This window comes from Chenopodium quinoa, unplaced genomic scaffold (genome assembly GCF_001683475.1).
Source record: "Chenopodium quinoa cultivar QQ74 unplaced genomic scaffold, ASM168347v1, whole genome shotgun sequence".
NCBI lineage: Eukaryota > Viridiplantae > Streptophyta > Magnoliopsida > Caryophyllales > Amaranthaceae > Chenopodium > Chenopodium quinoa.
The window spans coordinates 886,941-959,029 of NW_018744517.1; the positions used below are offsets into that span (position 1 = coordinate 886,941).

A 72,089-nucleotide genomic window follows, 5' to 3' on the forward strand; every position below is an offset into this window, starting at 1 on the left:
TATCAACACATATAATTCAGCAACATAAGGCAAAGAACGAGTGATTTGGGTATTTTTACCCCGCCACGTGGACCAACCAGAGCGTGACACGTGTCACCTTAGGGAGAGCCCAAAGTGGACATACCAGGGCTAGACACGTGGAAGACAGATACTCCATATGGAATTGGCGGCCTTTAAGGCCCAATTCCCTAGACTGCCCAAAAACGGCGCAGCCCATTAATCCTAGGTTTCTGTAACCTAGGACAGAGGCACAAATCCCAATGACCCTATAAGTATGGAGATTTACGCCACTTTGGGAAAAAGATTCATGTATTGAAAACACTGAATTCTCCCACCTTAGAGAAAACACCAGATCTCGGAATCCGAGAAGATCTCACTTTACTTTCCGCACCTTTTTACATTCACGGTACACGTTCTAACTTGATCGTCGGAGGTGGAACTCCACCCAATCGGAGTCTCCGTTATTTTGCAGGTACAGGTGCCCGGAATCCAGCTTTAGTGACGTAACTCTCCCGAGGGATACAGAAAACCCCGAAACATTTGGTGCCGTCTGTGGGGAGAGTACCTCTAATATGGCTTCACAACAGTCTGTACCGCCTCCTAATGAGAAACGGCCTATGACTGAAGCTGAGGTCTATTCGGACCATGGCAGTGATGACGACTTTGAATTCGAAACGTATGTGGCCGCCGATGGGTCACTCAAACACACCCGTCCCAAGGAAAGAAGGGAACGGGGCGATGATTTAGCTGATCCAAGTAAGTCATCCGGACAACTATCTGGACAACACCAGACTACTGAAGGCACATCCCCAGTCACTCGAGACGAACTCATGAAATTCATGACAAGTTTCAAGGGGGAGATAAAGGACCTGATCAGCAAGAGAACGGCTGGCTCCAACAGGAGTCAGTCGGCTAAGAAGCCTTCTCTCTCTAAGAAGAACAAGCCAGTCAAGGACCGAGAGCCCACTCCGCATCCTAAATCAAAGGAGGGGAAGCGACCCTTGATTGATCTTTCCAAGATCCTATTCCTTAAGACAGGGAAGAGGAAGGCCATCCGGTATGTTCAGCCGGATGGCTTAAAGAAGACATACTCTGATGCCCGGTTCTTAATCGAGCAGAAGAGAAACCAGAAATTGTCAAAGTTAGCTTCAACGTCGAGTTACCCAGATAGCTTCTAGAATACCTCAATGAGGAATTCTCAATCTGTACGAGAGAGTCAGTCAGGCGGCCTATTCGTTTACACTAGCCCTCAGATGATCCATTCGGCCCCGTATGTGCCTCAGCAGCCATACATGCCGTATGGACAACCTTACATGCAACCGACCCTCTTTGGGGGTTAGGCGGCACAAAACGTCCAACCTTTTGACCGGCAGCTTCGTCTACTAAAACTTGGGGAACAACCTACGTTTGCCAAGGATATAAGCGAGGCAGCACAGCCGGCCAAGGTTAAGAATCTTGTGGTGGGTCCTTATGATGGTACCACCAACCCTGAAGACCAACTCATGGCCTACACCAACCTCATGTACTTGCAGGGGTTGGATGACGCCACTTGGTGCCGATGCTTCCCGGCTACATTAAAGGGCATCGCCCAACAATGGTTCGGCAACTTGCCAGCCGGCTGCAAAATAGCTTCAAGATGATTGCGTTCTTGTTTGCTTCTAACTTCTCTATGAATATCCCTGCCAAGAAAATGAGTCTTAACTTGGGTGCAGTGCAGCAGGGGGATAGAGAAGGGCTATGGTCATTGTTAGGTGGTTTAATTTGGTGAGAATCCAGATTCAAGGGCTGTCTGACAATGTGGCTTGTACAGACTTCTTCAAGGGTCTGAAGGACGGGTCGACTTTTAAGTTTGACCTCGTCAGAAAGAGAGTTACCACCCTCCAGGAAGCGATGATGGAGGCGAAAGCTTATATACATGCGACCAAGCTCTGCTCCATCAACAAGCAGTCGGACTCCAAGAATTATGACAAAAAAGAGAGTCGGCAAGCTCAGCCGGCTAAGGAAGCTAAAGAGAGGAAAAAGAGAAAAGAGATCTGGGCGGTTGACGACTCTAATTAGCAATCTAAGAAGAAAAAGAAAGACTTTAAACCGTATGTCGTAAAGTACGAATTTAACAAAGACTTCTACTCCATCCTCGTGGAGATAAAGGACTGGGTGACCATAGAGAAGCCCGCTACTACGAAAGGTTCCGCCAAAAGCCGGAACTAAAACAAGTACTGCCATTTCCATGAGGATATTGGCCACGACACCAACAACTACTATAGTCTCAAGCGGTTGTTGGACCGTCTAGCTGATAAAGGGGTGCTGAAGTCCTACATCCTAAAGTCTAAGGTGACCCTGTAGACAAAACCCGAGAAGTCGTCCAAAAAGGATGCCCAACCTGCTAGTTGTTCGAACACTGACAAAGAGCCGATCTACACGATAGCAGGCAACTTTGCTGGAGGGGGCCCAACCATCAGGGACCAAGGACCATGTCAAACGGCTGGATGTCAGTTCAGTTGATGAGGGCCAGGTGTCTACTGACACCTTCCCTAAGGTCGTCATCACTAAAAAGGACAGGGGTAAGGTCCGTCGACCGCATGGACCCCATTGTCATTGAGTGCAAAGTGGCCAACCAGAAGGTCGGCCGGATCCTCATTGAATCCGGAAGCTTGTCTAACATCATCATTTACAAGTTCTTGTCAAAGCTGAAGTACATGCCCGACAGCATGCACAAGGTGTCTTACCCCTTGGTTGGTTTTGGGGGTAAGGTTGTGCACCAGGCGGACGGATTGACCTACTCATCCGGTTGGGGGTGAAAGGAGATGGACGCCACATGTTTTTTCGGTTCTTGGCCATAGAAGATCTAACCGCCTATAATCTAATATTAGGTCGTGCAATTCTGAACGAATTCATGGCCGTCATTATTCCATCCCTCATGCTACTGAAATTTGAGAAGGATGATGGGTCCGTTGGCTCCCTGAACGGGGATCAGAAGACGGCTAGAGAGTGCTACCTCTCAGACGTCAAGCCCACAATGGCCGCAACCGGCCAGGGTGAGGAGCCAATAGACCTTGGCGATGTCAAGGAAACCGAGCCTGCTCCAACTACATCCGGCAAGAAGAGAAAGACCGATCAGCTGGTGGCCTTGAAGAAGGAAAGGTAATAGCAATCACTGACTGGGTTGCGAATGCTGTGCTTGTAAAAAAGCCGAATGGTACCTGGCGCATGTGTGTTGATTACACTGATTTGAATAAGGCATGTCCGAAGGATAGTTATCCACTTCCAAAGATCGATAGTCTGTTCGATTTTACAGCCATACATGCTATGATGAGCTTAATGGACGCCTATTCAGGCTTTCACCAGATACCCTTGTGGAAAAAATATTAAGAGAAGACAGCATTCGTCACTGATCAGGGGTTATTCTGCTATACAGTGATGTCGTTTGGCTTGAAATTGCGCTTGCTACTTTCCAACGAATGATTAATACAGTCTTCATTAATCAAATTGGGAGGAATGTAGAAGTGTACATCGATGACATGATAGTCTAATCCAAGCTACAGGCGGATCACCTTGCTAACCTCCGAGAAACCTTCACCAGACTCAAGCGGCATAAGGTCATGCTTAATTCCAAGAAGTGTATCTTTGGTGTTGAGTCTGGGAAGTTTCTCGAATTTTTAATTGATCAAAGGGGAATAGAGGCCAACCTAGAGAAGATATAGGCGGTCATTGACATGTAGTCACCCCACACTATCAAAGAAGTTCAGAAGTTGTTTTCTGGTGGCATTAGGGAGATTCCTTAGTTGGTCAGGTGACAAGTGCCTCTATTTCTTCCAAGCTATCAAAAAGAAGACTAGGTTTGAATGGGGGGATGATGCTGAGGCAGCCTTTTAGAAATTGAAAGAACACTTGCACTCTTTGCCGAGGCTTGTTAGCCCTCTACCAAAGGAGGCACTTTACATGTACTTAGCCGTCTCATACCATGCTCTCAGTGTTGTTCTCCTTGCTGAGAGAGACGACATCCAGCTCCCGGTCTATTTCATCAGCCATGTTCTTCGAAATACTGAAATACGGTACCCAATGGTTGAAAATTTTGGCCTGGCTCTTTTCATGGCAGTCAAGAAGTTGAAGCTTTACTTCTTGGCACATCCGATTGTGTTCTACACAAACCAACCCCTCAAGCAACCAATGACAACCTTGGAGTCATCCGGTAGGATGCTCAAATGGTTTATTGAAATGCAAAGTCTTGAAATCTCTTTCGAACCAAGGAAGGCAGTGAAGGTTCAGGCTTTTGCCGACTTCAATGTCGAACTAACAAGGCAGGCTGAGCCGTAGAATCTAGACTAGGTTTGGAAAGTGTATGTAGACGGGAGCTCTACTATGAACGACTGTAGTGCAGGAATTATATGTCAGTCTCCTAAAGGGGACAAGTACGAATATGCACTACGGTTCAAGTTTCAGGCCTCAAATAATGAGGCAGAATATCAAGCTCTGCTAGCCGGCATCCGCATGTTCAAGGCGATAGGGGCAAGAAAGATTGACGCCTGCTCTGATTCACAACTGATCTTTAGCCAATACCATGGTGACTATGAGGCCACCCATCCGACAATGATCAAATATCTGCAGGTGGTTAAAGCTGAAGCTTGGACACTTGATGAATTTAATCTAATTTAGGTGCCCAGGTCGTTAGAGAACAATCAGGCGGATGCTCTTTTTAAGCGGGCATCATCCGCCTCTTGTGATACACCTCGGTCGGTCTTTTAGGAGGTAATGGAAAAGCGAAGTATTGAAGATCCCATTGGAATACTAGACCGGAGTTCTGGATGGATGGCATCCGGGCCTACCTGCTAGACGACACTTTGCCAGATACATATCCAGAAATGGCTGCAATGAAAAGACGTGCGGCCAACTTTGAGATTCATAATGTAGAGCTTTTCAAGAAGGGTTTTCTGCAACCTCTTCTGAAATGCATTACCCTAGAAAGGGGGCAAGAGATTCTGGAGGAATTGCATTTGGGCTACTGTGCCTCTCACATAGGCGGCAGAGCATTAGCGGGTAGGGCAAGGCGACAAGGCTACTTTTGGCCCACTCTTGAGGTAGACGCCATGGAAATGGTAAAGAAGTGTGACAAGTGTCAAAGATTCGGCAGACTCATGCACCGTCCGGCCACTGATCTAACGACCATCCATAACCCTGTACCATTTGCCAAATGGGGAATGGACATTCTGGGTCCATATACGCCTGCACCAGGTGGACGACGCTATACTCTAGTCGCCGTTGACTACTTCACCAAATGGGTAGAAGCAGAGGCGGTCAAGGGCATTAAGACAAAGGATGTCATCTCTTTCATCTGGAAGAATATCATCACCCGGTTTGGGGTTCCTATGTCTATGGTCTTTGACAATGACCCTCAGTTTGAGACACCTACCCTCAAGAATTGGTTGGGAGACCAAGGGATCTCTTATTGCTTTGCATCAGTCCGCCATCCCCAAGCAAACGGTTAGGTTGAAGCCTTCAACAAGCTAATCTCAGACGACATTAAAAAGAAAATTGAAAGAGCAGGCGGTGTATGGGCGGATGAGTTGCCTTATGTCCTTTGGGCCATCAGAACAACAGCAAAAGGGGCAATCGGCAAAACCCCATTTCTCATGGCATACGACGCATAAGCCATCTTGCCCATTGAACACTATGAGCCGACTGTTCGAGTCATGTTGTATGACGAAGAGGCTAATTAGGAGGCCATGCGGCTAGCATTGGACTCACTTTCGGAGCACAGGGGCAATACCGCCTTGCGTCATGAGATTTACCGTATGAGAATGACGAGAGCCTACAACAAAAGAGTACACAAGCTAGCCAGAATTTGGAATGTAGATAACTTAAAAAAGTACTCATTCTAACACTTGTAAATGTTTTGTAAATAAAATGCTCATCAATGCAAAGGTGCTTTTTATGATATTTATTGCTTTAACTATATACACCTCCCAATCAAAATACCGTCTGTGCAATGTGCAGACGGCCTTATTAAAACCAAGCTTCTGCTCCAACATGAGTAGACATCTGGCGACACCCATCAGGGTGAATTCGTCGCAGAGAGCATCTCCCATCCGGGTGGTATATTGCTCTATAAACTTAAAAACAAACGACCCTACCGACTATCTAGATTAAGATAAGCTTACAGTTGTTTAAATTGAACTATCTAATGAGACCTAGATACCTAGAGATTACCGCCTGTTCTATAACAACCGATAGCCGGCTATTATTCCATTTAGACGTCTGTAATTGCTCAGGGGCAATACAGACGGCTAAATTTGAAAATATAAGCTAAGTCCAAAACATAGCAGCTAAACATTGCTCGTTTAAACAACTTGATATGGACAATGGTCGTCTGTTACTAAACGTTTACCCGTCTGCTCCAACAAGAGCAGGACATCCGGCGACGCCCATCTGGGTGAATTCGTCACAGAGGGCATTTCCCTGGGTTGTACATTGCTCTATAAACTCAAACACGAGCGGAAAAGATTGATTAACCCAATAAGGGCTAATTCACAGTCGTTTAACCTGAATAATCTAAAATAGAACCCAAACGGCATAAACAAAACCACATGTCTTATTGACGCCAGCCGATGACCGGCCGTCATTCCAACTTAGATTAATATCTCATGATAATTAAGTAACCTAAGAAATTCCCACAATGGGGCAAAGGCACTTTGAGCCGCCTATTCCAAACAGACGGTCCAAGATCAGAGTCCCCTATTGTTTGGTCCGCCTGTTCAACGGAGGCATTACTGACCTAGTTAGGAGTGATTAATTCAGAAATTAAAAGCCCTTTAGCAATATTGATACGGTTAACGATTGTCTGGTACTCTATTCGGATGCTTAATGGACAACTATCCGCTTGATTTGGGATAATCAACCCACTTTTGAAACCAAGCGCACATCCGTCCAGGGGCAAGTACATCCGGTTTACTGCATGTTCTACGCACTTAGCAAAATTGATGCATACAAAATAATGCAAGGAAAACCGACCCAATGGCCAGCTATATCATATAAAACCGACCCCATGGTTGGTCAAAAGAAAGTGTTAACCGATTTTACAATCGGTGAGAAAAAGAAATTGTTAATTAAAACCCGACTCCTCAGTCGGTAAATAAACATATATACTCGATACGCAGGCCGGAAAAGTAATTGTTAGGCCATTCGGCCAAAGAAAGATTTATATTTGATATGGAGGGGAGGACTCTTCTACATTCTCATCCGGATTTTCACCAGCATCAGCCGGATGACCCTCATCATGCTCAAAGTCCTCATTCTCAGCCATGTCTTCATCATCATTAGCTTTGCCATTTTTCTCCGCCTGCAGCCACTCCTCGTCAAGCTCTTCAGTGGCTTGCTCAAAACGATACTACCTAATGGAGTAATCGTCGTCAGGATGCGAAGCCTTCCAAGCCATTCTCATCCAGATGGCACAGTAGGCTTCGTTCTCCTCGACCAGCTGCCTCTTTTCCTCCTCGGCCCTGGCTTAGAACTTCTTCCTCAGCTGCTCCTCCTGGTTGGCGAGTTTTCTTTTCAGATTCTCGTTTTGGTGGAGGAGGCTGTCTGTTTCCCTACTGACATCCTCCACTTATCAAGCTCATCCCTGGATGACTTCAGTTGGTCCTCAAGCTCAGATACCCTCTTCTAGGCCGCCTCTAATTGCTGCTTGACCTGCAGGTTGGCCTCCGCCTGAGAATGCAGGATATCATGAGTTAGTGCTTCATTTTTACATATGTCAAACGTGACTTGATCTAAAGTAGAGGGGACCCTTTCTTTGGCACTCTTTACCTCTTATAGTTTGTCTGAGAAAGACTTTTTGAGCCCGTTCACCCACAGCATGGCATGCATCCGGCAAAGAAGATCATCAATACAAACAGCATGAGAGGGGTTAAAAATATTTTCTAACTTAAAATCAAGTTACCTCAGCTAGGAGCGCCAAAATGGCATCAAAGTTGAGGGTGCCAACCCCCCTCACAGAATCCTGCTCCTTGGTAGAGACGACCTTCAGCATGTTATTAGCGAATTGCTGTATATCCGGCCTTTAGGTAGCATCTGCACATTCAACACTTGGTGAGAAGTTAACATAAGCCCGGCCTATAGACCGAGTGTCTTTAGAGCTGTTGGGCGACTGCTGATAAGACTTTACCCTAGTAGGGTAAGGTAATGGATTGAAGGCACTAATACCTGGGAGCTCAACCTCCAAGTCCTTAGGACGACTGTCTTTGTGTCTGTCAGCGACATGCCTGGCTGTTGCTGCTGAGCCGACAGTAGCGATGAGTGGCTGGCCACTCTTCGACGCCTAAGGGGCGTCCGATTTTTTAAGGGCTCTGAGAGAAGCAGGCGACTTGCTGGCAGTAGAGGGATGAGAACCATCCCTAGACTTGGAAGCAAATGGATTTTTCTGCGCCACGGATCCCCTCGATTTAGAGGGCATTCGGTCCTCTTTAGCAAACATACGCTTCAGTGGCTTGTCGCAAAAAGCAGGCGACCTCGTTGATCCTTCCTGAAAATTAAGATAAGCCGTCAAATTCAAGACAATAAGGTCCGCCTGAATGTGAAAATTACAGAATACTTACATGTTCCAGTTGATCTTTTTTGAAGATCTGGTTTTTCTGCCGGATCATTTGGCGATAGGCGGCAGCAGAGCTCGCGGGTTTCTTACTCGGAGATAGCTGCGACATTGCTTCTTCTGCAAAAAAGGCCGGATGAGCATTAGTAAGAATTAACAAAAAGAATTATATATATATATATATATATATATATATATATATATATATATATATATATATATATATATATATATATATATATATATATATATATATATATATATATATATATATATTGCTAGGCATTTCCATCCGGCCAGCTACCTTTCGTTTTTTTTGTGCTAAGACCACATGCGGCTTAATAAAAAGGGTCCCTTAGCCACTCAAACCTAGGGATGTAACTATGGGGAATTATCTCCCTTTCGTTCCCTCCCTCTAAAGTTTTGGTGGAAAACTTGAATAAGCCAGGCGTCAAAATTTAGTCCCAGCCTTCATCAGGAAAAGGCGGGAGGATCACCTTATGGCCTAGAAGGTACATGATCCTATTCCAAGTGTTATACTTCCGATTCCGCCTGGTATCTGGCGAAGAGATGATGTAAAAACGGCTCCGCCAATCCTTCCATTTTGATTCCTTGCCCAGGGTCATCATGAACCCTTTGCGACAAGTTAGGGTGTACCACCAAAGGCCAGCTGCCTTAGGAGCCTTGCTCAAATAATGCATCAAAGTAAAGGCCTCAAAGCCCGGTTTCACCCCCTGTATCTTACAGGCGGCGACGTACCCAAGAACGTTCACCCAAGAGTTAAGGGCGAGCTACCAAACACCCAAGCGGTATCCGTCCAGGATTTTCTCAACGTCTTTATCAAGGGGAAATCTCAAGCCCGCCTATATTGCAGCTTTGTAACAGCCGAAGCATTGATCCCCATAACTTTGATTGAATGGCCAGACGACTGTATCGTCCAGGTTAGAGACATGAATCTCATATCCGTCCCCTATGACATAGGGTCTCGAAATTCCTCAAGCTTTTTTAGGATATTTCTCTGAGTCCCAATAGAGACATGGGTGAAGTAGGGGGTGGATTTTTTTTTAGCAGAGGAAGAATCTTCCCCTTGTCCTCTTTCAGGAGAGGCAGCCTCCTCCTCAGAGTCAGAGGAATACTCAGAGCTTTCTAGCTCTTCATGGGACACAAGCGACTCAGTTCTATTTTCGGAACCGCCTGACATAGCATCCGACTGGGATGACCCTTGTTTAGAGCCGGATGCACTATCATCAACCCCACCATTTGACTCTTTTAGGATGGAGTCATCCGGCGTGCTTGGAGTGTCGGGTGGGTGGTCAAAACCCTCATCTCTTAGCACCCTATTAGCGCCGCCATCTTCCTCATCTATGGGGCCCTGAGCCGTCTTTTTAGTTCTAACCATAGTGTCTTGCACAGATACAGAGACGGTCGGATTCGGGGATGTTTGCAAAATGGAGTCCAATTGGGGGAAGGAGGCACTCCTAGTCCTATATTCAGCCGTCCCTGGTGACCGGCTGATAGCTACCTTAGGTCGTGCCGTGTGTGTTTGTGAAACCATGTTGAAAAACAAGGAATAACAAACACAAACGGAAAATTAGAGAACAAGAAAGAGATAAAGCAGGCGGTTACCTTGTATTGAAGGTACTAAAGGAACCTCTTGGGACGTCTATAATGCAGGCGCATCAAACCCAAACGGCAATAAACAAATTCTCTCAAAAGTCAAAGATTCTCTATCTGAAAATTTCTCGTGAATATGCGAAAATGAGGGATAAAATTATATATATATATATATATATATATATATATATATATATATATATATATATATATATATATATAGGGGTAAAAATCTCAGGGGAAACCCTGACATTCATTCTAGAAGGAAAACAGTAAAAATTCTGTTCACCCATGCATGTGTGATACTTGTCAAAGGCGTCACATGGCGCGCCAAGTCACCCCTGTGGGGGGCAAATGATTTGGGTATTTTTACCCCGCCACGTGGACCAACTAGAGCGTGACACATGTCACCCTAGGGAGAGCCCAAAGTGGACCTACCAGGGCTAGACACGTGGAAGACAGATACTCCATATGGAATTGGCGGCCTTCAAGGCCCAATTCCCTAGACTGCCCAAAAACGGCGCAGCCCATTAGTCCTAGGTTTCTGTAACCTAGGACAGAGGCACAAATCCCAATGACCCTATAAGTAGGGAGATTTATCCCACTTTGGGAAAAAGATTCATGTATTGAAAACACTGAATTCTCTCACCTCAGAGAAAACACCAGACCTCGGAATCCGAGAAGATCTCACTTTACTTTCCGCACCTTTTTAAATTCTCCGTACACATTCTAACTTGATCATCGGAGGCAGAACCTCACCCAACCAGAGTCTCCGTTATTTTGCAGGTACAGGCGCCCGAAATCCAGCCTTAGTGACGTAATTCTGCCGAGGGACACAGAAAACCCCGAAACAACGAGCCTGAATAATTAAGCAAAGACACATGATATTTACGTGAAAAATCTCTTCGATGTGAAGAGTAAAAACCACGGGACGTTTAGGGGTCAACCCAAATTGTTCTTATTGATAAAAGGAATGATACACACAATTCCTAGTCTAAAAGATGGGTACTCAATTTACCAAACAACAAAATTCATAAGAACAAAGTAACAAAAGAAAAATGGATGAGTATCACCATATAACAAAGTTCTTTCCAGCGGCCATAACTTACAAATTGTAGCAGCAAATGACAATCCGACCATTGAATAGGAAGTCCTTAATGTCCCAGACAAGCTATCAAAATTTTAGCTAAATCGGACCACAGATGAGTTCTGGAGCTACTCTAAGTAAAACGTGAAATGGATGGTACTTTGAAACTCATTGTATTTCTCTCCTCTTTTCAACTACTTCCCTCTTTGTTTACTCACCTTGCTGGCAGCAAGTAAATAAAATGCTAGACTCTTTTGTTACCACTCATTTTTCACGGCGGTGCCATCTTGGACATTGTTTTGGGGGTCTGGAGCGAAATCTTGAAAAAAACCCCTAAATTAGGGGATGTATTTTATAAAGTTTTTTATTAAAAAGTTCTTCAAAATTATTATTACATAAATTACTTAAAAAATCACGTTCTTCGGACATTTTTTTTTAAGTAACTTCATCAATCAAACCCTAACAAGCTATATTATCCAATACCCCTTTTTTATTTAAAAAAAGTCAAGAATTTAAATCTAATAAAAAAATTAATAGAGAAGAGAGATTAAGTAATGTAACAGAAATTAGGTAATTAAAATAAACAAATAAACTTTAAGAGAAAGTAGAAAAGGAAAAAAGGAAAATGAAAGCTCACATTAATTAAAAGATGAAATGAAAATCTAAAAATACAAAATAAAAGGAAAATTAAGCAAATAAATCAAACCCCTACTTTAGTGTTTCTTCATTTCTTTCGACTGCCCTGCTCATTTCCTCCATTTGAAACCCCCCCCCCCCCAAAAAAAAAAAAAGAAAAAAGAAAAAGACAATTAGCTAACTAAAATGTTTTTGATGCATCTTTAGATTAAGAAGAAACAGTTACACTTGTGATTAGTATTACAGTACATAAATTTATCAAAGAACAAATTATTTATTTAAAATAAGATTATAAAATAAATGTGGGCCCCACAAAAGGGGGGGCCCCTGAGCGATCGCACAATAATATCCGGCCTTGTTGCACAGCAAGGCACATCAAAAGTCAACTAAAGAAGCTTCCTTGAGAAGCTACAAATACTTGGGCCAAAACTTGACAAGTTGCCCCAAAAATAATCACAACATCAAATGGGCTTTCTCTTCATAGGAAAGGATCCATAACCTAACAAAAGCAAACTCTAATATTAATCTTGAAATGTGTTGCTTGATATTAGGATGACCATGAGAAAAGATTACCCCTAGTTATCTTGTATTCGAACAACGAGTGACTAGATATCCGTCCTAATCTGCATCAGTATAAGTAGTAGTCTCCTAGTAGGACTTGGTAAGAGTATAAAGATATATGTGTAACTTAATAATAATAATACTTTAAACAAAACATAGAACATATCACAAGATGCGTTTCAAAACAACAAAATCCCCAAAAAGGGTCATATTGGTGGGCATTTTGGTAGTTTGGTATATTATGAAGTTTTTAAGCAGGTTTTGGAAAACCTTATTATGTTACAAAATGAGTCATTTTAGGTAAAGCATATCAAGTTGACAATTCAAGAAAACTTCACTTTAAAAAGTCCCAAGTTCTTATATAGTTCATCAAATTAAACATATGACCAATTGTTGAAAAGCTCTTCGGAAAAGCTATTACCTTCAACTCAAATCATCTTTTTATTTAAATTTTATAGTGAAATATGGCTATCTGAACCACTTTACTTTGCTCCAAAGTACTCTTTTAGTTCATGTGAATGTTCATATGATCTCTAAGGATGTGCCTGCAACTCTACAACATCAAAAAAGTAGTAAAATTATTCAAGTGCTAGAAACATAACAAAATAAACTAATACTCAAAAGAAGCACATATACACAAGCTTAATAAACTAAGAAAACCAAATCTAAAACATGCAAAATGAGAATAAAATGGAGTAAAAGTACAACGAACTATGGGGCTAAAATAGGTGTAAAAACCTCTAATCATCGATCATTTGTTTGACAGACCATGAAAGTAGGGACTACCGACTACCTAGCCTAAGGAACTTTGTTTGCTTGTTTGTATTCATCATGTTCATTTTGAATGCCTTATCCACGAGAATTGAACATTGTTAGGAGATTAAGCCAACCTATGTAGCTCATAAGAGAAGATAGAGTACAATGGGATAAACCATTCCTCTCAATTGATTTCCATTGTCAATCTCACATTTTGATATTGCTTTAATTTGTTTGTGAATGACTTTAGTGTTGGATACTCTTACCCAAGATTCTTTTCATTTTTGTTTGTTTATTGTATTTCAAGTGGGATGGCAAGCCTGGGGCTGAACATATAACGCTCCTCCTCTCTTCCTCTCATCTTCTAGGGTTTTCTAATTTTTTTGGACGTTTAGGTTGAAAATAGTCTAATGTCTTCGGGAATTAGACTATTTCCAACCCTTTCCCCTTATTTTTCTTTAGTTTTGCAATTTAGATTTTAATAAATCTACACGAGTAGATGTTCGTCCGCCTCCCTATGGTGGGGTGTCTTCCTATGATGAAATCGTTAGGTTTTTATTTATTTATTTTTTTTTTTTAATTTTTTATTTATGGTAGGGTTTATTATAAAGGTAATCATCTTTTGCCTTATTATCAGTTCGTTGGTAAAGAGTTGTCCAGGATCGCAACGGTTGTCAAATCTTCAAAGGCGTTCAAGTGAATCAGATAAAAATCAACAAATCGTTAGACCGTCTCTCCGAAAAGGATGTATATTCCAGCGATGTGTGCGAGAGATGTAACACAGTGCAAGATTTATTCAACGATCGTAGTTTTAATAAAAAAAACCATTATTTGATTCAAATTTATGTATTTGTTGATTTAGATTTTATTTGTAGATGTCGTATGACTTTTGATTAATGAATTGATTTGTTTCAAAAAAAATATAACTAGAGATGGCAATCCAATCCAGATCTGACCCACTCCGCCCCGATCTGAGGAAAAAAAATCTACTTTCGTGTTCGAAAAACCTAAGAAGAGGCTTAGAGTCTATTGTAAAGAACATACGCTTTATAATAATTTTCATTGTGTTACATATTTCATTTTCATCCATTTTAAAATTGTCTTAACACTTTCATTTTATTCCATTTTTTACAAACCTCTTTATTAACGTATCTCTCTTACTCCTATACATCTAGTTCTTTAGTTTTCACTTTGTCTTACCTGATTTATCTGTTAATTACAACTACGCATATTATTGCATTCTTTATCTACTATTGTATTTTGTTACACCACTCAACTTTTTAAGTACGCTATCTGATATTTATTAATTATTGTGAATTTTAAAAACATAACGAAGTGGGAATAGTGCTTTATAAGCAATAATCTGAGCTAGGCTGAGGTCGAAACTAGGGTTTTTTTTTTATTATTTTATTTATTTATTTTTTATTTTAACATGTTTGATACTCCCTCCGTTTCACTTTGTTAGTCCCCTTTGGAATCAATCACTTAAAATAAGAAAAGGAGGAATCCTAATAATTTGGAATTTGATTGTAACTTTGTAATTAATATTTTGTCTTTTTCTGTTTTATTTATGAAAATTTGGTGTAATTAAATCGCCCATAATAAATCTTGATTGAAAGAATTTGCCATGTCAGCAATCCACTAGCACATATATTAACCAATCAGAATTATTTGACTCTTTAAACACCTAACTAGATTAATTATTCATAGATTATGAAAATTTTTCACCCTATAATTGTGTTAGGAATATATTCCATATGGTATTATCATTTTAAAACGTCCAAAATAATATATGGGACTAACAAAGTGAAACGGAGGGAGTAGCATATTTAAAAGTAGTACTTTATGCACTCGATGCATACTTGATGTTTAAAATGCATGTTATCACCATAAATAAATTCATATTTAATATTTAGAACAAATGTCCGAGACGTTTAAATAACTCTTATCACACATATGATTAGTTGAAATTAAACTTAAAAAATAATAAAAGATCTATATAAATTCAATGTACATTATATCGTCACATAAAAGCTTTGATATAACAATTTTTTACAGCTTATTGGTATTATTTTGTCATGGTTGATTGGTTATTGCATAAAAGTTAAAAAAAAAAGGAAAAAAAAATATTGGTTATGGCATAAAAAGTAATACGCAAAATTGCGGGATTTTTTTTTCCCCAGTTTTTAGGGGCAATTTGGGTAGTTTAAAAGTTAGACACCAATTTTTCCCTCACCCTACTCCCTTTACTTATATAATAGAAATATTAAAATTCAAGGATTATGATTTCAAGTTCACAAATTACTAACTGAGCTTTGCCTTATAACCCTTTTTATAATCACAAGGCCAAGATTTCCCGGAGTTGCCACCTTACACGTTACTTAACTAGTCATATTTTTCTCCTAAAAAATAAAAAAAAAAATAAAAAAAAAATAAAAAATTAAAAAAAAAAATAAAAAACACCTAGTCGTATTTAATATCTTAGTCAAATTAAAATTTTCGACATCTAATCTCAGCTTCTTTTGTTTTCAAAAAATACCCTTTTTCATGATCTATGTAATTGGAGGCAGGACAAGAAGCTAGCTAATTAGAACACAAATAAGTAAATAAGGAAGAGGTTATATAAGAACAATAGAATAGGTGCGAGTTAAGTCTGCACAAATCATGTTGATAGTGTAATTTGAATAACTACGAAAGAGATGGAATTCTACACTATACATTTCAGTAAAGTGAGCAAATTGCAAAGTTATCAACATCAAACATTATGAAACTGTTATTTTTGGATGAATGAGGATCTTATACTACTGTTAACTGATCTAATGATCTTTCAACATTCCCAATTTCTCAGATCAATGACAGGGATAGATCAACTCCAATATCTACCAAAAAACAAAACTGACTTAAAGCCTGCGGGAACTACAAAACTTTTGGCTCAACGCCATGACTTCCAAAAATGAACAGAATACATATAACAAATAGAAATTCAATGGAATTTTCATTGAACCTGTTTTAAAGCAGTCTAATTGAAAAATACATCAGTTGTCCTCGAGTCTAAACTTTTAGATTAGGACAGTATAAAACCACAAGCTTTGCCACTACAACCAAGCACAACTTGATGGCTATGTTGCACAAATGTGTTCCTTGTTTTCTAGGATGGTACCGTGTATTAGTTTTTGCAATATCCAATCCAAGATGCATTAAGTAATCTTAAATCCACGACCTGAGAGTTTTGTTTCTCAGACTACAAAAATTCGACAATCAGTTCAGATACCTTGACTCTTTCTTCGTCCATCTAGAGATAAAGAATGATAGGGTTTCCTAAGAATACTCTGTACAGCTTTAGAAGAGGAACCATCAGAGTGACCCTGGAAAGCCATTATGCAGTGCTTTCCAATTATCGACTTTTTTATGCATTTTACCTCATTAAGGCAATGAGAAACACAGTACATTCCATCTACAACCTGTTCAATAGAAGGGGAAAAGTCAATAAGGCATAGAAACGCATGGCAACAACTTGGAGAAACTGGAACGCATAGCAAAATGACTTTCCCCAGAGATTACTGATCCTTAAAACAAAAAAAAGGTCTACACAATGTAGTAATTTAAAAAGATAAATAACATGGAATTCTAACCTATTTTCTACATTAGCAAGAAAAATGTTGAAAACAGAATTTAAAATGCTGCTTCTATGCTAAATAGGACATGATGCAAAATAGCAGCATGTAAATTTTAAAGTAGAAATTCCTTTGGTCAACTTCTTCGGGTTATCCCTAGACCGACATTTAGAAGTAAATTTAATCTGACGAGGTCACATGATATAAGGCTAAATAGGCTCTCTTTTCGGAAAGAAATAGTAATTGCATTAAAAGGGGGCGCTGTCCAGTTAATCTTTTTTATTGTTTTACTTTGTCAATCTTTTAAGCCACCTCAGCATTTGTAAATAGAGCATGTCGAGTCAGCTGCCCACAGCCACACATAGGCAAGCGATTTGAAAACGCCTCTGCTTATTTCCTCCATTGAAGCTACCACCAACATTACCCTCTTCATCATGTCCACCGACACCTCTTATCTTCCTCCATTAAATCGTCCACCAACACCACCACAAACCCTAGGAATCAAAGGTGAAATTAAGGGCTTGATTAACCCCAAAGGATAGGGGTGACCAAGAACATGGTGTTGGTGAACGGTGGGTGGAGATCTGGTGGAGAGAGAAAGGTGGAGGTGGTCATTCTATGCAGCTGCCATCGATGAATGAAGGTAGGAAGCTTTGAAGAGGGAGGATGAAGAAGGTAAAGTGAGTTAACGGAAGGAAATGGGTTCACTCCGTCTACTAACGTGTACCGCAGAGTCAGCCGAAATGTGGGCAATTTAACATGTCACACAGCTAAAATGACCACCCCATTTTTAATGATAAAAATACCAAAAGTACCCCTAGATTAACGTTTTAAAACAATCAAAGAGATCAACAGGAAATTCGCCATTAAAAATTCACCAGCGGTGTCATTCATGTATGAGGGTGGGTTCAGAACAAAAAGGTTCATGCCTTAAAGCTATCATAGAGCTGTTCATCTACAATATTAAGTCAATTCATGTTCGGGCATTAAATTTTTTTTTTTTTGAAAAAAGGTCACCAAGAAATATTCACACCAAAGGGCTAGGCAAGCCCTAAGACCACAAAACAAACAACACCAAGCAAAAAGCTATCTTCAGACACTGAACAAGTCTTTAAACCATTCCTGTTTCCTTCTGCTGGTCTTGATCGGCATGGCAAAAGAGATTCTATGAAACAGCTCGTACCACATATCCTGGATCACCTTCTCTGGTTGCATAAGACATTTGTCCCATATGGCTTTGTTTCTCTGTTTCCAGATCACATATAGCAGCCCAGCAAAACAACTATACACTACCTGTCTCTGAAATCTTCCCTTGATGAGTCTCAACTTACTATTGCAGTCTTCAATACTCTGAGACTCAATCTTTATTCTCAGCTTTTCTTGCAAAATATCAGAACATTTCCTGCTGTAATCACAGTAAAAAAAACAGATGGTCTATAGTTTCCTCACCATTTTCACAGAGAGGGCAAGAGGAGTCAGTGAGCACCCCTATTTTAGTCAGGTGAGCCTTAACTTGAATCCTCCTCCACATAATCATCCAGCATACAAATTTATGCTTAGGAATGTTCAACTTGTTCCACACCCAATCATTCCACTCAACCTTATCATGTCGAGTGTTCAACCAATTATACCCACTTGCAATGGTGTACCCTTTAGGATTACCGCTCCAAGCATTGCCAGAATAACCTGCTAGCTGCTTCCCGTTCCAGTTGGTATTTTGAGCACACTGGAACCTCTTCCAAGTCCTGCCCTTCAAATACATCTCATTGACCCATCTTAGCCATAAACTATTTTTTTCTGTGCAATGTTCCACATTTGCTTCCCAATAGCAGCAATATTCCAGGTATGACACACCCAACCCACCTTGCTTATTACATCTGCACACAATATCCCTTCCCAAAGATGATTCCTGCAAATAGCAGAAACACCATCTAACACCACCTTAGGAATGATGAAGATGTTAGCCCAATAAATGTGAAGAGACATGAGCACTGAATTCACAAGTTGGGTCCTCCAAGCATAAGACAAGGATCTGCAGCCCCAGCTTCTAATTCTAGGAACTCTGGCACTCATCTCTAGAGAGTTTCTTGGAACTAACATTCACTCTAAGATATCTGAAAGGAAGTTTTCCCTCACAAAAACCAGAATTCTGGAACAATCTTTCCTTCTCCTCCTTCCCAATATTACAGCAATACATGTTAGACTTGCCTTCATTAGCCACTAATCCAGAGGTAGCTGCAAATATTAGATTATTAAAATCACATTTGCTAAACATGATTAAATCATCTGCAAATATTAGATAATTCAATTTCAGTCTTTGGCACCTTGAATGAAATCTGAACGTAGAATCTTCAGCCACCTTTCTCAGGAGTCTAGAGTCTAGACAGATACTCCATGCACCATGCAGATTACAAAGGAAAGTAGTGACATTGGGTCACCTTGCCTTAATCCTCTCTTCCCCTTGAAAAAAACCTTCAGCCTTGCCATTAATAGCTAAAGAGAATGAGGTAGTTCTCACACATATCATGACTAAATCAATGAACTTCCTAGGGAAGAGCTATCAACATCTCCTCCACAAAATCCCATTTAACTGAGTCATATGCTTTCCTAATATCTATCTTCAGTAATCATTCACTAGGTGAATGTTTCCTGCCATACCTAGCCACAATGTCTTGAATAATACTTATGTTCTGTATTATTTGCCTCTCTTCAATAAAGCCTGTTTGATTCTAAGCAACTATATCAGGGAGAACCAGCTTTAACCTGCTACATATCATTTTCGTGATACACTTGTACAACACATTGCAACACATTGCAACTCAGTAACTGATTCATGTTACTCCACCTTAGGAATCAAAGTAAGGATTAGCATCTGACCAGTTTCTGGAGGACAGCAGATACTTGCTCACCAATAATGTTCCATGAAGCCTTAAAGAAGGTGCTGTTAAAGCCATCGAGCCTTGGACCCAGGGATGGAAAAAATAGCCTTTTTAACATCTTCTCTGGCAAAAGGTCTAATCAACATCTAAGCCTGCTCATCACATAACACATAACCATCTTGAACTACTTGATTACAGAGCTTGATTCTCTCCCCAGGATCATCACCAAGCAACCCTTTATAATACTCTATGAAAGCATTAGCTACAGTCTTTGGAGTATCACACCATACCCCTCTAATATCCTTCACAGCTATCACTCTCTTCCTGTATCTTCTCATCTTTATACTCCTATGAAAAAATTTGGTGTTACCATCCCCTACTTGAAGCCAATATATCTTGGCTTTTTGAGACAACCAAGAATAATACTGACTTCTAGTCTGAGCATATACAGCCAGAATCTCAAGCTACTGCCATTTTGATTTTTCTAGATATCCTTTTGAATCTTCATCAAACTCATTCTAACATCATTAAACTTCCCTTCTATATCAGCGAAATCCCATCTATGAAGCTGTTTCAAATCAGACTTTAATCTTTTCACAACCTGATACATCTAGACACCATAAAACTCTATTTCCCAAGCTTTCTTCACAGTATCTTGATAATTAGGATGAGAAACCCACATATCAAGAAACTTAAAAGAAGTTTTAACTCTTACACCAACTTTTTCAGATGAATAACTGAGACAGTGATCAAAATATAGCTCAGCAAGATAGTGCACAAGAAAATCTGGGTAAGCAGTAATCCAAGTATCATTCACCAAAGTTCTATCTATTTTAGAGTAAACTCTGTTATCTCCTTATTTGTTATTCCAAGTAAACTTGCTTCCAATACACTTCATGTCTTGAACTTCACAAAACTTCGCACAATCCCTAAAGCTATCAATCTCAGTATGAGAAATAGGCCTTCCCAACCTATTAGCATAATTCAAAGGAGAATTAAAATCACTTGACATGATCCAAGGATCCCTCGTGTTCTTTCCAATCTTCTTAAAACTACACCATAGCTCCTCTCTCTCCATTCCATCATTCATCCCATAAACCACTGTAAGAAAGAACTCACAAGAGATAGACACATTCTTCACTGCTATACAAAAACTTAAAACCTTGACAAGTAGAAACTAAATCCTCCAAAGGCATTTATTTCCATCTTTCCAAGTGCACCAACAAATTCATTATCTACACTTCGTCAAGCCAAGTTTGTTTCATACTTACTTTCCTTCGTCAAGTCAATCTTGTTTCATACTTATGTTCTGGGCAACATGTACGTCGAGTTGGATCCAACTTAATCCAAACAAGGTTAAAGATGAGTGCCAAAGAGGATGAGCCCTAAGGCAAAAGAGGAGAAGATGAATAACAGATTATTTTTCTTTAAGCAAAAACGATTAGTCACTCTTACTAAGACACCAAACCATCTCATCCTCCTTCCCTGAACTATTAAACACAAAGTCATTTTAAAAGCCTTGAGACTAAATCTTTTTCCCAATAATTAGTAAATCTCAAAAGGTAGCAATCTAATGTTTCTACTTAAAATTCCATACCAACAACTTAGAAACATTGACCTCCTTAAATCTTAACAATCTAGAAATTGATCTTTTAGTGGTTTAATTCCACACCAAATGCCAAGCCAAAACAAAATTGTTGAAATACTTACAGGTTTAAAACCAACTAAGGAAATATTATATAATCCCCCTGAAATGGATTTCTACTTTCCTGCACCACAAGAACTCTTAGGCCTCTTACACCATCCTAAGTTCTCAACACCACAATGAGCTAAATGATCTTCCACAAAGCATTGTCTTCATTCCCAAACTCTAGAGCCTTTATTTTTAGTGCATCACTCGTAAAGTGGACTGAATCAGAATCATATATGGAAATAAACTATCAGAGGGTGAAAGTAAGATCATGGCGATTTATTCCTTGCATACAGAAGCTTTTGTTGTATAGAATCTAAACAGCAGAAAAGAATGGCTGGGACACTGTCATTTTGTGGACTGGCTAGCTGAGGGCCCTTCTTCCCTTAAAACTCTGCGAGAGAGAGCTTTTTAGATCAAAACTATTATTACCATGTTCTTTTGTAATAATAAAACATTCTCCTGTATTAAGATTAGTAGATATCTAGTTGACCTGCCTATGAGATGACAATTACAGCTAGAATTAGTGAGAATCTTGGTTCTTATATAATCTTTGCTACTACCTATTCTTTAAATCATACAAGGATACCTTCTGCTTATTAACTTATCGAACTACCTCACACTTTGGCAACAAATAATACTTTTAACTTTCCAATAATCAGAACTTTCAGAAGGGAGGAATAAAGCAAGATTAGATAATGCAGTAAGATGATTTATTCAGAGCTCGTCATTATTTTGGTCAGCCTTAATAATGCTCAATCAGATAATTCCCAGTTTGAGAATTCAGATTCTAGTCTTGTTCAATTTAATTCAAATAACTCCTCAAACTGGCCAAATCATTTCTAGCAATATCTAGAATCATGAATGCCAAAAAAAAAAAAAAAAAAAAAAAAAAAAAAAAAAAAAAAAAAAAAAGAACCTAACAATTAAAAATAATATGAATAAAAAGATTTGCACTTGGACTTGAAGGAACATTTTGATCCCAACAAGATAACAGGATATTTCACATTAAACACCTTAAACTTTCTTCAACCTATGCCTCTCTGTCCATCAGAAAGCACAACAAAAAGAACAACTCATATATCATCCTTCTGATTAGCGGGATAAGGAGAAGGCTGCCATGACTTCCCTATTCTTATTACTTACTTCCTCCATTCGTCTTTAGTTGAGAAGTTTCTTTTATCACGTTTGCCAATGCAAAATTCTATCGTTAATATCTTTATGTATCAATGAGTAAAGATTATAAGGCGTTGATATTTTGGAATTACATACTGAGATGAATCCAACAAAATCCCCCATGACTATTTTTATCGTCTATAAATCGAAAAGCTAGTCAAAGTAGAGTTTTTGAATAGTGGTAAAAACCAAAATGTGTCACCCAAAAAAGAGCAGAGGTAGTATTACTTATTCTTGAATAAAGCATATACAGACCATACAAAATTTAAAGATAACTAGTTAAATCAACATAGATAATCAGAGAAATCCGGACTAGAAAGATTAAGAACAAACCAAAACTTGAATAAATCAAATAAGAACGCCTTGAATAAGGTGAAAAGAACAAAAGCTCACACCCACACCTTGTCCCGCTAAGAAAAATATCTGGATATGTATCCTTCTTTGTGGTGTGGGCAAATGGACACACGCAAAGAATATTAGTCTGAAAACTACATGCACAACTCTCACATTACTGTCCTTCCTTTTTAGTCTTTCATTTTTACCAATTTCCCCTCCCTACCTTCCTACCCCTATCTTCTCAAGCAAATTGCCTTTTAGGAAATTCTGCTTCGAAAAGTAAGCTTTTGAGGGTTACAAATGCCAATAATAAAACAGAACAATAACTGATGAAAGCAGCAATCAGCAGCACAACATATGCCTCAATAAATTAACTGAGAATTAAAAAAATTTACCAGCAAAGAAACCCCAGATATATCAACTGCCTTTAGCAAAACAAGCTCCCACAGGCGTTCAGGCGTTGCTATAAGAAATTCAGGTTCACAACTCTTTAGGCTGCAGAAGAAGGATAATTATCATGAGAAACCAAAGATCAACAAATTTATAAAGCTAGAATTGCAATACATGGCACTCAATCCAGAATCCAAGCACCTAGGACTAGATTAATTTTTCACATTATTTCAAAAAAGTGTGATGATTGAGAGACCTCTTAATTTAAAAAATAGTTTTATGTTAGTGGTCGTTAGAGGTTGACATAAGACTACACAACGACAATTTCCTGGTAATAGAAGCCTTGGGAGTTATATGGTTATTCAACTTCTCAAAAATGAGAAAATTTTCCTTACCTAGTCCCACCAAGATTATTTAAGCTTTCCACAAGAAGCACAGATATCTGTAGTCAACAAAACAGCTTTCTATATTTTCCAGGAAGTTACTTCCAGGTTATAGGATATAGATAAAATCCTAGCAAATATAACTGCCTACATCAAACCAATCAAATGGCATAAAAGCATAAGCGCCTGTTGACCAGATCCAGATGTTTACAGTTTTACACCAGTAACATCATATATCAAGTAAAAGTTTCCAATAAATTACATCAGCAACACCAGTTCTCAACAGTTATTCATCTACCAATGCATCAGTATATAACAAATAATAAGTATACATGTCATTTACCAACGCATCAATTGACAACACAAGAGTATGAAATGCAAAAAGTATGGAGATTTCAGACACACCCTTGAACTTGATGCTCCACTGAAGTACCAGGATGTAAACTCACTGTGTGTATGCCGAAAGCTTTTAAAGGCTTGCACACAGAACGCACCTGAAAGAACACAAAAGAAATCAAAGTAAAGCAAACTTACAAGAACTTAAAAAAGACAATCTGTGCATCAGGAGAGAAGACTAAATTTTCTTCTAGTAGCCTGCAAGAACATTAATTTATATCCCATATACAAATTTGCAGTAGTAACTGCTTAGAATCTTAAACCTTCCAAATTGGAATGCAAGATAAGAGCAACCAAAGGTTCATGGTGTTTGGATTTATAATTTTGCCAAACAAAAGAGAACGGAAGCACGACAGAAATTAAAGAAACCAAACAAAAGGCAGGCAATGAAAAAAGAGGTTGAAACTAAATTGGAAAAAGAGATTCACAAACACACACACACACACACACATAGTAGAAAATGATTACAAGTACCCAAAAATTGAAAAAAGAGTGAATCCGAAAGAGGGAAGGTGGAAAACTATGCTTGTGAACAAAAACCCTATTGTCTTAGTTGCTTATATCTCATGTGGCTTCCAAAGTACGGTTTTTAACTGAAATCCTAGATCTGAAATTTGATAATTGAAGCATCTTCGAATAGATCGATAGTTCATATGAGACAATTACATTATCTACTGTATGTCAGATAGTCAATTTGATCAAGTAAATCACATTTTCAGCTATTCGCACCCCATACAGCCAGCAATTCTAGATGGCCAACCAACTCTGCTAGTGATGGGATTGGCTCATGAGGAGCGGGTAACACTAAGCCTTACCATCAAAAAAAATTAACCAAAAGACTAGATCAAGAGTGATTAAATCAACTTTCCCAAGCTTGAGCACTGAAATGTAATCCAGTGCGTGCTAAAACACGGCCATGATACTCAGATGTGTCATATACATGGGCTGCCTGTATTGGCTGGTGGTGTATGCTGATGCACTGAAGTCTTAATCTACAAATCACCTAACATGACCAAATAAATCTTAGTTCTCTTAAAAGCACAAGGCCTATAGAGGTGCAAACGGTCCTAAAATCTGAGGCATGAGGCAGATGCACACACATTTGCAAACTCAAAGCAAAACTAAATTGAGTATTTACATCATATTTCCTGCAAAAATATCATAATGTCGGTTTTAGATTGAAAACTAGTTTTTTGCTCAGGCAATGCCCCGAGTCATTATATGTATATTGAAAATGAGCTTTTATGATAAAAATTATGTGATAAAATGTAAATATAGATTAAATTAGTTACATTTACTTCAGTACTCGTATTATTTAAAATATATATTTTTCCAATAATTATTGAAATTCAAATATATTATTCAATATAATATCCTAAAATTATTAGTTTACTTCGTTCTTCAATTGTTATAGAGAAAAAAAAAAAAAAAAAAAAAAAAAAAAAAAAAAAAAACACTAAACTTTATCTTAAAAAGTTCAATACACATTTTAGTTACATAATTAAAACAACAATAGCTATAGGTTTTATGCATGAGCAAATAAAAGAAATGAGATTATTTTTTGTTATTATAGATTGTTGTTAAATATAAATGTATAAAATTAAACATTAAATCTTCAATTTTATGGACATGATTATCTCTTTTTAACAAAACTTTATAGATGTAAGACGTGCCATTAGAATAGAAAAAAAAAAAATATAGCATTAGCTTAATAATTTCAATACATATTATGGGTTACATATATAAAATAGTTATATGTTTAATTTTATGTATGAGCAAATAAAAGAAATTAGATTATTTTTTGTTATTACAGATTGTTGTTAAATATACATGTATAAAATTTAAACATTAAATCTTCAAGTTTATGAATATGATTAATTCTTTTTAACAAAACATTCTAAACATAAGATGTGCCATTGGAGCAGTGGTTGAAGTTATTGTATAATGAGTATGAGGTCATGGGTTCGAACATAAATGCTGACAATTTCATCATTTTTGTTTAATAAATATAGTAATCGTATGATACGGCACCACATCATCTGCCCAATAATGATGACACATGGCGGGTTCATGTCTTACCATTGAGTTTTAATATATATATATATATATATATATATATATATATATATATATATATATATATATAGAGAGAGAGAGAGAGAGAGAGAGAGAGAGAGAGAGAGAGAGAGAGAGTTTCTTCTACTTCAATCGGTAAGATAACAGGTCTAAATAAATACATATCATAGGGATGGATTTTAAAATTAACGTCATTACCTCCATCCAAAGAAACCTAGAGCTCTGGACACCCCTAAGGTACACTTTTAAAATTACAGTGCTAGCTTATGAGACATAAATTGGTAGCTGCCACAAGACAGATCAATTTCAAATGGCCATATTACTATACATGCTTTATCAAAACATGAAGATGGGACTGCTAAGATTTGCATATAGGAACTTCATGAAAGGATGAGTAGAGTTTGAGATATGCCCTTCAAAGTTGAGATCACATAAATTGAAAACTCTCTATTTAACCCAATTATAATTATGAGAAACTCATCCTCTTCAGTCATTGCTAACTGCCAAGCATCACTTTCACCTTATGACACCTAGATTTCATCCTAAAGTATTCCGACTTAGAAGCTATTGATCCCATAAGAGTAGGAACATAGCTAATTAATCCATTCCTGACACTATTTTTTTTCTGTTTTGATCAATGCTCACCCATTTAAATGCTAAAAAGGGACTGCCTTCACCTTATATCCACCCAGATCAAATACCAGGACGGAGTCTTATGAAAACCAACTAATCAAGTGTTGATGTGTCCCTTAGCATACATATATGCATGTGTTTCACCACATAGACAATACCAGTACTATAGCCAACAAAGACATCATCACTATTTGTATATATGAGTAAAAACAAGGCTGTAGATCACTAAAGACATAATCCTTACAGAATGCATCCTTGAGAATTCAAATCTACATCCATATTAAAACTTAAAGCATACTACAAAATTGCAAGGATGCATATTCATGATATGTTAATATGTTACAATCGCTGTAATATAAACATCGCTGTAATAATTAAACATTAGTCCTCATTCATGACAGGAATTATCACATCAATTTCTAACACTAGATGTTAGCATTATCGTATTGATTCATAGTAAAAGAATAATTCCAAGGAAAAAATAAATAGATAAATAATAATTAGAGAGCATGTTTGGTGAGAAAACGAAAACAACAAGAGGTATCTAAGTGGTGCTATAGTATTGAACAGGGTACACTTAATAATACGGGGGGGGGGGGGGGAATCATAGATACATATGCAAAATTTATGAGAACGTAAAACAGACTTAACTGCAAAATCCATATTTAAATTTTAAGAATTTATGCCAACTAACCTTACTCGCTTTCTCTTGTGATGGTACAAGATATAACAGGAACGGGTTGGAGAAGGATGCCCCATCCTTCTCCTTCTGTGAAATGCTGTCAGCTGCAGTGGAGGCTATCCAGGCCATCTGCTGCACAGAAGGACTAGTTCCACTGTTTTCTAATATATCGGCACCTATGGAATAAGACTTCCAAAATTCAACTCCCCATGAATCAACAAACAAAGGTTTGTCCTGTTCCTTATTCAGCACGCCATCACCAAGCAAAGAATCCCGTATAGAGTTTAAGCAAGAGCAAAGAAACTTAGACGGACAGCCAGAATTTCCTAAAGTACAATCATTGAAGTCTCCATCTCCTAGCTTTGCTTTCTTTTCCTTTTGATTTTTTAAGTTCACTTGATCACCACAAAGCATTTCTTTCTGTTGTTTTTTGGCTTCTTTCTTTAAGGCTTCCTTGTTTTTCACTTCTGGAAGCAGCCGTTTGTTTTTTCTGGTGCTAATATTTTCTTTTCCATGTCTCTCGTTGAAAGGATCCTCAGGTGAGGGAAGACTATAGCACATGCCCTATAAAGCAGAAGATTAAAAATCAACAATAAAGATGTAAAATGAGCAGGCTATCCAAACATTACATACATTCATCAAAAGAATGGTGTACAGAGAATCAGTAACGCTTTGGTATAATAATCTAAAATGAAAACAATAAAAAAAAATACAAGAAAAATTAAAAGGTCAGACACTCCTCTTAAGGAGGGAGCAATGACTAAACAGTACAAGTTAGAAAAGAATAAGAAGAGGTAGAAGAAAAAGGATTTGATTTTCTAAGCATTGTGCCAACAAACTACTTTAGAAGCTAGTGATTCATAGGTAATTTCTTTTAAATTACGAATGATGGAAATTAAATTTAAGAAGGCATAGTCGTTTATGGCAGCCCAAAATAGACAATCTTATATTTTTCTACATAGATGACAACACAGCAACATAAACAGCAAATTTTATTGTTTTACAATAAATTGGTCTCTTTAGTATTATATATTTTGTCAACAATTTTCCTAATTGGATGCCATTGACAATCTGCTTATACGGAGAAGTTCCTTCTAGCCAAAACTTTGCAATGTTGCCATGTCATTAAGATGTCTACTCTACTATCAACGACATCTACTTTCCCAACTTACTTTGTTTATTCTACCTACTCTACTTTACAATGTATATTATAAGTGATTTTATAAATTAGATAAGCAAAATCATACCAACAATGATGACTCAAGTGCTGACACAAAAAACATTCCTACCATAAAGTTATTCAATAGCTTCAAGCTACCAGGACTTGGAATAGTGATTTAGAACAATGCCTTCTTCAGTGTAATGTCTACAATGTCAACTTCTTGGAAGCAAATATCCATGTGCATCATAGTAGTTGGATAGGATTGCATAAGAAACAAAGGAAACAAAGAATATTGTGGCTTTTCTAAGACTTGAGTAAATATTGGTTAGCTCTTTCATTTGCAGATTGATATAAAAATGATGAATTTATATCTAAACAATGGTCGTCAACTTTTTTGCATTTTCCCTGTCCTTGAAGTGTCATTCACTTGGCCCTATTCCAAACCCCCAAATTTCAACTCCAAGAAACAAGACAAGAACCAACGTGGGATATGAAGCCAATTTCACAATAATAGACTCACCATAACAGATCCACAAAAAAGCGAAATGAATGACAAATTTAATGTACTCCCAATTCGATGGCATTAGGATGGACAAATTTCAAGCTTAATTAAATTCATAGAGTTTCACCATTTCTTTCTTGTAAGCCATTCCACCAAAATATGTCTTTTCCAATTCAACTAGTCCTCTTAAACCCAAAATTGAAACTAAGAATTCACTCTTTCCTATGATTTTCTTCCTTCATGCTAACTACACGAAAAGGTGAAACCAGAATTTCTCCAAACCCCATCAGGTTTTAATTGTTCTTTTATAATTATTAGCAATTACCATACGAAGTATAATCTACTGAACCTCAAAAACATGGTGATTTTCTCATTCACAGAGTAAACTTGCAGACTGCAATCAGCACAAAACCAGTTAATTGAGCACTGCAATACTACAGACGTTTCATAATAACAAATGATATTTAATTTTGACCATTAATTATTTAAAACTTGTGCTAAAAGATGCAAACTCACAACATTACAAAATTAAACTATAAACATAACATTACAAAATTAATCAAATTAACAATTCCAGACTTATACTAAAAGATGTAAATTCACAAAATAACAAAATAAAACTATAAACACCCAATAAAAAGAACTTCTTAAGAACGGCAAATAAACGAAAAATAAAAGAAATAGAATAAAGAAAAGCAGTAAACCTGGCAGTTGCGGCGTTTGCCGGATTGGCGACGCTTCTTGGCGGCAATAAGAGCAGCAACGCGAGAAGAGACGGCAGAAGGATCTTTAGCAAGTTTCTTACGATTGGCTTTATTCTTCTTCTTAATTCTTGCGTCGTCGCCTTTCGCCATTTTTGATATCTCACTGAAGAAAGAGGAAATGACGAGAGAGAAAGAGAGGCAGCCAAAGCAACAAGCAAGGAGGGGTTTTCGAACTAGGCAAGCTGAGGTTTAGGCCTATACAAAGTAGTCTGTATTTTTGACATTACCGACTTGCCACGTCAGAGGTATCAAAAACAGACCCGACCAACTCGACCTGAAATCGACTAAAATAAGAGGCAATTTAAATTTCAATTTATATAAACATAATAATTTAGTATGACAAATTTGAAATAGATCTAACCTGATCTCAGCTCACCAGGCTGTATAATACTCAAAGAGTTTTCACACCATTTACGAAAAATAACGTAAGTATTTAGAATCGTGCAAAAAGTTTCAGATTTATATCAACGATAGGAGAAAAAGACAGATCTCTTAATGTAACAATGGACAAATGGTTAACTAGTTACTCCCTCCATTTCGTAATAGTCGCAATAGTTGGCGTTGCACAACATTTTAGGAAATTTATAGGGTAGGATCATAGGGTAATTTTAATAATATAAAGTATAATTAGTGGGGGGAGGGAAAAAACAATAAAAAAATTAGTATAGGTGAGGTTAGTATGAGAGAGAAATAATAAATACATCGTGTTTCGGGTAAAAACAATGTGGACTAAATAAAATCCTTAGTCAAACGGGATGAAGAGAGTTATGTCCGAAAAGATGCTAGGGGTACACTTGGTGTACAAGGAATTGGTTAAAAGGGAATTTTATTTTGAAGTGGGCTAGCATTTTTTTCATTTAAATTTCAAACCTTATTTTTGAAAATTCGAAATTTTAAATTTGCATTTTACCCTAACCCTTCAACCACCTAATTCAATTAGTATATGATCCCTAAAAATATAGCCACTTATTTTTTTTTCCCCTCATTTTTATTTTCTCTCTCCACTTGATAGAGAGCAAATATAATTGAAGGCCAAGATTTCTGTATTTCTTATCTATGAATAAGATTTTAGTATTTCTTATTTGAAGACTGAGGTTTTCCATTATGGTGTTGTCCCATCTTCAACGTTGCTGGTGTTTGTCTAGCGGCGCGTGGTGACCCTTTGCCGGTATTTAAAATTAATAAGATTAATTTTGATGTTTATAATTTTTGATAAAAATAAGTTATAAGCTTGTTAAAATTATAATATTGTTGAAGTTGTACGTATTTCGCTGAATTTGTTGTCAGAATTAGGTTCAATTTGGTTCCGGAATGTGGTTGAATTTGTTGTTGGAATTTGGTTGAATTTGTTGCCGAAATTGTAATTGGACAAATCATTTCCATCCAGAAAAAGAATTTTAAAACAAAACAACCTAAGTGCGAGATAAATACATTTCCTTTACACCTATTGGACGTGCTGATACCCCTTATTTCTTTACAAGTTTTATTATTTTGTTTTAAAAAATTTACAATATAAGGAATCATTTTTGTATGGCAAATTCAAGTTGATCAATTTGATTTACTTGAAAAACATATCAACGAGGTACCTACGTCTTTTCCTATATATATTCAGGATACATCACCATATGATGTGGACTTTACATAGTGACTAGATAAACGAAGATAGGAAATGGTAATAAACAGTGTTATCCCTTCATAACGGCAAATTATTAGGCCGTTAGGGTTTGATTGCATTATTTACAATGTTAGAAATTGATTGAGAATATGAAGTTGCCATATCGCTAGAAAACAAACAACCATAACTCTTTAATCCCCCCATATGATTGACACTGTTATTTGTGAAGTCCATACAATTTTGTTATTAGCGGGGGCAGGAACGGTGACGATAGACATATATTGGTTGTGGAGGGTGAGTTGTAGAAGTCGTTTCTAGGTTGTGAGTCATGATTGAGATCTGTGTTGGTAAGAGAAAGAGGTCTTCGGACGACATAAGCGTATATGAAGATTTGGGAGGCACGGATGAATTGGTAAGTTTATTGGTTATGGTATGTGGTATTGTATAGTTTAATTGAAATTAGAATTAAAATTTGTTCTCAATATTTCATGATGATTGTGCTTAGGTAATTCGAATTATTGAACACTATTTCCATGATCAATTTTGATAAGTTAATTGGTCGTTGTTAATATCATGTACTAGTAATTGCATGTACTGGTAATTTTGTTAAGAGTGAGTGATTATGTAGTTGAATTGTTTATTTTCTGCATTGAAATATCGAAATCCCTGTTAGTAATGTAATATGTAACCATACAAATTGAATTGTTGAATGATGGTTAGTAAAAATATTGTTTATTGAATGATGTGCATCTCATCACGAATTATAATTCCGTAAAGGTTTTACAAATGTGATGATTTAAAGATACGGTCATTGGAGCAATTCGTTGGATGATGGTTGTGTGGATTTGAAGTGAATTGTTCTAATATTTGGACCACAGTTAGTTGTATTTGTAACACCCCAATAATTCTCTCTTTAAACCTGTAAATACCTTTAATAAAATTTAAGGAATTACTAACGTGCTATCGCCACGTGTTCAAACGTTAAGGCTAATTCAGAATTCAGCAGCGAAAAAACTAACTCAGTTTTAAATAAGTTTCAAAACCAACGAACACAACCAAATTAAGTCTTACAAGTTGGAACCATTAAGGCCCTTATTCAAAACCTAACAAAAGTAGTAAATAAATCAAACCAGAGTTTAAATAAATTCAGGCTTATGAAATGAAATAAACTGCGAACAATAACCAACTCTCCACTCAAAATCCTACCACCTTGATGCAAGTTCAAACTATGTAAACACCTGTGATAAGTCTGCTACCCAATATTAAGTGTAAAGATTGGATCATTATAGGGTCATTGAAGGGCGAAGGCCATGACTAAGAAAAAGACACACAAAAGCACGCAATTAGCAACGCTGAGTACATACAAACTACGAATAATAAAGAATTCCTAGCATGCTACTAATTATAAACAATACACAACAATTTAATTATTGACTCAAACACATAACTCAATTGTTAACGTTAGTAAGACTTCCCTAATTAATACTGATTATTTCATTTCATTTTATTTATTGGATTAAGCAATCGACAAGGTTGTCTCCCCATGCTCCAATTTGGAACATCAATAAAAGAAAAAACCCATGTCTACTTTCGAAAACATCAATAAACATCCAATGGCAGACGGGCGCGACTTCGTGGCCATAGCTAGTATGAGATCTCATCTAACTTTTAGTTTTAAAAAGTATTTGAAAACAAGAGACTTGTAGATCAGACGACCTCTAGAAAAGTGCACGGCTAATACCCCGTGTACCCCAACCCCTTTTTGTCATTACTCTAGATGTGCACAAATCCAGAGTTTTATTGCTCATCCTTCTCGCACTTTACGTGATTTACCAGTTTAAACTTGGTGATGACTCAAATGCAAAACAATACAACCAATCAAATATTAAACATTCAAGCAATTCAATTTTTCAATTCAATTCTTGATTCAATAGTGACAAACAATATTTATTATTGAATCCTTTAACTACCTCGGTGTATAAATACCTTAAGTGCATAAGGCACCTAAAATCCTTGACCTCGTCTTATAAGACTTTAATTTTCCCTTCTCATTCCATTTCAATAATCATAAACGAGTAATAAAATAATTCATTCCACATATTCACGTACCTTTCCTCTTTGCTCATCTTGCAAGTTAATACATAAATAATACTTACAAGATAAATTAATATGCATTCCTCATACATAAATCAAAACTAATCATCACATTAATCACCAATCAAACTTGCTACCATACAATTTCAACCAATCCACAAGTTTCCTAACATGATCCTAAATTTTTCCAAGTCCTTAAACATGATCCTAAAGTCAAGATTTTCGTATCCTTATACGTACCTTGAGTAAACGAATTGGTTGGCCACTTTAGGAACTAAAAATCGCCTTCTACGAAATCCTCTCCTAAACCAAACAACAATAATTCAATCAATACCCAAACAATTAAATTTACAGCAATACTAACTTACTTTAAAACCTTCAAAATCCAATCAAACAACACTTTAAAACCATCCCTTTTACTAAAATTAAAAGCTTATATATATTTTTTTAAGTTTCCTACATAAAAACCTTATAATATAGACTTATTCATGAAATTGTTGCAAGTTTAGAGTTTCATAAAAATCTGAAAATTTACTTTATGCATAAAATCTTAAAATTATAATAATCTTTGAAGCTACCTGATTAGGGGATTTTTATCCACCAATCACCGTCTGACAAGTGGACCAACCAGGTTCCGCCACGTGTCCTTCACGAAGGCCAACAGGAGCTTGCCACGTGTCAATCACAGATACGTCCTCTACGGACCACTTTAGACACGCCACGTGTCCACCCATGCCAAATGGGACAACCGGCCATCAAGGCCCAATTCAGTCTAGAGGCCCGATCAGCCCTAGGTTTACCTTAAACCTAGAGAGTTGCACGCTTCTCAAGGCTATAAATACTCGATTAATCCTCATTAATCAGGGAATCGAATAATCAAGAGATCAAGAAGAGAAGAACAGAGTTATTAACAACCGGTTAATCTCGCTAACAACGCAGATTACCAACACTAAGCACTCTCACCTAGAGAGATCTCATTACTTTAATTTCTGTATTGATTACTCCTTAATCGGGTACTAACTTGACCGTTGGAGGCGGAGCTCTCAGGAGTCTCCGTTATTTTGCAGGTACAGGCGTCCGGTTCCAGTCTCGGAATTGTAACTCTCCCGCAGGACATCAGAAAACCCCGAAACATTTGGCGCCGTCTGTGGGGAGAGTACTTTAGAGATGGCATCCAAGTCTGTACCGACTCCAGAAGAGAGGCGTCCCCTAGACGACCCTCAAGTTCAGTCGGACCATGATACCGAAAGTGAATTTGAAGTTGAAACTCATACAGCTCCAGACGGGACCCTAAGGGCCCGACGTACCCGTCATACCGAAATGAGGGAACGGGAGTATCCTCAAACAGGAAGCGAGCCAGCAGGCGCATCGCTTGCTCGGCAACAGCCGACTGATGGGTCTGCTCCCATCACAAGGAACGAACTCATGACCTTCATGAGGGACTTCAAGGGAGAGATCCAAGAGTTGATCAACAAAAAACCGCCTGCTTCAGTCAAAGAGCAGTCGGCCAAGAAACCTTCCACTTCACTGAAGAGGAAGCCAGTTCAAGGGCGAGAGGCGACTCCCCATCCTAAATCCAAGAAGCGGGAGCCATCTGCTCTTGATTTCACAAAACTCCGTTATCCTACTGGAAATAGGAAACCGGTTCGTCATATTCAGGCGGACGAGTCAAAGCAAACGTTCACAGATGCTCGGCACCTGCTAGAGCAGAAGAAGAGTGACCGATTATCAGAGTCGGCTTCTACTTCAAATTTTCAGGACAGTTTGCGAAATGCCTCGATGAGGCCAACTCAGTCGTACCATGAGAGTCAGTCAGGCGGCACCTCCCGTCAGTCCGGCTTTCATAGTGCCCAGGCGGTACCAAACTTACCATTTGTGCCGCAACAACAATATTTTATGCAGCCACCTCCATTTGGTGGACCTGCAGCAAAAAACGTCCAACCTATGGACTGGCAGCTACGGCTGCTTAGACTTGGTGAACAGCCGTCGGCCTTCTCCAAGGAAATTACTGAAGCCGCTCAGCCGGCCAAAGTAAAAAATGTTCTAGTAGGCGCCTATGACGGCACTACTAACCCAGAAGACCATCTGATGGCATTCACCAACCTGATGTACCTTCAAGGGTTGGATGATCCCACCTGGTGCAAGTGTTTCCCAGCGACTCTCAAGGGAATCGCACAGCAATGGTTCGGCAACCTGCCGACTGGTTGTGTAAACAGCTTCAGGACGCTTGCTTACTTATTTGCCTCCAACTTCGCTATGAACATCCCTGCGAAGAAAACGACCCTTGATTTGGGAACAATTCAGCAGGGTGAAAAGGAGGGGCTTCGTTCCTACATCAGGCGGTTCAACCTGATGAGAATACAGATTCAAGGGTTACCGGATGAGGTAGCTTATACTGACTTTTTTAGAGGTCTCAAAGACGAGTCTACCTTCAAATTTGATTTAGTTCGAAAAAGGGTGGCGACTCTTCAAGAGGCCTTGATTGAAGCAGAAGCCTATATACAGGCGACTGATCTGTGTACGATGAAACAGTCGGACGGGAAGAGGTTCGACAACAGAGAGGGACGACAGAAACAGTCGTCCAACAAAGATGAAAAAAGAAAAGAGGTCTGGGCGGCTGATTCCTCTAAACAGCCGGCCCAGAAAAAGAAAAAAGAATTCAAACCATACTCCCCAAAGTATGTGTTTAACAAGGATAACCAGTTTATCCTAAAAGAAATAAAGGGACGGCTCTCAATTGAGAAGCCGCTCCCCATGAAGGGTTCTGCGAGCAACCGGAACCAAGACAAAATCTGTGCTTATCATGATGACATTGGTCATCACACCAATGACTGCATCAGTCTCATGCGGTACCTAGACCGCTTGGCTGATCAAGGTGATCTTGACACTTATGTCAAGAAATCTACGGGGAATACTTCCTCAAAAAAGCAGTCGGCCAAAAAGAATCAACAGGCCGACAGTTCCGATACAGATGATGCAGTCGTCTACACCATTGCAGGCGGCTTCTCAGGAGGCGGCCCCACTATTAGGGGCAACAAAGATAATATAAGGCGGTTAGATGTAAATTCCGTTCACCAAGAACGGCCGTCCAAATATACATTTCCTGATATTGTCATCACTGAAGAGGATCTAGGAGGAATAAGGGGACCGCATGACGATCCTCTTGTTATTGAATGTAAAGTGGCCAACCAGAGAGTTGGCCGAATCCTCATAGATACCGGGAGCTCTTCAGATCTCATCAGCAGCAAATGTCTGTCAAAACTGAAATATCAGACGGACTGCATACATCCGGCCTCCCACCCTTTAATAGGTTTTGGAGGAGGAGTCGTCCACCCACTGGGACGAGTGGATCTACCCATTCGCCTGGGCGAAAAAGGGAAAGGACGACACATGGTAGTCCGGTTCCTAGTGGTAGAGGAACTCTCGGCCTACAACATGATTCTGGGTTGACCAACCCTGAATAATTCCAAGGCTGTTATAATCCCGTCACTTATGCTGCTTAAGTTTGAAAGGGATAATGGAACAGTCGGCTCCCTAAGGGGAGATCAGAGGATGGCCCGAGAGTGCTATCTCTCGGATGTCAAGCCCACTGTTATGGCCACTGGGTCAAGTGGAGAAAAAACAGACCTTGACAATGTCAAGGAGAGTGCGCCTGTTCAAGAAACAGGCGACAGAAAAAGAAAGGCGTCCCAGACAGAGTCCGCAAGAAAGGCAAGAAAATAGCAATCATTGGCAGAGGACCGGCCGGATGAGTTCCGCCCTCAGCCGGCTGGTGAGCATGCGGACCTGATATTAGACGACTCCCATCCTGACCGAACAGTCAAAGTAGGGACGACTGCTCTGAGAAACCTTGGTGACGACTTTCACAACCTGTTGAAAGAATACAAGGACATCTTTGCATTTGAAGTCCATGAAATGCCAGGCATTAGTCCTGATCTGGCAGTACACAAACTCGCTGTGGATCCGAAAAAGAAGCCGGTACGACAAAAGAAGCGGAACCATGGTGAAGAAAGAGGTCAGGCGGCAGCCGCCGAAGTCAAAAAATTACTTGATGAAGGGTTCATTCGGCAATGTTACTTCCCAGATTGGGTTGCAAATGTGGTGCTTGTTAAAAAGCCGAATGGCACCTGGCGAATGTGTGTAGACTACACAGACTTGAACAAGGCGTGCCCCAAAGACAGTTACCCTCTGCCTAAAATTGATAACCTGGTCGACTCAACAGCCGGCCATGCCTTGATGAGTTTTATGGACGCCTATTCTGGTTTTCATCAAATTCCTTTATGGAAGAAAGATCAGGAGAAGACGGCCTTCGTCACTGATCAGGGATTATACTGTTACACGGTCATGCCGTTTGGTCTTAAGAATGCCCCGGCTACCTTCCAACGAATGATAAATACAGTGTTCTTTAATCAGATTGGGAGAAACGTCGAGGCATATATTGATGATATGATTGTCAAGACTAAACTTCAGAAAGATCATCTGACGGACCTCCGAGAAACTTTCGCCACACTCAGGCGGCACCATGTCATGCTCAATCCCAAGAAATGTGTATTTGGAGTTGAGTCTGGGAAATTTCTCGGATTCCTTATCAACCAGAGAGGAATAGAGGCGAACCCTGAGAAGGTACAGGCGGTCATTGACATGCAGTCGCCTCGTACCGTCCGAGAGGTTCAGAAGTTAACAGGTTGTCTGGCGGCCTTGGGGAGATTCCTAAGCCGATCAGGCGACAAATGCCTATACTTTTTCCAAGCAATTAAGAAAAAGGCAAGGTTTGAATGGGGGCCGGATGCTGAGGCCGCCTTCCAGAAATTAAAGGTTCACTTGCATTCCTTGCCAAGGCTGGTCAGTCCTTTGCCCAAAGAAAATCTCTACATGTACCTGGCCGTCTCTGATCATGCGTTAAGCGCTGTGCTCCTTGCTGAAAGGGACGGCTGTCAACTTCCGGTCTACTTTGTCAGTCACGTACTGAAAAATGCCGAGTTGAGGTATCCCCTAGTGGAGAAATTTGGTCTTGCACTCTTCATGGCTGTTAAAAAATTGAAGCCCTACTTTCTGGCACATGCAGTCGTCGTGTATACCGACCAACCGATCAAGCGGCCCCTTACCACCATGGAGTCCTCCGGACGAATGATCAAATGGGCCATAGAAATGCAGAGTCTCGAAGTTACTTTCGAGCCTAGAAAAGCAGTGAAGGGGCAAGCTTTTGCTGACTTTATTGTAGAGATGACTCGTCCTCCTGACTCTCTAGTTCCAGACCAAGTCTGGAAGGTATATGTGGACGGAAGCTCTACTTCAAACGGTTGTGGAGCAGGCGTCGTATGTCAATCTCCAGAGGGCGACAGGTTCGAGTATGCTCTACGCTTCAGTTTCCAGGCTTCAAACAATGAGGCAGAATATGAAGCTTTACTAGCCGGGATCCGCATGTGTAAGGCGGCAGGGGCAAGGAAAATAGACGCCTGTTCTGATTCACAACTGATAGTGAGTCAGTACAATGGCGAATACGAAGCAACACATCCGACCATGATCAAGTATTTACAGGCGGTACGACAAGCAGTCGGCTCCCTTGAGGATTTCCATCTGATCCAAGTGCCGAGATCAGAAAACAACCAGGCAGATGCACTTTCGAAATTAGCATCATCCGCCTCCTCCGATACTCCTCGAACTGTGTTTTGGGAAGTAATGGAGAAGAGAAGCATCGAGGAAAATCCTATTGGAATTCTAGACAGAAGCTCAACCTGGATGGATTCAATCAGGGCAAATCTGACAAACGGTACACTACCGGATGATCCTCAACAGGCGGCAGCACTGAAAAAACGAGCCTCCTGTTTTGAAATGATACAGGGAGAACTTCACAAGAGGGGGCACCTTCAACCCTTCTTAAAGTGTGTTACTCCTAAAAAGGGACGAGAGATACTAGATGATCTTCACTCTGGTTTCTGTGCTTCCCATATAGGTGGTAGGATGCTTGCTCAAAGGGCAAGGCGGCAGGGCTACTTTTGGCCTACTTTGGAAGCAGATGCAATGGAGATGGTGAAAAAATGTGACAAGTGCCAAAGGTTTGGCAAATTAATTCACCGTCCGGCTACTGACCTCACTACCATTCACAGCCCACTACCGTTTGCTAAGTGGGGCATGGACATTCTGGGTCCATATACGCCTGCTACAGGCGGCAGAAGGTATATACTTGTTGCCGTTGACTACTTCTCTAAATGGGTAGAGGCGGAGGCTGTAAAGGGAATCAAGACGAAGGATGTAATTTCATTCATTTGGAAAAACGTCATCACTCGGTTCGGGGTTCCCATGTCTATGGTTTTTGATAATGGTCCCCAATTTGAGACGCCTGTTCTCAAAAGCTGGTTGGGAGACCAAGGAATTGCACATTACTTTGCATCTGTCGGCCGTCCACAAGCAAACGGCCAGGTAGAAGCCTTTAATAAAATCATCTCAGACGGTCTCAAGAAAAAGATTGAACGAGCAGGCGGCCTATGGGCAGATGAACTACCACATGTTCTTTGGGCCATTAGGACGACTGAAAAAGGGGCGACTGGAGAAACTCCCTTCCTCCTAACTTATGGTGCAGAAGCTGTTCTTCCAATAGAACACTACGAGCCGACTCTTCGAGTAATGCTATATGACGAAGAGGCAAACTGGGAAGCTATGCGCCTGGCATTAGACTCACTTCCTGAAAAGAGGGGCAATGCTGTTTTGCGCCATGAGATCTATCGCCTGAGAATGACTAGATCATACAACAAAAAAGTACACAGGCGTCCACTCAAAGTAGGGGATTTTGTACTTAGAAAAATGGAAGCAGTTGGTAGGGCTAATGAGTCTGGCAAACTAACTCCCAACTGGGAAGGACCCTACCGAATCTATGCGGAAGTCAGGGACGGTACCTACCGTCTGGAAACACCAGACGGACAACCGTTGCCTCGAACCTGGAATGTAGATAACCTTAAAAAATATTTTTTCTGAATGATGGTAAGTAAAGAGCTACTTAATAAAGTTTGCACTTACTATTCAATTTTGTATTACGAGGGGCATGCCGTCTGTACCTTTACAGTCGGCTACTCTCCATTGAGTTTTTTTTACTCTATCTCCAGAGGGGCATGCCGTCTGTACCTTTACAGTCGGCTACTCTCCATTGAGTTTCACTCTTTATCTTTAGGGGGGCATGCCGTCTGTTCCTTTACAGTCGGCTACTCTCCATCGAGTATTTTACTCACAATACTTAGCTAAAAAGATTAGGGCCTGGCCGATCCTGTAACTAACAGGCGGCTACCCTTCTTTTACTTAGCACCTACGTTCACCAAGAACTTACCAAGGCCACCGGCCGAATGATCAGACCAGGCGCCAAGCCACCTGATCAAAACTACAAAACTAATTCGACCTGTCCCAACATCATAGCAGGCGTCCGACGGCATCCCTCCGGATGAAATTCGTCGCAGAGAGCAGCTCCCTTTTGGGTGGAACATTGTTCTATAAACTAATTACACGGCACCTATACGACTGTCCCCAAGGGCAACCACGTAGCCGTTTTTGAGACAAGGATAACTCTATCACTAACCAAACCAATGGTAGCAGTTGACATCTGAGTCAGATAACCGCCTGTATTACTTGGGATAAATGCAGGGGGTACCTATTGAGTTAATAGCCAACAAACATTGGCGAATCAAGGGGTCTAGCCGGCCTACGCCGCCTGGTACCTCTACTTCTCAAACAAAAGTGACGGCGACTGAGTAACTCCAAAGTTAACTCATAGTCACTCCTTCAAATTTGGTATGGAATCCAAAAAGTTTGAGTCGTCCGCCTGTTTTAAACAAACAAGGGCACTCGAACCCCTATTCCTACTGGATAACCCATTGAGTTAATAGCCAACAAACATTGGTGAATCAAGGGGTCTAGCCGGCCTACGCCGCCTGATACCTCTACTACTCAATCAAGATTGTGACAAAGACTAAGTAACTCCTATGTTAACCTAATAGTCACTCAAACTTAGTATGGAGCCTAAAAGGTATGAGTCGTCCACTTGTTTTTAATAAACAAAGGCTCTCAACCAATACTCTTGCTAGGTTAACAAATAACGAGTTAAAAGCCAACATTGGCGATAAAGGGAAACAACCGGTACCCGCGCTTGTTTTCCTACTTAATTCCTTGGCTACTAGGTAATTCTATTTACTTGGTCAAATTGAATAAAGAGTTCGAATACCGATTGATTAAATGGCCGACTGATCATCTATCCTGGAAACAGACAACCAGTCGTCCAGGGGCATAGGCGGCATACTTACTATTTGTACCTGTCTTAACGTTCGGCCATACACAACAGTCGGTCTAGTGAGCAAATTTCAAATACTTAGACAAATTTGAACCAAAACAAAAAATTTGATTAAAAATGAGCCGGCCATAAAAGACCAGCAGAATATTCAAAACCCCGGCCCCCTGGCCGGGTAATTACAAAGCAAACGGCACGCAGGCCGTGAAAAGAAAAAATACTTAAAGCTTAAGAAGGGGGCAGTTCAGTATCAGCAGCAGCCGCCTGGTCAGCACTCTTCTTGCTGGACTCGGCCTTAGCTGCACCATCTTTTGATGCCTTACCCCCAAGTGGCACAAGCGCCACAACCGGCTCTTCCTCCTCCAACGCACCGTCCAACGCCTCTTCTTCAGCAGCCGCCAGGATCTGTTGATTATATATTTCCGAACACTGGCGGTACGTTCGTTCCCATGAGGCAAAGTCGGCACTGGGGAATAGTCGTTCCCAGGTCATGCGTTGGATTTGAGCGGAGTCTTCCACCATCTCCCGGACGAGCTCTTGTTTCTCTTGCTCGGCCTTATCCGAGAGCTCTTGGGTAAGACTCTTCTCCTGGTTCACCAGGCGTTCTTTTACGTTAGCCAAAGATTTCTCCATGGCTTCGTAAGAGTGCATTTTTTGGCGAAGGGGTTTCAGCTCGGCTTTAAGGTTGGTGACGGTCCCCTCCAGCTCGTCAACCTTCTTTTGGGCCGCCTCTAGCTGAGCCCGAACAGCGGCGGTCGCCTGCGCCTGATAATAAAGAAGATCAATGGTCAGTACTTCATTTTGGGCAATTTGAAACATTGCCTTATCACAGCTGGAGGCGGCCATAGCCTTTGCGGCCTTTACCTCTTTGTTTTTCCGATCAATCGGCTTGCGTAGGCTGTTGACTCGGAGCAGGGCCTAAGTACAAAGAAAAACAGGCGTCAGTTTCCAATCAAAAGAGTTAACAGGCGTCCTGGAACTCAAAAGCTCAAAAAGGTGCTAAGCATACCTCAGCTAGGACCCCTGAAATTCCATCAAGGTCAAGGGTGCCGGCACCCTTGACCGCCTCCCTGTCAGATGGAGGAACTACTTTAACCATAGACTTGGCTACCTCAACCAAGTCTAGTCCCTGGGGGCCGGCTGCATTAAGCGAAAGGAAAAAACAAGTTAGACCTAATCAAGAAGGAAGCAAGGGTGAGTTTTTACAAGCAAGTGTCCATACATCTAGGCGGCCCCGCCTGGGTTTTTGAAGAAGTGGCCGGCTGCTTCTCAGCCGCCACTGTTTTCCTGGAAGACCCAGGAGAGCTTGCAACAGTCGTCCTCCGGGCCTTGGGGTCCGGCTGTTGCGAGGAAGAAGCCCTTGGAGTGCCAGACTGAAAACAAAAAGAGTTAGTATATGCATAGGACAACTAACAGGAGAAGAGTTTTCAAAGCTTACCAAGGGTGCCTCCTTGTTGGGGGAGTCGGCATACGACTGCTTCATTAGCGAGACCCGCAGCATGGCCGCCGCAGTCTTAGATGCTGTTATTTTACTCATGGCGTCGGCTGAAAGAAATAAACAGCAAAGTTAGTAAAAATCCCAAGTAAACAAGGCGTGAAAAAACAGAGTATTCGTCAGGCCGGCTACCACTAGAGCACCGACTGCTGAGGCCACAGGCGGCCAAGAAGTACTCGTCATAGAGCCACTTGAAGCTCGAGACGCAGTTTAGGGGTACTTGCTCTCGTACCCCTGAAGTAGAGTTCACCCTAGTCTCTACTTTGAAGAGTCCTTTGTCTAGGATCTCTTTTTTAGCCTTTGGGGGAACAGGCGGCATGCTGCGGCTGCCTGCGAGAAGAGGCGGATCCCTATTCCAGTTGTTAAAACGTTTGTTCAGCTCCGTGTCTGAACTCTCGATAATAAGAAAGGTGTTCCGCCAATCCTTCCATTTGTTTGCCTTACCTCTCGTCATGAGGTAACCCCTATGGCTTGTTAATTGATACCAGCCGGTACCTCCCGACTTAGGGGTCCGGCTGAGATAGTTCATGTGGGCGAAAGCCTCAAAACTTGGCTCCACCCCGTTCAGTTCGCACCCGGCCACATAGCCGAGTACGTTTACCCAAGAGTTGGGGGCTAACTGCCATAACCCCAGATCATACCCATCTAAAATCCGCTGAACAGCCGAATGTAATGGGAAGCGCAGTCCAGTTTTGATGGCCGCCACATAGCAGCCAAAGCAGCCGTCACCATAGCTGGTACCAGCCGGCCAGACGACAGTATCTTCTGGATCCGGCACAAACAGTAAAAACTCCGGGCCCATTTTGTGGTTAGCAATAAAGCTCGCCACGTTGTCTCGCATGGTTGCAATCCGGCCCCGGGGTACCCTGCAGTAGTAGGGGGCGTTTTCCTCTCTGTAAGAGGCGGACGGCTCTGCCCAATTATCCCCCTTCTCAACTGCATGAGAACGTCTCGCCTCTTGTAGGCGGCTATGTTTTTCTTCTGAGCCAGAAGAACTGTGGCCAGAAGAGCTGGATTCGGACTCGTCCCCTGATGAGTCCGAAGAGGACGACTCCTCCCCTCTCCTAGAGGGGCCCGCCTCCTCTCCCTTAGAAGGAGCAGAAGGAAAATTAGACATGTCCACGGTAAGATGGGAAGGGAACACCTTGGTCCCTCTCTCAGAACTGTCAGCTTGACAGTCGCCTCGTTCTACATCTGGCGCCTGGTCAGATGTTTCACTAAGGAGCACCCTTTGGGAGGAGCCGTCTGAGTTTGATATCATAGCAGTCTTTTTTGTTCTGGCCATCACGTTCTGCATAGACACAGATACAGTCGGACTTTGTATAAAGGGCAAAGATGGGTCCAGAAAAGGGCAGGCGGCACTCCTAGTCCTAGATTCAGCCGTCCCCGGTGACCGGCTGATCACTAACTTAGGGCGTGTCGTGTGCTTCCATGGTGCCATTTCAAAAAATAAAAAGAAAATTAAGAGTAAGAGAACTGAGTTACCTGAACGAGTGACGGTTGATGAAGTCCTGAAAGTTCGGGTCAGTCGGCTTGTCAGAACAGGCGGTAGGCAGAAAAAGTCCGAAATGTCAGAGCAAGTTCAGGGGTCCGAATGTTCTCGCAAAGTTCTCAAATGTGAAAATGACCGAAGTCAGCACTTCTTTTTATAGGCAAAGTGAGAAGGCGAAGGGTCGCTTCCAAATTCAAAATTTGGGCGGGAAAATCTCTCGGCCGTCTGCAAGGTGACACCTGTAACAGGCCGTCGCCTGTCACCGTGCGACACCTGTCACAGGCGACACGTGACCAGTCGCGTGCCACCTGTGAGGGGCAAATGATTAGGGGATTTTTATCCACCAATCACCGTCTGACAAGTGGACCAACCAGGTTCCGCCACGTGTCCTTCACGAAGGCCAACAGGAGCTTGCCACGTGTCAATCACAGATACGTCCTCTACGGACCACTTTAGACACGCCACGTGTCCACCCATGCCAAATGGGACAACCGGCCATCAAGGCCCAATTCAGTCTAGAGGCCTGATCAGCCCTAGGTTTACCTTAAACCTAGAGAGTTGCACGCTTCTCAAGGCTATAAATACTCGATTAATCCTCATTAATCAGGGAATCGAATAATCAAGAGATCAAGAAGAGAAGAACAGAGTTATTAACAACCGGTTAATCTCGCTAACAACGCAGATTACCAACACTAAGCACTCTCACCTAGAGAGATCTCATTACTTTAATTTCTGTATTGATTACTCCTTAATCGGGTACTAACTTGACCGTTGGAGGCGGAGCTCTCAGGAGTCTCCGTTATTTTGCAGGTACAGGCGTCCGGTTCCAGTCTCGGAATTGTAACTCTCCCGCAGGACATCAGAAAACCCCGAAACACTACCTACATTATATATTAAGTTAGTAAGCTTTAAACTCAAAAATACCCCAATTCAATATAATTAGAGGCTTCAAAATAATAATATAAAAAACATATGAAAATTTACTCTTAAAACTAAACTTTCAAATTTAATACTTTATACTCACAAAATAGCCCCAACAATTATTTGTAGAAACTAGAATCATGAAAAGATGAAATTACTACAAGTAAAAACCCAAAATTAAGACTTTAGCAAATCTGGAAATTAATTTATAATCAAGATAGTTGAATTTAAACATAATTTACACATAATATAATTAGATAACCTAATCAGCACGTTATAAACCCTAAAACCATGAAAAATCAAGATTTAAACCCTTAATTCTTAATTAAACCAAATCTGAAATTTTATTCCATAAATCAAACATAGTATAATTTATAAATTTGTAGTCTTTTATAATTCATGTACATAATCAAACCATAATAATAACAATTAGAAACAAATATTTATCAAAAATTGAAACTTGAATCAATTTAACTAAACAAAAGAGAAATAAAGAAAGGAGAAAGAAGGGGGCGAATTGGTGTTGTACGGTGGTGGTGTGCGAGTGGAGCTGCAATGGTCAACCACGGCAGTGTGGGCGGCGGTGGCTGAGCAGTGGCAGCAAGGTAAGTAGCAATTTTTTATTTTTTTTTATATCGTGAAACAGCAAAGGGGAAGGCAGTATGAGAAAGTGACGTGAAGGAGGGGAAAATATTTGAGGGTTTTTGGGGTTTTTTTATAAGTATATGGACTTAGGTGTTAAGCTCTTTTCTAATCCTAATAAGATCATGACTTATTATTAGGCCACAATATGTTGGGTTAGGTGAAAAATAGGCTCCATTCACTTAAATTGGGCTACTATCATTATACTAAGTGTCAAACCATGGTTAGTAGTTAGGAAGAGGATTTTAATTTAAAATAAAACTTATTCATATAATAAAGTTTAAATAAATTTTGCATAAATTACTTTATACAATGAAATTGAAATAAATCATTTGTATAATTAATAGAGAAATATATTATAATTTACTCCAAAAATATGGGGGATTACAATCTACCCTTCTTAAAAGAAGTTTTGTCCCCGAACTTAACCCAAAATCCATAATTTCTCAAAATTATTCAAGATTTTGTGTTTTGTATTACTGTAGATTGCTTGTTTCTCAACTCGTATGCTCGACAAAGTGAACTTATTCTCAATAGACTCGTACTTGGCCAAAGTTTACATACTTTAATAGCATGCAAACAAAATAATATTGTTTAATAATAAGTAAAATCATGCAAACTAAGCAAAAAAAATAGCATGAATGAGGTAAAAAGCGCAAAAGTATATTGCATTCTACCCCTCTTAAAGAAAAGAGTTACGCCCCTGTAACTCACCTCAATAAATAATTTAGGATGCTTCTTTTTCATCACTTCTTTTGTAATGACTATCCTCAACTTGTTTTTCTCCAATTTCCTCAAATGTTCCTTATGATCCTCCTAACTTCTCGAGTATACCAAAATATCATTAATAAAACCAAAAATTTGTTGAAATACTCATGGAACACTCGATTCATCAAATCCACAAAGATTTCTAGAGCATAGGTGAACCCAAAAGACAAGGCTATAACTCATGGTCACATCAATAGATAATCTCATATTCACATCATTCTTTTTATACACAAATAAAATTGGTGCTCCTCAAGGTGATGCACTAGGCCTAAAATACCCCTTATCTAACCACTCCTGCAACTATACTTTCAACTTTTCCATCTCAGCTGGTTCCATCCAATTAGGTGCTTTAGAATTAGGTGTATTTCTTAAGACTAACTCAATAGTAAACTTAACTTATCTTTTAGGTGGCATATATTCCCGAGATTTCTTATGGAAAGACAGCTAAAAACTTATTCACAAAATGAACATCTCAATCCGCTTTTTCTCACCCATCCTCAAGTCTTGGACACGACAAAAGTACAATAGACACCCCTTTACTCAGCAACTTCCTAACCCTCAGGCAGAAATAATCTCATAACCTATAGATTTCCCAAAACATCTATAAGGCACAAACTTTCCTAAAACATCTCTCAAGTGTATTTTCTGTATCTCACAATCTATTCTGGCCTTGTATAAACTCAATTAATCCATTCCCAGAATAACATCTAAGTCTTTTAGATCAAACTCAATAAGACTAGATGGAAAGATTGCTTCTCTTATTTTCAAAGGCAAGCCTTTAAATAGTACATCACATTGGACAAATTTTGCCCGTAACTAACTGACACATATTAACAGAAATCGATTCAAATGGACAGAGTGAAAAGAGAAAGTACTAGTGATTACATCTGAGGACCCCTCAACCTCTCCTTTGCCCATTACAGACAAACGCCCGGGAGTGTTGCTCCTCCCCTGATTACCATTGTTGCCATTACCAGTGTTATTGTTGCCACCATTGTTACCAATCCCAGACTTCCCATTCTTACCACTCTGCCCATTACTCTTTCCTCCCTGGTTATAAGAATTGCTAGACCACTGTTGGTTATTTCCATCATTTCCCTGCTGATTTTGCTTAGTGTAACACTTATACTCCCTATGCCCCTTCTTATTGCAGAACCTACAAGTCACCAAATTCCCATCACAATCTCTCCCAGGGTATTTCTTCCTACACCACTTGCAAAAGAATTTCCTCTCCTCATTATCATCATTGGTTGGAGTGCTAACATCCTGATTATCCCTCATAGCTGAATTCCCACTTCTAAACCTCTTAAAATTACCTTGGTTTTCAGAATTCCCAAAGTCCTTTCTTTTCTCCCCATTCCTAGCACTCTCATTGTGCAACTATCTCATATACCTTATCTAGGGTCTCAAAAACTTTCCCAGCTAAGTCTTTTTGTAACTGTTTGGTCAACCCCTATTCAAACCTCTGAGCCTTCAATTCTTCAGTCGGGACAACCTTAGGGGCAAACCTAGTAAGGGTCATAAACTTATTGTAGTACTCCGAAATTGACATTCGGCCCATCTATAAACTTATAAACTCAAAATTATTCAAGCTTTTGTGTTTTGTATTGTTGTGTGGATTTGAAGTGAATTGTTCCAATATTTGGACCACAGTTAGTTGTATTCCTGTATGTGCTATACCCGTTGTAATGATAGGATGATTATGCAGGTCTTGTCTGTTAAATTAGGTTAGAAGTTAATTCCATTACATCCTGGCTTGTTTAAGGTAAAAATGCTTTAGAAGATGTGTTGTGGATGTGTTTAAAGTCACATTTTTGAAAATGGTACTGATTTCTGGGTAATTATTTGTAGGACAATACGTTTAGTGAGGGTGGTCTTGTGAAATCTAAAGGTGAAGTACTTAGGGAACATTCTGCTTGTAGTCGTAGGGTGAGTTGTTTGTGGATTTACTATCCTATATGTTTTGGGTGTCCAAATGCTATTTTGATTATAAAGCGTACTTATCCTTATTTTAATTGCAGCCACCAAATATGAACTGTCGTATAGAGTCATTTGGGCGTATTTGTCAAAAAATTGATGAGCGGAGGATGAAGTGGGTGTACGAGATGGGATTTAGGGAGCTACTCCACTTTGCTTGTGATATGCTTTTACCACGGCAGTTAGCATACTGACTTATGACTAGGGTTGACCCAATTAATAAAGTGTTTATTTCTCCGGAAGGTTAGGAGTTTTGGTTGTCAAAGAATCAGGTTAGATGGTGTTAACCTTATGATTTTGATAATGACACAACCGAACTTATTTACAAACTAATAAGAGCTTGATTGTTTAAGTGTGTGATCAGATACCATGACTAGGGGAATTGAATGTCTTGTGAAAGATTCCATGAGGAACAAGATAGTCAGGGGCAAAGTAATCCAAAAGAGAAGACTTCCCTCACAGTAACTGGTGCTTCAGAAATGAAGACTTGAGAAGAGAAGCTCCCCTCAGGGAACAGAAGCTTCACAGTAGAAGTTTCACCAGAGAAGAGAAGTTTCTTATAAGGAACAGAAGCCTCGGAGTAGAAGCTTCATCAGAGAAACATGAAGACTAAAATATTTTGGAAAAATTGCTTTAAATAATACGACCTTTGTCTCGTCCACTAAAAACAAGTCTACCTTTTGATTATCTTGGAATAATACCATTTTTAGTGCTACTCCGCTTTAATCAGGTAAAAAAACCGACAACCTAGAACTACAAGTCATCAGGTTAACAAAAATACGAAGACCTTTATTTCCCTCCTAAATTGCACAACTGGCAATTATTTACTCCAACTACCCAAACATTACTGCTCTAACAGCCTTAACTCTTCCGCCATTATTGAAGCTCACTTGAGCTTGTACCAATTACACAGTGAAGAAGTCAAGCCGGGAAAGAAATCAGAAGCCCCAGAATTGCGTCGGAAATTGCCTTGAAGTTGGTTAATTGCGTCGGAATTCGCCTAAAGTTGCTTAATTTAAGGTACAAACTCACCACTTTTGTTGTTCCTTTTTCATTTTTTTGGATTATGCATGTTTGATATTTGGGGGAATTAAATGTGTGAAATTAATTTGTGTTTGATTATGGTTGTTGTATCATAATTTGGTTTTGTCGAAGATGTTTGATTTCTTGTAATTGGATAGCTGAATTTAGGTTTTATTAGGGGTTTTTGTTGATGCGATTTATTACTGTTCTGGGGGTGATGATATTGTTGGTTAATGTGTTGAATCTTAGGTGACAATGAGCAACAAAAAGTTATTTGAGAATGTGAGTTTGAGGTATTGGCATGGGGGCAGTTTCAAAATTGTTGGTAATGGAGAGTTAGTGTACATGGGTGGTAAAGGAAGGACATCCGGCTTATGTTATCAAATTAGTTCTATTGCATTTCATTATTCAAGTAATATTGTAACTACATAACAACTACAAATACAATACCAAAAGATGACAAAGACTACAACACAAGAATACAACAAAGAAAATCCAAGACTACAACTCTTAAATTACAGTACAAATCTTAAATTGCAACCCCGCCTATAATTTGAGATAACACAAGACTACAAAAAAGAAAATCCAAGAAAAAACCAAAGCCATGGATAAATTCTTCTCATTCCTCAAACACTTCATCATCTCTACCCGCATCGCATACTCTTCGTTCTTCATTTCTTGAACATCCTCTTCTAGGTTATCTTTCTTCAACTGTATTCTCTTGATTTTATCATCCCTGCACTGTTGCTCATACTCTTACTCGCAAATTCTTGTTTCCTTCTCCAAAACATGATATTGAAGATCTTCCATGGGGTTGCTCTGATTAACCCACCTGAACATCTCACATTGAGTGTCCTACAACAATACAATATCCAATTACAAACATGTCAAACTCAAATTAATCAACATTGATAAAATTCATAGCAATTTATAATTGATAACATAAGGGACAACCGTAAAACCTCATCCCAATGTTAGGACCCTGTTTTACAGATCTCACCACCGCATAATTTCCACAACTGCAACGAATTTTTGGTTTTCCTCCCTTGCAAAGCTTGACGAAGAACCAGTAGATGATTGCCTCTTGCCAACCATTTAATACAGGTTTTAGTGGACCTTTAAAAAAAAAAAGTGTATGGAGTGGAGAAAAATCCGAAGTACAAGGAAGCCTGGAAGGTGTTAATGGCGAAATGCGAAGAACAGATTCAAAGGGATAAATAAAAGAAGCAAAAAGGGGAAGAGGAAGACACGTCACCAGTCCACAACCTGCTGTAACCGGTTACAATTCACTACTAGAAAACACCTTATTTACGACGGAAAAAATCCGTCGGTATTCCTTAGAAATCCGTCGGAAAAGGCAGTTTCCGACGGAAATCCGTCGAAACACGTTGTCGGAAAACCCTTTGTAGGAATTTTGGCACATACTGAGGGATTTTCCGTCGGAAAATGTCCTACCGACGGAATACAATTTGTCGGAGCCTGAGTTTGACCAGTATTGGGAGTCCGTCGCAAGTTTCCGAAGGAACTGAATCCCTCGGAATTGTCCCGCCTTCCGACGGAAAAGTCCGTCGGTCCGTATCCCCTTCCGACGGAATATTCCGTCGGTACATACCACCTTCCGACGGTATATAGTCTCTTCCGACGGATTATTCTGTAGGTAACGCACACTGTTCCTACAAACTTTTCCATCGCAATGTTCCTACGGAATATTATCCGTCGCAAGCTACCTACGGAAATATCCGTCGGAACCTTCCACCATTGCGACGGAATATAATTCCGTCGGAAAGTTGCGACGGAATTACGAGGGCGCTTTTACTAGTTTGACTATTCCCTCTTTTGGTCGTTGATACCCTTTCACAGCTGTAATTCCTGCTTCTTATATTAACGATTGAATAAAATTATTGGTTTTTGTGCAAAAATAATTATATATATATACTAATTTCAATGTCTACAATAAACACTAAGTTAATCTAAAATTAGAACTAATAAACACTAAGTTAATCAATGTGCATCAACTGCGCGAGTGCCCTGGCCAGCTCCACCACCACCCGGGTCGTCGTCTCTGGGATCTCGAAATGGAGGTCGCACGGTGGAACATGGATCATTGGCGTAACGACCCATCATCCTCTTTTCCAACCTCTTCTCCATTTCTTCCATTTGGACTCTTACTGAGGCTTGAACTCGGGCTTCCATCTCGCGTTCCATTTCTTGCCGAAGAGCCTGCACCCTGGTTTCCACCTGATCTTGCATCTGAGAAACGAGGGAGGGGGTATATGACCTATTCTTTGCCCATTTTCTTCATTTTTGACAAAATGAACTATTTCTTTCTCTAAACATGTCTAATATAGGTATTCTAAGGGGTTCATGCCTTGAAATGCCAAAAAAAACCAACTCCCTAAGGTTCGGGACGCATTTTGAGCCAAAATGAACCAAGTATGGCGTATATGACCTATTCTTTGCCCATTTTCTTCATTTTCAACCAAATGAACTATTTCTTTCTGTAAACATGTCTAATATAGGTATTCTAAGGGGTTCATGCCTTGAAATTCTAAAAAAAACTAACTCCCTAAGGTTCGGGTCGCATTTTGAGCCAAAATGAACCAAGTATGGCGTATATGACCTATTCTTTGCCCATTTTCTAAGTTTTTTACCAAATGAACCATTTCTTTCTCTAAACATATATATTGTAGTTATTCTAAGGGATATAACACTTGAAATCACATAAAACTACAATTCCCTACGTTTCGGGATGCATTTGGAGCCAAATTGAACCAAGTATGGCGTATATGAACTATTATTTGCACATTTTCTAAGTTTTTTACCAAATGAAATATTTCTTTCTCTAAACATGTATATTGTAGTTATTCTAAGGGATATAACACTTGAAATCACATAAAACTACAATTCCCAAGTATTATGACGCATTTGGAGCCAAAATGAACAAAGACTTGCCTATATGAACTATTATTTGCACATTTTCTAAGTTTTTTACCAAATGAACTATTTCTTTCTCTAAACATGTATATTGTAGTTATTCTAAGGGATATAACACTTGAAATCACATGAAACTACAATTCCCAAATATTATGACGCATTTGGAGCCAAAATGAACAAAGACTTGCCTATATGAACTATTATTTGCACATTTTCTAAGTTTTTTACCAAATGAACTATTTCTTTCTCTAAACATGTATATTTAAGTTATTCTAAGGGATATAACACTTGAAATCACATAAAAGTACAATTCCCAAGTATTATGACGCATGTGGAGCCAAAATGAACAAAGACTTGCCTATATGAACTATTATTTGCACATTTTCTAAGTTTTTTTACCAAATGAACTATTTCTTTCTCTAAACATGTATATTGTAGTTATTCTAAGGGATATAACACTTGAAATCACATAAAACTACAATTCCCAAGTATTATGACGCATTTGGAGCCAAAATGAACAAAGACTTGCCTATATGAACTATTATTTGCACATTTTCTAAGTTTTTTACCAAATGAACTATTTCTTTCTCTAAACATATATATTGTAGTTATTCTAAGGGATATAACACTTGAAATCACATGAAACTACAATTCCCAAGTATTATGACGCATTTGGAGCCAAAATGAACAAAGACTTGCCTATATGAACTATTATTTGCACATTTTCTAAGTTTTTTACCAAATGAACTATTTCTTTCTCTAAACATGTATATTTAAGTTATTCTAAGGGATATAACACTTGAAATCACATAAAACTACAATTCCCAAGTATTATGACGCATGTGGAGCCAAAATGAACAAAGACTTGCCTATATGAACTATCATTTGCACATTTTCTAAGTTTTTTACCAAATGAACTATTTCTTTCTCTAAACATGTATATTGTACTTATTCTAAGGGATATAACACTTGAAATCACATGAAACTACAATTCCCCAAGTATTATGACGCATTTGGAGCCAAAATGAACAAAGACTTGCCTATATGAACTATTATTTGCACATTTTCTAAGTTTTTTACCAAATGAACTATTTCTTTCTATAAACATGTATATTGTAGTTATTATAACGGGTACATGTCTTGAAATCACATAAAACTACATGCCCCTAATTTTTCAATACCATATTCAAGTAAATTGAACCAAGGAACAAAGTTTAGGGAAAGTGTTACCGCAATTTCCTGAGCTGTGGGGTTAACTGGCACTGTGCCTTTCCCAGGCAGCTCCTTGAAGTGTGTCTTCATAAACAACTCTGGAGCTGTTGGTAGCTGGCCCTTGTTCTTCGCCGCCTTTGATACAAAAAAATAGGAATAAACGTTAAACAAGTCACACCCTTGTTACATTGAAATACACAAAAATGCCTTCTAATATAAGATCTTTTTAAATAAACTTACCATCCTTTTTGCATGTTGGGTTGCTGACAACGAACCCTGAAAGTGGGTCCCTCGGACGGGATTTTCCATAGAACCCCCCCTTCTGTTCTTCTTGTTCTGCGCCGACCTCTCCTTGTAAGTTGGATCCGTGGCAACAATGTCCATCATCTCCTCACTCAACCAACTTGGCCTGGCACCTCTCATCTTGTGCGTGATGGTGTGGAACATGTCACGCAGGCGTGTGGCTACCCTCTGCCGAAATGTGACCTTCACTAGCTCGTCCATCTGAGGTGCCTATCTGAATTGTGCCTGCAAATGATAAAATACAAAAGTGTTACACAAAAGTAAATCCATACAATAACTAAAACATATATTATCCTAATTGAACCAGAAATATCATATGCTGAACAAGTTGAACCAGTGTTCCTTCGTAGCTGCGGGGACTTCTCCAAAGTTCTTCCAAGGGGCTCGGTAGTATCCAGTAATCGTACCGGATACCGCACTCCGAACCTTAGGATCATCAAACCTATAACAAACGGGAAACAACAATGTTAAACAAGTTCGACAAAAAAAGTAATATAAGCCTTGTATCTCATCATCCATATCATGATATGTACGTACCACAGCGTAGTAGGGTCCAAAAACGGGAGTTGTGACTCATCATGTGAGTCGTCCTGTGACTCATCTCGTGGCCCATCTTCTGTAGGAGTGGATGGGCCCGTTTGATCCTCACCCAAATCGTGTGCCTCGGCATCGTGCATCTCCTCATCCTAGTCGTCGGTGAAAAGGGCGCGGGCGGTCATTTTCTCTTTCCCCTTTACTTTCTTCGACGATTGCCCACTTTTTCCGCCCGCCATGACTACCTGAATCACATGTTAGTAAAATGACAAGATATTATAAATAATAAGTGCAGTGCAATGTAATATGCCTTTTATACAAACACTTAAGCGTAATTAATATTTTAATTTTACAACAAGAAGCATAATTTTAAAGGAGATTTACATATTCACTTACTCAGTACTCTCATCACTACTTTCACTACTAGAATCATCACTACTATCGTCTAATACTACATCGATGTCATCATCATCGTCACTATCACTAGAGCCGATACTAGATTCATCGTCTTCATCACTGGAGATCACAAAGCCATCGTCAGCGTCTTCATCATCATAATCCCTGGCGTAGTCTGGAATGTCATTCGGTGGGAAGAGCGTTGCATGTACTGTTGGGGATGGTGATTGTAGAAACTCTAAGTCCACCGGAGCATCAACCACTGACCTTGCTTGTGTTTAAAACACAGACCACCATTGAACTCGGTCCTGTTTCAGGCTAGGGTATGACGCGTAGTACACTTGAGCCACTTGGTAAGATAAGACAAATGGATCATACTTGGGGTATTCCAAAACAACATACACCCTTTCGGGAAGGCATGAATCTTTTGATGGGACAATTCCAACCCGTTCACAATCTTCTTCACCTCGTAGAAAGTGTCGGCCATATGGTTGTTGTTCGGAATCGCCTCACTTAGCAAAGAAGCAAACCCATCAACACATCTGTGAGGAAAATTATACTCACATTTTAGACTATTGATTCTAGCGGCCATCTCTAACACAGACAAAGAACTCCCTTCGTATAATGGCCTTTCAGAAGCCTTCAACAAATCTAGAAAATGCTTAGCAGTTGCATTAGGCTCCTCTTCTGATGAAACACTAGCCTCCTTGGAGAGCCCTTGATCTTGACTATGACAAAAAGCATCCAAAACCATGTCACGATATTCATTGGACCGCCGTTCGGGAACTCCCGGATACCCTTCCCCGTGACACATCCACTCATAGTAGTTAGGTACAAAACTCTTGCCATACAGATGAATTTTAACCGTATCCGCATTCCAAAGGCGTTTGTTCTTACATTTAACACATGGACACCTAACCTCATCCAGATTACTACTCTCGGGATGATCTGTGACGTACTGAATGAATTCATCAACTCCTTTCACGAAATCTGGATTAATACTTTGCCCAATCGTCCTTTTATACATCCAGCTACGTTCTCTTCGTTTCATGATTACAACTTCTACACAACTCACGCATATGTACAATCACATTAGCCATGAACGGTATTTCGCAGTCATTATCCACCAAAGAGTTATGGAAATGCAAATGAGATTTAAAATTCTTCCAAAGGGTCCTTATCACTCCAACCTAACCCATCCTCGTACGTTTATTCTCACTAGTGAATGTAACCCGAGTTTTCAATTCTATGAAAAATCCGCCAGCATTTCCCTATAGTTCTCCAAGTACACGATGTAGGCGATTAAACACACCTACATATGTACCCAGAGAACACAGTAGAGAAATGCATGAAAAGGCAGGATTTTCCCTAGAATAAAAAACAAGGCTTACATTCACCACCTAAGTGAGAATAAGCGTACAAGGACAGTCCCAACCGGGGACTATTCAAGACATACTCCTAATGTGTATGCCTTGAACGGGTATCTAGGCATATGATTATGCAAATGATTCATTTATTATAATATATATATATATATATATATATATATATATATAAATATATATATATATATAAACTAACTTGCATTACATTAAACTAACAAATATATCTTAATTTATCTAAAGAAAACTAACATATCATAACATCATAATATTCAAATAAACCAATCAAACAAAACCAAACTACACTAAAATATCATTATATTAAACCAAAATAAGATACATTATATAAATTAAACTAAACTAAGCTACATTATATTGAACTAAAGTAATGTAACATACATCATATTAAACTAAACCAAACCAACCTACATTATAATAAATTAAACAAAACAAAACTAAACAACATTATATTAAAATAAAGTAAGCTAACATACATCATATTAAGCTAAACTAAACTAAACCAACATACATTATTATATTAAACTAAACCAAACTAAACTAACCTATTATAATACAACTAAACTAAACTAACATATTACCCTAAACTATACCAAACTAAAGTAACGTGTTATAATAAAGTAATTAAAAACTATACTTAAATTAACTAAACTAATCTAACATATTATAACACAAACACATTCATTTCAAATATTTCAACAAATTGAAATATAAATATAACAAATTGTAGATACAATAACTAAAAACAATAATAAACTACCATATATCTACACACCATTAGGATTTAACATGCCAAGTATAAACTAAATTTATAAATTTAGCTTTAAAATAATGTGTAACCTGTAGATCTGAGTTTGTAATTGCCAAATAAACAATTTAATACACAAAACCTACAAATATTCAAATTTCACACAAAAAATTAACACCAAACAAAAGCATAAACTACATTTATGATTTAAGCTTGTTTACTTAACTTAAAAAAAAAAACAAAAAAAAAAAAAAAAAAAGCAAATGAACTACCTGCTGCCGGCGGCGGCGGTGGCTAGGCGTGGTTGATGCAGACTCGCCGGCGACTTATGCCCTAGGTGAAAACTCCCGTACACCCTAAACAAAAGGTGGTGGTTAGGGTTTTAAGGGAAAAAAAATAAAATAAAAAAAATTGAAAAAACATCTTACTGGCGGCGGAGCAGCAGCAGAGGGGGCCGTGGTGGCGGCGGCGGCGGCTGGGGGGCGTGCCCCTTTCTCTCTCTTCCTCTTCCTCCTTCTCCCTTTCTCTCTCTTCCTCTTCCTCTCTCGTGCCCCTTTCTCCCTCTTCCTCTTTCTCCTTCTCCCTTTCTCTCTCTTCTTCTTCCTCTTCCTGTCGCCTTCTCTCTCTTCAGTTTAGGTTTTTTTTCGTCTGTGTTTTGTACAGAATTCAGATAGGTTGCGTTTTTTTTTTCGCAGCTTTTCTGACGAAAATTATTCCCTCGGAAATCACAGGTTCCGACGAAAAATTCCGTTGGCTTGTGATTTCTGAGGAAGCCACTCCGAGGGAATATTCCGTCGTAACCCAAATATTCCGAGGGAAATAAAATCCGTCGGAAAGGTTCCGAGGGAATATTCCGTCGGTAAGGCACCTTTCCGACGGATTATTCCTACAAAGTCAATTTCCCTCGGAAATTTTGAATTTACCGAGGGAATTAAATTCCGTCGGAAGCTTTCCCTCGGAAATAAGCCTATTTCCAGTACTGATTTTTTTTTACCTGATTAAAGCGGAGTAGCACTAAAGGTGGTATTATTTAGGGATAATCAAAAGGTGGACTTGTTTTTAGCGGATGGGACAAAGGTCGTATTATTTAAAGCAATTTTTCCAAATATTTTTATGTTTTAGGATTTATGTAAGTATAAGAATTAGATTATGCTTTAAAGTAGTTATGTGGAATTGGTCTAAAAGGATAGAATTGTGCAATGCTTATTTTTAGGAAAACAGTCTGCTTCTAAATCTTATCTTTTTAATTTATAAAAAGGATTTTATTTTCTCTAATTTTTGAAATGTCATTTAATTAAATAAAATCTTATTTTTGTTTTCCAAAACTTGCGGACTACTCTCCATGACTTTTTCTATATCATGGTCTTGCACATTAAGGAGTTCATGTCCTTAATTTTAGGGCATGCTCTACTTAGTGGGGTTTGAGTAGTGGCGACATGGATAAGCATCACAAAGAAGTTTTTCCAAAGTAATTTTGGTTTATAAATAGTTAGTTGATATCAGTTGGAAAACTCACCCTTGCTCAAATAGATTTCATCTTTTGTTTTCTTTTAATCGAGTCAAGAGTCCAATTCCACATTAGTGAAATACAGTGTTCTTATGTTCTTATACTAAAGTGTATTCTTTCGAGTTGTATTTTGGGAATTGAGAATTTCGAGTGAACTTTTATTTAGCTTTGAGTGAAGCTAGAAGAAAGAGGAGAGAGTAAGAGAAGAGAAAGAGAAAGAGAAGAGAGAAGAGAAGAGAAAGAGAAGAGAAGAGAAAGAGAAGAGAGAAGAGTAGCAAGTTGGGTGACTTGTTGTTTGGGGCTTTGAGTTCATTGAGGAAGTTGAAGATAGAGTCTTTAGTTTGTAATAGGTCTTTGCCCTATTCCAGTGAAGATTCTTTTTCCTAAAATCCCTTGTGGTAGTGGTTTTTCTCCTTGTTTAGGGCTAAGGAGTTTTCCATGTAAAATCTCTCTTGCACTTTCAGTTCCTTAAGCTTACTTGTTTTTATTCCGCGAAAAGTTTGACAAATCTGTCATACTACAATTCAACCCCCTCTTCTTGTAGTATTTATTGAAACAACAGATGGATTCTAGTTATCCCAAGTGGGTCGAAGCCTGTCCCTTGTATGAAAACGATGACAAATGAAGTTTGAGTGAAGGTATAACAAAATTTTTTGAAGTATGGGAAATCATGGGAGACTAAATCATGTAAAGAACGTGGTCTAGTTTATACATCGGTAGGAATTCCTGTGATCTCTATAATACCCTGTATTTTTGAAACGTATTTTCTAATTAATTAATATTTTTCTAAAAAGGGTATTTTAGTAATTTACTTTACTATTTGAATTTTAGAGCAAAAATGATATTTGAATTTTTGCGCAAAAAGCATTTTAAAACTTAATTATTATTTTTATCATCCATTTATTTTATTTTAAAAACCGAAATTTATACATATATATATATATACATATATATACACACACACACACACATATATATATATATATATATATATATATATATATATATATATATATATATATATATATATATATATATATATACACATATACATATATACACATATACACATATACACACACACACATATATATATATGTATATATATATGTATATATGTATATATCTATACATATATATATATATATATATACATATATATATATATATATATATATAATATTGAGATCATGTGAGAACTGATTAGGGGATTTTGCTCCCACCAATCGGAATGCGCCACGTGGACCAATCAGGTCCTGCCAAGTGTCCCCCAGTTGGAACAGTCAGGGCTTCCCACGTGGCACGCGCTTATTCGTCCACCTTGGACCTGTTATGTCACGACATGTGGCATACTCCATGCCTAATGGAGAAACCGGCCACCCAGGCCCAACTTCCGAGGGAAGCCCAATCGGCCCTAGGTTTACCTAAACCTAGGATGGGCACGTTTTCCAAGGTTATAAATACCTCCCTTAATCCTCATTAAGGGGGAACACGGAAACATTACGGAAAAAACACATTAATTACACACAGTAATAACCGGCTGATCTCGCTAACAAAGCAGATTACCTACGTTAATCACTCTCACCTAGAGAGACCTAATCACTTTAATTTCCGCATTAATTACTCCTTAATCAGGTACTAACTTGACCGTTGGAGGCGGAGCTCACAGGAGTCTCCGTTATTTTGCAGGTACAGGCGTCCGGTCCCAGTCTCGGAATTGTAACTCTCCCGCAGGACATCAGAAAACCCCGAAACATTTGGCGCCGTCTGTGGGGAGAGTACTTCTGAGATGGCATCCAAGTCTGTACCGACTCCTGAAGAGAGGCGTCCCCTAGACGACCCTCAAGTTCAGTCGGACCATGATACCGAAAGTGAATTTGAAGTTGAAGCTCATACAGCTTCAGACGGGACCCTAAGGGCCCGACGTACCCGTCATACCGAAAGGAGGGAACGGGAGCATCTTCAAACAGGAAGCGAGCCAGCAGGCGCACCGCCTGTTCGGCAACAGCCGACTGATGGGTCTGCTCCCATCTCAAGGAACGAACTCATGACCTTCATGAGGGACTTCAAGGGAGAGATTCAAGAGTTGATCAACAAGAAGCCGCCTGCTCCAGTCAAGGAGCAGTCGGCCAAGAAACCCTCCACTTCACTGAAGAGGAAGCTAGTTCAAGGGCGAGCGGCGACTCCTCATCCTAAATCTAGGAAGCGGGAGCCACCTGCCCTTGATTTCACAAAATTCTGTTATCCTACAGGAAATAGGAAACCTGTTCGTCATATTCAGGCGGACGGGTCGAAGCAAACATTCACAGATGCTCGGCTACTGCTAGAGCAGAAGAAGAGTGACCGATTGTCAGAGTCGGCCTCTACTTCAAACTTTCAAGACAGTTTGCGAAATGCCTCGATGAGGCATACTCAGTCGTATCATGAGAGTCAGTCAGGCGGCACCTCCCGTCAGTCCGGCTTTCATAGCGACCAGGCGGTACCAAACTTACCATTTGTGCCGCAACAACAGTATTTTTTGCAGCCACCTCCGTTTGGTGGACCTGCAGCAAAAAACGTCCAACCTATGGACTGGCAGCTACGGTTGCTTAGACTTGGTGAACAGCCGTCGGCCTTCTCCAAGGAAATTACTGAAGCCGCTCAGCCGGCCAAAGTGAAAAATGTACTAGTAGGCGCCTATGACGGCACTACTAACCCAGAAGACCATCTGATGGCATTCACCAACCTGATGTACCTTCAAGGGTTGGATGATCCCACTTGGTGCAAGTGTTTCCCAGCGACTCTCAAAGGAATCGCACAGCAATGGTTCGGCAACCTGCCGACTGGTTGTGTAAATAGCTTCAGGACGCTTGCTTACTTATTTGCCTCCAACTTCGCCATGAACATCCCTGCGAAGAAAACGACCCTTGATTTGGGAACAATTCAGCAGGGCGAGAAGGAGGGGCTTCGTTCTTACATCAGGCGATTTAACCTGATGAGAATACAAATTCAAGGGTTACCGGATGAGGTAGCTTATACTGACTTTTTCAGAGGTCTCAAAGACGGGTCTACCTTCAAATTTGATTTGGTTCGAAAAAGGGTGGCGACTCTTCAAGAGGCCTTGATTGAAGCAGAAGCCTATATACAGGCGACTGATCTGTGTACGATAAAACAGTCGGATGGGAAAAGGTTCGACAAAAGAGAAGGACGACAGAAACAATCGTCTAACAAAGATGAGAAAAGAAAAGAGGTCTGGGCGGCTGATTCCTCTAAACTGCCGGCCCAGAAAAAGAAAAAAGAATTCAAACCATACTCCCCAAAGTATGCGTTTAACAAGGATAACCAGTTTATCCTAAAAGAAATCAAGGGACGGATCTCAATTGAGAAGCCGGTCCCCATGAAGGGTTCTGCAAACAACCGGAACCAAGATAAATTCTGTGCTTATCATGATGATGTTGGTCATCACACTAATGACTGCATCAGTCTCATGCGGTATCTGGACCGCCTGGCTGAGCAAGGTGATCTTGCCACTTATGTCAAGAAATCTACGGGGAACACTTCCTCAAAAAAGCAGTCGGCCAAAAAGAATCAACAGGCCGACAACTCCAATACAGATGATGCAGTCGTCTACACCATTGCAGGCGGCTTCTCAGGAGGCGGCCCCACTATTAGGGGCAACAAGGACAATATCAGGCGGTTAGATGTAAATTCCATTCACCAAGAACGGCCGTCCAAATATTCATTTCCTGAGATTGTCATCACTGAATAAGATCTAGGAGGGGTAAGAGGGCCGCATGACGACCCTATCGTCATTGAATGTAAAGTGGCCAACCAGAGAGTTGGCCGAATCCTCATAGATACCGGAAGCTCCTCAGATCTCATCAGTAGCAAATGTCTGTCGAAATTGAAATATCAGACTGATTGCATACATCCGGCCTCCCACCCTTTAGTAGGGTTTGGAGGAGGAGTCGTCCACCCACTGGGACGAGTAGATTTACCCATCCGCCTGGGCGAAAAAGGGGAAGGACGACACATGGTAGTCCGGTTCCTAGTAGTAGAGGAACTCTCGGCCTACAACATGATTCTGGGTCGACCAACCCTGAATAATTCCAAGGCTGTTATAATCCCATCTCTTATGTTGCTCAAGTTTGAGAGGGATAATGGAACAGTCGGCTCCCTAAGGGGAGATCAGAGGATGGCCCGAGAGTGCTATCTCTCGGATGTCAAGCCCACTGTTATGGCCACTGGGTCAAGCGGTGAAAAAACAGACCTTGACAATGTCAAGGAGAGTGCGCCTGTTCAAGAAGCAGGCGGCAAAAAGAGAAAGGCATCCCAGACAGGGGCCGCAAGAAAAGAAGGAAAATAGCAATCATTGGCAGAGGAGCGGTCGGATGAGTTCCGCCCTCAGCCGGCTGGTGAGCATGCGGACCTTATCTTAGACGACTCACGTCCTGACCGAACAGTCAAAGTTGGGACGACTGCTCTGAGAAACCTTGGTGACGAGTTTCACAAACTCTTGAAAGAATACAAGGACATCTTTGCATTCGAAGTCCATGAAATGCCAGGCATTAGTCCTGATTTGGCGGTACATAAACTGGCTGTGGATCCAAAAAAGAAGCCGGTACGACAAAAGAAGCGGAACCATGGCGAAGAAAGAAGTCAGGCGGCAGCCGCCGAAGTTAAAAAATTACTTGATGCAGGGTTCATTCGGCAATGTTACTTCCCAGACTGGGTTGCAAATGTGGTGCTTGTTAAAAAGCCGAATGGCACCTGGCGAATGTGTGTAGACTACACAGACTTAAACAAGGCGTGCCCCAAAGACAGTTACCCTCTGCCTAAAATTGATAACCTGGTCGACTCAACAGCCGGCCATGCCTTGATGAGTTTTATGGACGCCTATTCTTGTTTCCATCAAATTCCTTTATGGAAGAAAGATCAGGAGAAGACGGCCTTCGTCACTGATCAGGGGTTATACTGTTACACGGTCATGCCGTTTGGTCTTAAGAATGCCCCGGCTACCTTCCAACGAATGATAAACACTGTGTTCTTTGATCAGATTGGGAGAAACGTCGAGGCATACATTGATGATATGATTGTCAAGACTAAACTTCAGAAAGATCATCTGTCGGACCTCCGAGAAACTTTCGCCACACTCAGGCGGCACCATGTCATGCTCAATCCCAAGAAATGTGTATTTGGAGTTGAGTCTGGGAAATTTCTCGGATTCCTTATCAATTAGAGAGGAATAGAGGCGAACCCTGAGAAGGTGCAGGCGGTCATTGACATGCAGTCGCCTCGTACCATCCGAGAGGTTCAGAAGTTAACAGGTTGTCTGGCGGCCTTGGGAAGATTTCTAAGCCGATCAGGCGACAAATGCCTATACTTTTTCCAGGCAATTAAGAAAAAGGCAAGGTTTGAATGGGGGCCGGATGCTGAGGCCGCCTTCCAGAAATTGAAAGTTCACTTGCATTCCTTGCCGAGGCTGGTCAGCCCTTTGCCCAAAGAAGTACTCTACATGTACCTGGCCGTCTTTGATCATGCGTTAAGCGCTGTTCTCCTTGCTGAAAGAGACGGATGTCAGCTCCCGGTCTACTTTGTCAGTCACGTACTGAAAAATGCCGAGTTGAGGTATCCCCTAGTGGAGAAATTTGGTCTTGCACTCTTCATGGCTGTTAAAAAATTGAAGCCCTACTTTTTGGCACATGCAGTCGTCGTGTATACAGACCAACCTATCAAGCGGCCACTGACCATCATGGAGTCGTCAGGCCGAATGATCAAATGGGCCATAGAAATTCAGAGCCTCGAAGTTACTTTCGAGCCTAGAAAAGCAGTGAAGGGGTAAGCCTTTGCTGACTTTATTGTAGAGATGACTCGTCCTCCTGATTCTCAAGTTCCAGACCAAGTATGGAAGGTATATGTGGACGGAAGCTCTACTTCAAATGGTTGTGGAGCAGGCGTCATATGTCAGTCGCTAGAGGGCGACAGGTACGAGTATGCTCTACGCTTCAGTTTTCAGGCTACAAACAATGAGGCAGAATATGAAGCTTTACTAGCCGGGATCCGCATGTGCAAGGAGGCAGGGGCAAGAAAAATAGACGCCTGTTCCGATTCATAATTGATAGTGAGTCAGTACAATGGCAAATACGAAGCAACCCATCCGGCCATGATCAAGTATTTACAGGCGGTCCGACAAGCAGTTGGCTCCCTTGAGGATTTCCATCTAATCCAAGTGCCGAGATCAGAAAACAACCGGGCGGATGCACTGTCAAAATTAGCATCATCCGCCTCCTCCGATACTCCTCGAACTGTTTTTTGGGAAGTAATGGAGAAGAGAAGCATCGAGGAAAACCCTATTGGAATCCTAGACAGAAGCTCAACCTGGATGGATTCAATCAGGGCATATCTGACAAACGGTACACTGCCGGATGATCCTCAACAAGCGGCAGCACTGAAAAAACGAGCCACCTGTTTTGAAATGATAAAAGGAGATCTTCACAAGAGGGGTTACCTTCAACCCTTCTTAAAGTGTGTTACTCCAGAAAAGGGACGAGAGATACTAGATGATCTTCACTCTGGTTACTATGCTTCTCATATAGGTGGTAGGATGCTTGCTCAAAGGACAAGGCGGCAGGGCTACTTTTGGCCTTCTTTGGAAGCAGATGCAATGGAGATGGTGAAAAAATGTGACAAGTGCCAAAGGTTTGGCAAACTAATTCACCGTCCGGCTACTGACCTCACTACCATTCACAGCCCACTACCGTTTGCTAAGTGGGGCATGGACATTCTGGGTCCATATACGCCTGCTACAGGCGGAAGGAGGTACATACTTGTTGCCGTCGACTACTTCACTAAATGGGTAGAGGCGGAGGCTGTAAAGGGAATCAAGACGAAAGATGTAATTTCATTCATTTGGAAAAACGTCATCACTCGGTTTGGGGTTCCCATGTCTATGGTTTTTTATAATGGTCCCCAATTTGAGACGCCTGTTCTCAAAAGCTGGTTGGGTGATCAAGGAATTGCAAACTACTTTGCATCTGTCGGCCGTCCACAAGCAAATGGCCAGGTAGAAGCCTTTAATAAAATCATCTCAGACGGTCTCAAGAAAAAGATTGAACGAGCAGGCGGCCTATGGGCGGATGAACTACCACATGTTCTCTGGGCCATTAGGACGACTGAAAAAGGGGCGACTGGAGAAACTCCATTCCTCCTAACTTACGGTGCGGAAGCTGTTCTTCCAATAGAACACTACGAGCCGACTCTTCGAGTAATGCTATATGACGAAGAGGCAAACTGGGAAGCCATGCGCTTGGCATTAGACTCACTTCCTGAAAAGAGGGGCAATGCTGTCTTGCGCCATGAGATCTATCGCCTGAGAATGACTAGATCATACAACAAAAAAGTACACAGGCGTCCACTCAAAGTAGGGGACTTTGTACTTAGAAAAATGGAAGCAGTTGGTAGGGCTAATGAGTCTGGCAAACTAACTCCCAACTGGGAAGGACCCTATCGAATCTATGAGGAAGTCAGGGACGGTACCTACCGTCTGGAAACACCAGACGGACAACCGTTGCCTCGAACTTGGAATGTAGATAATCTTAAGAAATATTTCTTTTGAATGATGTAAAGAGCTACTTATTAAAAGTTTGCACTTACTATTCAATTTTGTACTACGAGGGGCATGCCGTCTGTACCTTTACAGTCGGCTACTCTCCATTGAGTTTTTCACTCTATCTTCAGAAGGGCATGCCGTCTGTACCTTTACAGTCGGCTACTCTCCATTGAGTTTTTCACTCTATCTTCAGAGGGGCATGCCGTCTGTACCTTTACAGTCGGCTACTCTCCATTGAGTATTTCACTCACAATAGGGGCATGTCGTCTGGGCATATAGTCGACTACTCTCCATAAGAAGATGGCCGACTGGTTCCAAACACATAGCCACCCCCCTAATACTTAGCTAAAAAGATTAGGGCCTGGCCGACCCTGTGCCTAACAGGCGGCTACCCTCCTTTTACTTAGCACCTACGTTCACCAAGAACTCACCAAGGCCACAGGCCGAATGATCAGACCAGGCGCCAAGCCAACTGATCAAATCTACAAAACTAATACGACTTGTCCCAACATCATAGCAGGCGTCCGACGGCATCCATCCGGATGAAATTCGTCGCAGAGAGCAGCTCCCTTTTGGGTGGAACATTGTTCTATAAACTAATTACACGGCACCTATACGACTGTCCCCAAGGGCAACCACGTAGCCGTTTTTGAGACAAGGATAACTCTATCACTAACCAAACCAGTGGTAGCAGTTGACATCTGAGTCAGATGACCGCCTGTATTACTTGGGATAAATGCAGGGGGTACCTATTGAGTTAATAGCCAACAAACATTGGCGAATCAAGGGGTCTAGCCGGCCTACGCTGCCTGATACCTCTACTTCTCAAGCAAAAGTGACGGCGACTGAGTAACTTCAACGTTAACTCATAGTCACTCCCTCAAATTTGGTATGGAACCTAAAAAGGTTTGAGTAGACCACCTGTTTTTTGGCTAACAGGGGCACTCAAACCCCTATTCCTACTAGGTAACCTATTGAGTTAATAGCCCACAAACATTGGCAAATCAAGGGGATCAGCCGGCATCCGCCGCCTGGTACCTCTACTACTCAATCTAGATTGTGACGAAGACTAAGTAACTCCTATGTTAACTTAATAGCCACTCAACTTAGTTAAGGCCTAAAAGGTAAGAGTCGTCCGCCTGTTTTTAACAAACAGGGGCTCTCAACCACTACTCTTGCTAGGTTAACAAATTATGAGTTAAAAGCCAACAAACATTGGCAATAAAGGGAAACAACCGGTACCCGCCGCTTGTTATCTCTACTACTCAGTTCCTTGGCGACTAGGTAATACTCTATTTACTTGGTCAGACCACTTTCTTACTTGGTTAAATTTACAAATGACAGGACCGCCTGCCTAAAAAGGATCCAGACAAAATAGTTCGAATACCGATTGGATAAATGGCCGACTGATCGTCTATCCTGGAAACAGACAACCAGTCGTCCAGGGGCATAGGCGGCGTACTAACTATCCGTACCTGTCTGCAACGTTCGGCCATGTAAAACAGTCGGTCTAGTAAACAATTGGATATTAGATATGGAATACTTAGACAAATTTGAAGCAAAACAAAAATTCATTAAAAATAAGCCGGTCATTAAAGACCAGCAAAATATTCAAAGCCCCAGCCCCCTGGCCGGGTAAATACAAAGCAAACGGCACGCAGGCCGTGGAAAGAATACATAAAGCTTAAGAAGGGGCAGTTCAGTATTAGCAGCTGCCGCCTGGTCAGCACTCTTCTTGTTGGACTCGGCTTCAGCTGCATCCTTTTTTGATGCCTTACCCCCAAGAGGCACAAGCGCCACTACCGGCTCCTCCTCCTCCTCCAACGCTTCCCCCAACTCCTCTTCTTCAGCAGCCGCCAGGATCTCTTGATTATATGTTTCCGAACACTGGCGGTACGTTCTTTCCCAAGAGGCAAAGTCGGCACTGGGGAAGAGGCGGCCCCAGGTCATGCGCTGGATTTGAGCGGAGTCTTCCATCATCTCCCGGACCAGCTCTTTCTTCTCTTGCTCGGCCTTTTCCGAGAGCTCTTGGGTAAGACTCTTCTCCTGGGTCACCAGGCGTTCCTTTACGCTGGCCAAGGATTTCTCCATGGCTTCGTAAGAGTACATTTTCAGGCGAAGAGGTTTTAGCTCGGCCTTGAGATTTGTGATGGTCGCCTCCAGCTCGTTATTCTTCTTCTGGGCCGCCTCTAACTGAGCCCGAACAGCGGCGGTAGCCTGCGCCTGATAATAAAGAATATCAATGGTCAGTACTTCATTTTGGGCAATTTGAAACATTGCCTTATCACAGTCAGAGGCGGCCATAGCTTTTGCAGCCTTTACCTCTTTGTTCTTCCGATCAAGCGGCTTGCGAAGGCCGTTAACTCGGAGCAGGGCCTAAGTACAAAAAAACCAGGCGTCAGTTTCCAAACAAAAAAGAAAACAGGCGTCCAGAAATTCAAATACTCAAAAATATGCTAAGTATACCTCAGCAAGGACCCCTGCAATCCCGTCAAGGTCAAGGGTGCCGACACCCCTGACCGCCTCCCTTTCAGCTGGAGGAACTGCCCTGATCATAGACTTGGCCATCTCTACCAAGTCAGGCTCCTGGGGGCCGGCTGCATCAAGCATAAACAAACGGATTAGACTTAGTAACAAAGGGAGCAAGTCTAAAATTTACAAGGACAACTTCATACCTCTAGGCGGCCCAGTTGGAGTTTTAGAAGAAGTGGCCGGCTGTTTCTCAGCCGCCACCTGTTTCCTGGCAGAACCAGGAGAGCTCCCAACAGTCGTCTTCCGGGCCTTGGGGTCCGGCTGTTGGGAAGATGAAGCTCTTGGAGCACCCATCTAAAAAAGAAGAAAAAAGTCAGTATATGCATAAACACTCCAAAAAGAGGGTGAAAGGTTCGGAGCTCACCAAGGGTGCCCCCTTCTTGGGGGAGTCGGTTGAAGCTTGTTGCATAATAGAGGCCCGCAACATGGCCGCCGCAGTCTTGGAGGCGGTGATTTTGCTCATGGCGTCAGCTGCAAAAACAAACAGCAAAGTTAATAAAAGATAAACAACAAATGTATGGAACAACAGAGTATTCGACAGGCCGACTACCTCTTGAGCACCGACTTCTGAGGCCGCAGGCGGCCAAAAAGTACTCGTCATAGAGCCACTTGAAGCTCGGGACGCAGTGTAGGGGTACTTGCTCTCGTACCCCTGAAGTAGAGTCGACCCTCGACTCTACTTTAAAGAGTCCTTTATCAAGGATCTCTTTCTTAGCCTTGGGGGGAACAGGCGACATGCTACGGCCGCCTGCAAGAAGGGGCGAATTCCTGTTCCACCTATTGAAGCGCTTGTTCTGCTCAATGTCTGAACTCTCAATGATGAGGAAGGTGCTCCGCCAGTCCTTCCACTTGTTTTCTTTACCTCTTGTCATGAGGTAGCCCCTGTGGCTTGTCAATTGATACCAGCCGGTACCGCCTGTCTTAGGGGTCCGGCTGAGATAGTTCATATGGGCGAAAGCCTCGAAGCTCGGCTCCACCCCGTGCAGTTCGCACCCGGCCACATAGCCGAGTACGTTGACTCAGGAGTTTGGGGCTAACTGCCATAACCCCAACTCATACCCATCCAAAATCCGCTGAACTGCCGGATGTAATGGGAAGCGAAGCCCTGCCTTGATGGCCGCCTCGTAGCAGCCAAAGCAGGAGCTTTCATAACTGGAACCAGCCGGCCAGACGACTGTGTCTTCTGGATCCGGCACAAACACTAGAAAGTCGGGGCCCATGGTGTGGTTTGCAATAAAGCTCTCCACTTTCTCTTGCATGGCTGTGATTCGGCCCCGAGGTACAGTGCAGTAGTAGGGGGTATTTAGCTCTCGGTAAGAGGCGGATGGTTCCGCCCAATTGTCCCCCTTCTCAACTGCGTGAGAAAGTCTCGCCTCTTGCAGGCGGCTGTTTTTCTCTTCTGTACCCAAAGAAGCATGGCCAGAAGAGCTTGACTCGGAATCGTCCTCCGACGAGTCTGAAGAGGACGACTCCTCCCCTCTCCCGGAGGGGCCCGCCTCCTCTCTTTGAAAAGGAGCAGATTTGTTAACTGTTAAATGGGAAGGGGTCACTATGACTCCCCCCCACAGAATTGCCGGCATCCAGGCCTCCTTGTTTCACTTCCACATCTGGCGCCTTGTCAGATGTTTCACTAAGCGGCACCCTGTGGGAGGAGCCGTCTGAATTTGAGATCCTAGCTGTCTTTTTCGTTCTGGCCATCCTGCTCTGCATAGACACAGATACAGTCGGACTTTGTATAAAGGGCAAAGATGGGTCCGGAAAAGGGCAGGCGGCACTCCTAGTCCTAGATTCAGCCGTCCCCGGTGACCGGCTGATCACTAACCTAGGTCGTGTCGTGTGCTTCCGTGGTGCCATTTCAGAAAATAAAAAGAAAATTAAGAGTAAGAGAACTGAGTTACCTGAACGAGTGACGGTTGATGAAGTTCTGGAAATCCGGTGCAGTCGGCTTGTCAGAACAGGCGGTAGGCAGAAAAGGTCCAAAAGGTCAGAGCAAGTTCAGGGGTCCGAATGTTCTCAAAAAGTTCTCAAAGTGTGAAAATGACTCAAGACAACTCTCCCTTATATAAGCGAAGTGAGAAGGCGAAGGGTCACTTTCAGAATTCAAAATTTGGGCGGGCAAATCTCTCGTCCTTTCGCCGACTGACACCTGTAGCGGGTCGTCGCCTGTTACAGTGCGACACCTGTCACACGTAACACGTGACCAATCACGTGCCACCTGTGAGGGGCAAATGATTAGGGGATTTTGCTCCCACCAATCGGAATGCGCCACGTGGACCAATCAGGTCCTGCCAAGTGTCCCCCAGTTGGAACAGTCAGGGCTTCCCACGTGGCACGCGCTTATTCGTCTACCTTGGACCTGTTATGTCACGACATGTGGCATACTCCATGCCTAATGGAGAAACCGGCCACCCAGGCCCAACTTCCGAGGGAAGCCCAATCGGCCCTAGGTTTACCTAAACCTAGGATGGGCACGTTTTCCAAGGTTATAAATACCTCCCTTAATCCTCATTAAGGGGGAACACGGAAACATTACGGAAAAAACACATTAATTACACACAGTAATAACCGGCTGATCTCGCTAACAAAGCAGATTACCTACGTTAATCACTCTCACCTAGAGAGACCTAATCACTTTAATTTCCGCATTAATTACTCCTTAATCAGGTACTAACTTGACCGTTGGAGGCGGAGCTCACAGGAGTCTCCGTTATTTTGCAGGTA

At 40.7% G+C, this 72,089-nt stretch overlaps 1 protein-coding gene across 1 annotated transcript; it reads right to left on the bottom strand.

Moving 5' to 3' along the window:
* Positions 1–16,180: 16,180 nt before the first annotated feature.
* On the bottom strand, positions 16,181–30,111 carry LOC110698363. The gene is made up of 5 exons (XM_021875776.1): positions 29,859–30,111; positions 27,503–28,054; positions 24,109–24,197; positions 23,326–23,425; positions 16,181–16,696 (listed from the first exon to the last, which is right to left on the bottom strand). The coding sequence occupies exons 1-5, from the start codon at positions 30,006–30,008 to the stop codon at positions 16,499–16,501; spliced, it is 1,089 nt and encodes a 362-aa protein (XP_021731468.1). The 5' UTR covers positions 30,009–30,111; the 3' UTR covers positions 16,181–16,498.
* Between the last annotated feature and the right edge of the window lie 41,978 nt (positions 30,112–72,089).

Coding starts and splice junctions, on each gene's coding strand:
- LOC110698363 (XM_021875776.1), bottom strand. CDS start 30,008: ATGGCGAAAGGCGACGACGCAAGAATTAAGAAGAAGAATAAAGCCAAT. Junction 24,198..27,502: donor CACAAGAGAAAGCGAGTAAG/GTTAGTTGGCAT, acceptor GTGTTCTTTCAG/GTGCGTTCTGTGTGCAAGCC. Junction 23,426..24,108: donor GTGGAGCATCAAGTTCAAGG/GTGTGTCTGAAA, acceptor CTTCTTCTGCAG/CCTAAAGAGTTGTGAACCTG.